Source organism: Ranitomeya imitator, chromosome 3 (genome assembly GCF_032444005.1).
Source record: "Ranitomeya imitator isolate aRanImi1 chromosome 3, aRanImi1.pri, whole genome shotgun sequence".
Taxonomy (NCBI): domain Eukaryota; kingdom Metazoa; phylum Chordata; class Amphibia; order Anura; family Dendrobatidae; genus Ranitomeya; species Ranitomeya imitator.
In genome coordinates this window covers 785,163,843-785,231,202 of record NC_091284.1, presented here as the reverse complement: position 1 = coordinate 785,231,202, position 67,360 = coordinate 785,163,843, and the positions used below count along the sequence as shown (strand labels likewise).

The following is a 67,360-nucleotide window of genomic DNA, read 5'->3' as shown; positions in this document are numbered from 1 at the left end:
AACAGCTTCTTGTCGCTTCCTGTAGCTTTTAATAAGTTCCTGGATCCTGGATGAAGGTATTTTTGACCATTCCTCTTTACAAAACAATTCCAGATCAGTTAAGTTTGATGATCGCCGAGCATGGACAGCCCTCTTCAAATTATCCCACAGATGTTCAATGATATTCACGTCTGGGGACTGGGATGGCCATTCCAGAACAGTGTAATTGTTCCTCTGCATGAATGCCTGAGTAGATTTGGAGCGGTGTTTTGGATCATTGTCTTGCTGAAAGATCCATCCCCTGCGTAACTTCAACTTTGTCACTGATTCATGAACATTATTGTCAAGAATCTGCTGATACTGAGAGGAATCCATGCGTCCCTCAACTTTAACAAGATTCCCGGTGCCAGCATTGGCCACACAGCCCCAAAGCATGATGGAACCTCCACCAAATTTTACTGCGGGTAGCAAGTGTTTTTCTTGGAATGCTGTGTTTTTTGGCTGCCATGCATAACACCTTTTTGTATGACCAAACAACTCAATCTTGGTTTCATCAGTCCACAGGACCTTCTTCCAAAAAGAAATTGGCTTCTCCAAATGTGTTTTTGCATACCTCAGCCGACTCTGTTTGTGGCGTGCTTGCAGAAACGGCTTCTCTCTCATACAGCCTCTCCTTGTGCAAAGTGCATTGTATAGTTGACCGATGCACAGTGACACCATCTGCAGCAAGTTGATGCTGCAGCTCTCTGGAGGTGGTCTGAGGATTGTCCTTGACTGATCTCACCATTCTTCTCTGCCTTTCTGATGTTTTTCTTGGCCTGCCACTTCTGGTCTTAACAAGAACTGTACCTGTGTTCTTCCATTTCCTTAGTATGTTCCTCACAGTGGAAATTGACAGGTTAAATCTCTGAGACAGCTTTTTGTATCCTTTCCCTGAACAACTATGTTGAATAATCTTTGTTTTCAGATCATTAGACAGTTGTTTTGAGGAGCCCATGATGCCACTCTTCAGAGGAGATTCAAACAGGAGAACAACTTGCAAGTGGCCACTTTAAGTAGCTTTTCTCATGATTGCATACACCTGGCTATGAAGTTCAAAGCTCCATGAGGTTAGAAAACAAAAAAAAAGTGCTTTAGTAAGTTAGTAAAAAGTAGGTAGGAGTATTTAAAGCAAGAAAATGATAAGGGTGCCCATACTTATGCACCTGACAAATTTTGTTTGAATGCAGATTGCACATTTTCTGTTAGTACAATAAACCTCATTTCAAGGCAAAAACATTACTGTGTCCAACAGTTATTAGATATATGAAACTGAAATAGCTGTTGCAAAAAAAACAATTTTTATAAAACATTAAGCTTAAGATTAATAGGGGTGCCCAAACTTTTTCATATAACTGTACGTTAATCTAACTAACTGTATGACAATGAAAGATGTAAATTAAAAGAGTTAGTCTCCACATCCTTAAAGGTTAAGATTGCAGCAAAGTGCTTGTACAGGTAAGCAAGTGTGCTATTTATTAAAAATCTTCTCTGTTCTCAAGCAGGAAGGGATTTTTAATTCTATTGTTTTCTGTTCATTGTCTAAGTTATAACAGAGCTCCAATTATGGAGGCGCTGACCATATCCAACACTTTCTGGAGGGTGACCGTAGTGGGACTGATTTGGGCCTGTCCTTGTAAGGACAGGAGTCATTACTGGGGCACGACAGGGGTTTAGGAAACAGGTCCCCCGTCCCCATATTTCTACCCCACAACTACTGGACCCTCCCAGGGACCCTTCATCATTGGCATGGGTACCCTTCGTCCATAATTGGTGAGATCAAACCATTTTTTTAGTTGAGCACAGTTTTCGGCGTGAGCACTTATTTTATATGTTGTATTGTTTTTGTTCACTTTTTAATATTATTAGTAAAGGTTACGTTTTATTCTATTGGGTTATGCTCTTCTAGCTGTGTTATACTGTTTACCCCAAGAGTTGTGCAACAGCTTGGTATTTTCCAGCTGCAGCTGTCTCATTGTCTAAGTTACCAACCACTACTGCAGCCTAGCAGCAGTAGTTGAACATGTGCAGTGCTTACAAGCTCTTTTTAATAGCTCTGATGTAAAGTTTGCTGGAAATCTATAGAGATTTAGTACCATTGCGCGCCTCTAATGTTGCCCAGGCAAAGCTGCCTCTGCTTGCAACATCATAAACCTCACAGTTTGGCCAAACTTCTGAACCATGCTGCTGGTATGAACTGTCAATCTTCCGGCTAGCACCGCCCCCAGCGAACAGGAAGCTACAAGGTAGGGGAGTGGTGGGCTCATGAAGAAGAAACACAAGAAAACCCTTTTTGAAGGGGATACTGATTTTGATTCTGCTTCCATTGCCCATATAGCTCTGTTTTTCGCGACACCAGGAAACCATCAAATTGATTTCTTTTGGCTGCTGTTTCTAACTAACACAATTGATCATTTGCTTTTGCTCATTTGGCTGACAGATATTCCTGCTGACTCCCCTTATACACATTTATTCTTACCTCGGTGTGACTTACCTTCTTAAACGTAACCTGACAGATGATTCATGATGTCCAAACCACTGGCACAAAGAATAAGGAACATGGGTCATAATTTTAGATAGTGATGTTTTAGTCTGGAACTTTGCAAGGTTTCAGAGAAATACATGAAAGAAAATAGAAATGTAAGAAAGTCATCTGAGCGGATCCTGCTGACTTCTCTCATCATTGACCAGCTAGATGGGTGGCAAGAAGCCAGCGGGGGACTCGCCCAGATGACTGATCTTCCTGTTAAGAACAAAACCATTTGGCTTAATGAAACTTAACATGTCCAACCCTTCTTTCCTGTCTCATCTGCGGGCAGACATGAGTCAGTACACCACCATACACAATAGATATTATTATTACTTATTATTATAGCGCCATTTATTCCATGGCGCTTTACATGTGAGGAGGGGTATACATAATAAAAACAAGTACAATAATCTTGAACAATACAAGTCTTAACTGGTACAGGAGGAGAGAGGACCCTGCCCTCGAGGGCTCACAATCTACAAGGGATGGGTGAGGATACAGTAGGTGAGGGTAGAGCTGGTCATGCAGCGGTTTGGTCGATCGGTGGTTACTGCAGGTTGTAGGCTTGTCGGAAAAGGTGGGTCTTCAGGCTCTTTTTGAAGGTTTTGATGGCAGGCGAGAGTCTGATGTTTTGTGGTAGAGAGTTCCAGAGTAAGGGGATGCGCGAGAGAAATGTTGCCTGAACATTTTTAACATAATTCTAAAATACATGGCTGCTTGTGTCTAAAAAACAGTGCCACGCCTGTCCACGGGTTGCATGTGATATTGCGGTAGAACTTCCTTTACATAAATTAGCTAAGCTGTGGTAACAGAGACGAACTATGGGCAGGTGTGGTGCTGTTTCTGGGAGAAGGTCGTATGTATTTGTAATATTGCTCAACAAGTGGTACTGCACTCACTAAACAGCCCTATAAACTCCCGACACTGGCTGGCTCCTTAGGGCACATATTAGTACCAAGTAGTACCTTATTTCTTCAATATTGACCTTTTTTTTTTACCTCCATTGTTTGGACCCTACTTTGCTCAGTGACTGCAGCTACTCCGATTTGTCTATTGGAGTCTCAGGTAGCCTCATGCTAGGAGCTAACGGAGATTTTTGATCGAGTCAAAAACTACAACATTTCTGAGTTCAACATCTTTAGGGCTCACACTGGCGTATAACACGGCCGAGTGCTATCTGATGCTTTATCAGATAGCAGTTGGCCAAATGTTCTACTATGGGGCAGTGCAGATCTGTGATGTTTTATCAGATAGCACTTGGCTCAATGTTATACTATGGGGCAGTGCAGATCTACGATTTTTTTCTCATGCTGATCCGGCATGAGAAAACAATCATATCAATATAATCAGATCATGCGCATCCATACAAGTCGGTGACTGCGAAATATCGGACTGCACTCAGATGACATGTGCATTCACAGAGACAATGGAGAAGATGGAGAAATTAAGATCTCCATCTTCTCCACACCTGTGCTGGATTCTCTCACGTGAAATGATCGGATCACACTCAAATGGATCTCAGACCAAACTGTGATGGAATTTGAGTCGAGTGACATTAGCATAAGCGGCCCAATTCTCTCGCATGAAAAAATGGACGGCCGTGTGGCCCTGGCCTAATTCCGAGTCCTGCTACCATAAACAGGAAGAAGTGAGTTTCTGAAAAATGCAATATGCACTTTGCTCCATGGTTGGCAGGCACCATTACTTTGGGCACGCTGGTGGCTTTCTTCACAGGTTTGTAAAGGAGTGAGAAGTTGTCTGACACCCACACTGGAGACTTTCATGCAATATTATAACATATATTATTGTTGAGCACTGTCTTATGCTGAATTTATTGCAATGTCTCCCATTAGAGCTGCAAACGTTTTTGCATCTGGGAAAGGAAAAGTTAGCAGTGGCCAGCCCAGTTGGTGGGACAAGTTGTTAGCTAAGGAGTAGAGTAGTTTTCCTGTAAGGGTAAGTTCACACAGGGCGTTTTTGCTGCATTTTTTTTCTGCAGCAAAAACGGATCATCTTGGCAGGAAATAAGCTGGTTTTTGGTGCGTTTTTTTGCGGCTTTTTTGCTGCGTTTTTTTATGCTTTTTTTTCGCTTTGTGTATGCCAATAAAGTTGAGTGCACACAGAGAAAAAAAACCATCTTCCTGTAGATAGAATAGATAGATAGAATAGATAGATAGAATAGATAGATAGAATGAATAGATAGAATAGATACATTACCTGCGGTAACCTCTTCCTCGGCATTTTCCCACGGTGCAGATGTTACCTCAGGTCAGGCTGTGAGGGTGCGCAGGCTTGTTGACGTCACCGCTAGTTACTGAGCCTGCGCCCACTCCGTCTCATTTAGTCTCATTCATTCCCCAGTACTTACAGCAGGGAGTGGTCGCATTAGCATCACTCCCGGTTGTAAGCTTTATCTCCCCCAGATATGTCATGGGACACTCGTTATATCGGACTATGTTGGAACAGGGAGTATACTTTTACTTTTTTATTTTATTTTTCTTACAGAAGATCAAGGGCTTCGCTATGGAATGGCAGAACAATAAAAATATGGTCAAAACTGTGTTGTGTTTTATTTCATTAAAAGACTTTTTTCGTACTGTTTGTGTGTTTATGTAACCCTTTATTAACATAGGATTAGTAATGGATAGGTGTCTTATTGACGCCTCTCCATTACTAAGCCGGCTTAATGCCCTGTGTGAACTTACCCTAAGAAGTTAGTGTGAGAACCCAGAGGAAGTGAGATCTGTGGCCATAGTGAGGACTGTGCGGAGAGAAGAAGCAGAACAGATTCAGAAAGATATTTTGTAACCGGATCCAGTGGCAGAGTGATAGGACTGTAACATCCCAGACCCTGAGCTGTGGTGTGGACCAGAGACAGATTGACAGCTCACCTTCAGTGGACAAGGCCTGGAGCCCAGAGGAGGTAGAGTTGTGGGTTTCTGGATAACCCTGAGACAGTACAGGTGAAGTGGGGCTGAGGAGGCAATGTGTAGGCCAGACCTGGAAGTTATAGTGAATAAATACTCGACATGTCAGGTTGGGGCAAGGGTATGACTAAAGAGGGCTGTCGTCGGTGATGCACAGAATAAAAGGAATTCAGGCCAGGCCAGTGGCATTCTTGAAATGTCAATCACCAGTGAAGTGCCGCCAGGTGTGACCAAAATGTCTGTGCCTCTGTCTAAGAAAGATGAAGATGTGAACACTAAGTGTTGTGCCTGCTATCATTTGTGCATAAGTTACACCAGCTTCATAAGTAAAGACAATTTTATGTTTATAAAATAGACTTCTACTTTCCGTGTATTCATAACACATCAGTGGTTCTTGCACCATCTGAGGGTCTGCAACCTGAAAGTACTAACAACACACACTCAAAGGAACCCGTTTTACTTGTGCCTGGGGTTGTAGCGGAAGATCTTGACCAGTGCAACCCTTACAGGGTCACTATTATGTTGGCATTCCAGCTAGTAATATATGGAAACTTGGACTTACAGCATTCATAAGGGCACTATGTCCCTTTTCATGCTGGCTGGCATGATGTCTCATGTTTACCGCGACAGAGAGGGGCCACAAGACCGAAGCGTCTGATTTATCCTCCTCCTGCACTGATTAGAAGCACTTCATCTTCGTATTAAATGGTGTACATTTCTTTTAGTAGTGCAGGGGTAATCTGCTCAGGTGAGAGCTCCTGGAAGCATTTTGTTTAGGCTCAGCTGTTCACTGTTAGCCACTCCCATCTCCTATATAAACTAAACCCTGGCTAGCACTCATTATCAGAGAAGGCTAATGTGGCATGGCTTGAGGTTGTTGTTGGTTGTTATTGGAGAAGATGTTTGGTGGATTTATCTGTGACAGTTGCTAGGTTTTGAATGTGAGATAATTCCCTTTCTACTCCTACTTTGGTTTAACTCCATCCTCCACTCCCCAGTGTTTACATTTGTTACATATTTGAGTTTATTTCATAGACTCATAGAATGGTAGACTGTATGCTTCTGTTAATACATCCCAGAATTGCATTTGCCTTTTTTTGCTGCTGCATCACACTGTTGACTCATGTTCAGTCTGTGATCTATTAGTATACCAAAGTATTTTTCACATGTGCTGTTGCGTAGCCCTATTCCTCCCATTCTGTAAATGCTTTTTTCATTTTTATTGCCCAGATGTAGTACTTTGCATTTTTCCCTGTTAAAAACCATTCGGTTAGTTGCTGCCCACTGCTCCAGTTTATTTATATCTTTTTGAATCCTCTCTCTCTTCCCTAGTATTAGCTATCCCTCCTAGCTTTGTGTCATTAGCAAATTTAATCAGTTTACCCTCAATTCCTTCTACTGAATCATTGATAAAGATGTTGAACAATACAGGGCCCAGGACAGAGCCCCTTGGTACCCCACTTGAGACGTTCTTCCAACTGGATGTACAGCCATTTAGGACCACTCTTTGGATCCGATCACTAAGCCAGTTATGAATGCACCTAACAGTTGCCTTGTCCATTCCATACTTAGTAATTTTTTCAATAAGAAAATATAATTGGTATTTTTCTTTATCCCTGTTTGTATTACCTTGTTTGTCTGGTTGCTGTATTACGGTACACTACTACTCCCCTCTTCCCTGGGTGAAGGAAGGGTACAGGCTGAGGGCGGATTCAAGAGTTAAGGCAAGGTATGTGGCCCCAGCATTTTCACCATCAGAAGTAACCTGGGGAACAGGGTGAGCTAGGGTGCCCGTAGTGTTAGGAACAGAAAAGTAGCCCCTGGTCCTGGGACACCCAACAACAGAGTCGTGACACAATTTTAGTATTCTGGCTGGCACTTGACGGGGGTTTGCTTGCCCACAATTTTCTTGAGGACCCTCCACCTCTTAGTTTTTATAAGGGCACTATTGCTGGCACTATTCGTGGGAGTAATCTGGCACAAATTTTTAAGGGCAACACTCCACATCTTACTTTTCACAAGGGCACTATAAATGGCTCTATATATGTGAACATTCTGTATATGTGTAAGGGGCGAACACTGACAGAAGAGGGTTCCTGTGCAAGAACAGTATATGGGCTCTTTGCAGCCCAGTAACTCATCATAATGCACCCTTACCTGTTGGGCTTCTGTGTGGAAGCACCGATATTATGTCCTCCCCTGTTATGTGGTTCTGCAGCTGGAACTACTCATAAGGGCATTATGGCTGCACTTTTCATGATAACACTATGGCTGGTACACTCATTCATGTGACAGCATTTTTAGGACGTATCAGTATAAAGGTAGGGAGGTCTTGCCTGGGTTCTATGTGTGTATTTAAAGGGAATCTGTCACCCCATTTTTGTGATATGAGGTAAAAATATCCATCAATTCAGCATCAGTTCTGCATTACAGCAGTACTTTTGATACCCCCTGACTCCCCACTTTTGATGAATAAATACCTTTTTTATCTCTCCTGCATTGTGTGTAAATCTCCTCTCTCCTCACCTCCTGTCTTGCTCTACGCATTTATTTCTCATCATTCCTAAGATCCCGTACAGTTGCCGCGCGTGCGCATTGAAATGACCTCTCGCACGTGCGCAGTATGCTTCGCCCAACTGTGGGCAAAGCATAAAAATCAGTATTGCGCATGCGCCTGCATTTTTCATTACGTTCTATGCCCCGGAAGTCTTGCCATGCAAGGGGACATAGAACGTAATGAAAAATGCAGTCACATGCACAATACTGATTTTTATGCTTTGCTCACAGTTGGGCAAAGCATACTGCGCATGCGCGAGAGGCCATTTCAATGCGCATGCGCAGCAACTCTACAGGATCTGTGCTATTCACAGATCTCATTACGTACAGCAAGCTGAGGAGCGGGGGGAGAGAAGGAGATTAAGTCACGCCCATCAAACCGGACTGAGGAGATTTACACACAACGCAGGAGAGATAAAAAAGGTATTTATTCATGAAATGTGGGGAGTCAGGGGGTATCAAAAGTACTGCTGTAATGCAGAACTGACGCTGAATTGATGAATATTTTTACCTCATATCACAAAAATGGGGTGACAGATTCCCTTTAAGGGATATGGTGTTTGGTCTATATTATGTTTGGGGTATGGTGTGTGTTCTGCATTCATTTTCGGGGTGTGCTGAAATATGCGCTCTTCCTTAGGTGCAGAGTGTCCTATATAAATGGGTGTGGTATTTGCAAAAAAAAAAAAATTTTTCTTCTACCCCTTTTTGGAATATCAAAGATATTCCTTCTCAAAAGTTGGCGTCGTACATACATTGAGCCTTGTAGGCTTGGAGATTTGCTGTTTACAACCATTGTGTCTGGATCTTCATATCTCAATTTTAGGTAGAAAGTGTCATTCATATGACGTAGTCACTGCATCTAGCATAATGAATTTAGGCAAAGCAGATTTGATTATTAGCCTTTTACATCCACGCGGCCTATATAACAGATTATCACTCTGCTCTTATTTACATCGTAGTATTAATATTGCATACAATTATTTTTGGAAAAATATATGGATAATTGTTCTCTGGAAAAGTTCTCTCAACTCTATGTGGTCTGCAGGCCCACCCGTTCCTCTAGTTCATGTTCACTGAGGGGAGATGGATTCTTCCGAAATACTTGGCACACATCCCACTGAACGGGCAAAATCTTCTTCATGAATAAAACCTGCGCCAGATATGAAGTGACGATGATGGTGATCAGACTGACCAACATGGTAAATGTCTTAAAGGGAAATAACTGCACGTAGGTATCATCAACCAGGATGCATCCCGGGTAGTGGAGCACCGGAGGAATTTTTAGTGAATTTTCTCCTCCGAGGAGTCGTAATAGAAAACCTAAGAAAAATCCAGCTGCTGAACCGTAGACGTTGGTGCTGGGGATGAAGAGGGCGCAGCAAAGCTGTGGGAACAGCAGAGCATATACAAGCTCCCCGCTCAGGAACCAAAGGTCATACACAGAGTTGGAGAGGAAGGCCAATCCCATGCCTGCAGAGCCCAGCAAGATCATTGAGAGGCGCATGACCCATAAGACTTCTCGTTCAGAGGCCTGCAAATTAGAGAAAAAAAATTCTTATATTTCATTCAAATATAACATGAATAATGTCCATCATGGTATTTAAGGAGACCATGCCCTGAGAGCCATTAAATTAGCAGCTTTTGTTGGTTTTTAGAAAGAGGGTTAGATCCATCATTTTAACTATTAGGTGATGAGAACCTGTATTAGACTGAAGCAGGGTGTTGGAGAAGTGACTTAAATGGCGTGGATGAGGAAATAAAACACCATTGGTACAGGTCAACACCTGATCCATACCCAATCCCTGTCTCAGGGTAGTAGGGCTACAAGAAAAATCAAAGAAAATCTTGGAATAGAGCAGTTTTGAGGGATGTTAGGTGGTGCTCATGAACCTGTCTCCTAACTGTCCCAGATCCAGTGGGACAACTCAAGGTTTGGAGAGTTGTCTCGCTGTCCTGGGAGATGTTTCACTTTATAGATCTGCTTCGCTGATCGTCAGAACAGTACAAAGTGAGTATTGCTTTTTATACCTGCCGTTGGAGTGAAGGGGCACCATACTGGGGGGTGAGACGGTGGCACGGAGGGGCATGATACTGTGTATGGGGAGCATTATAATAAGTGGAGGGAGTCTTAGGGGCATCATACACCCTGAATTGGCCTCAAGGTGTTCCACTTTGCTGCCCTTCAGAGTTGGGAGGTATGCTTATGAGATGCATGAGACTCAACTCCTCTGGGAGTCTGGAAGGTCTCCCATTTTTTCTGGATCGTCCCGGATGTATGTAACCTTAGCATATACACCAGTGCATGATAATTATTGGAAATTATGCCATATGTTTTGATCGATACCAGAGGAGACAATCACAATCTCGTTAAATAGTAGGACAAGTTGAAAGTTGGAGTAAACCCCTACTGGGTTCTACATAACTCTTTCAGTAGATACTATGATATCACAGCAAGATGGATAGCAATTTAGTGCCAACCTCCTCATATCATGGGCCCCATGTTAGTCACCTTCCCTGCCTCTGCTCCATATCTGACAGACGTCCTCATAGACTGGCAGATAATACAGAGTTTGTGTCCCAGTACAAGAGATCCTCATTTTAGGGCTATCTGACAATTATCTGACAACTCACTGTTTTCCGTAGCATCTTCTTGTAGATATTGTAGGCAAACATAGAGCTGGCTGACAGAAGCGAAGAGTCCGCAGAGGACATAACAGCCGCGGCGATGGCTCCCAGCCCGGCGACTGACACATAGGTTGGACATAGGTACTGGAGAACCAGAGGAAGAATCATATTTGCCTCATTTCGCTCATATGGCGTTGGCAAGCCGTAGCTAGTCTGGTTCCAATCTGAAAGAAATACAGCAAGTGGCAGATGGCTGCATCATAACATGGAATCTGCAGTTGTACAATTGTATCCTTCACATTTAAATTGGTATTTTCATCTTAAAATGTTATTCCATATCACTATTTTGCGCCATGCCATCCTGACTGGAAGGGTCCGGCTTCTGAGATGTCCACCGATTACAAAAGCCAATGGAGAGATCTCCTGCACAGAGGTGCTCCCTGAGGCGCCCAAGAAGAAGTCTTACCTAGGTGATCCCCACCGACTGAGGCATACAGATATCTGTCGGCTGGCTACTACTGTCGCCTGCTACTACAGGTCCCTCACAGTCACTATATACAGAAAATGACTCGATGAGCCCAGGGATGGAAGTGAGTTATTACTCACCCATATCCTGAGCCATGTTATGTATCTGCTGCATGAGCCTGAGAAGTACAGGAAACCTATAAAAATGGCCGACTGGAAAACATCTATCAATTCTTAAGTTAGCAGAGACCAGGTGGATAAGACTTTTGAGAGTGAGCTAAGCTTTTCCTCACGTATAACTTTAGAGTAATTATATCCAGCACAATTTTGAAGTCAGGAACTTTGGAACCTAAGGGTGTGTGCACACAACTTCTTTTTCAGACTGCTGAAAAAGCACTTAAAGGGGTATTCCCATCTCCAAGATCCTATCCCAATAAGTAGTAGGTGTAATAGTAATATTAGCAAATACCTCCAATTAGAAATGTAGCATAGTTCTTCTGAATTGCTATGTCTCTTACCCCATGTACAGGGCATTGCAATAGCTTAGGTATCCATGGTTACGAACACTTGCAATTAGCTAACCATGGATATTGCCTGCACATAAGAAACGAGATATAGTGAATGAGAAAAACTATACTACATTTTCAATTGGAGGTATTTGCTAATATTATTATTATTACACCTACTACTACATATTGGGATAAGATCTTGGAGATGGGTATACCCCATTAAGTGTTAAAAAGGATAAATGTATGCACAGCAATGAAAAGACGACTTGCTTTACATATTTTCAGGCTTTAGATCTTATTTTAACAGCTTCACTTCTCTAGAGACGAGCAGCAGTCCATTCTTTTATTTTACTCTCTAAGGCTGGTTTCACATTTGCGTTTTTTGCCGCTGCGTTTTAGCGCAAAAAAAGCATGCGTTTTTTTTCTATACTTAACATTAAAAACGCATGCGTTTTTTTGCATGCGTTTTGCCGCGTTTTGACAACGCATGCATCGTTTCTATGCTTGTGTTTTGTTGCGGAAATGCAACCTGTAGTAATTTCTAGTGGCGTTTTTTTGCCACAAAAAAAGCATGCATTTTTTTGCCGCAAAAAAACGCATTGCTGTCTATGTAAACGCATGCGTTTTTAAGCACATGCGTTTGCATGCGTTTTTAAACGCATGCGTTTCAATAGAAAAACACCAGAATACACACTGATAAGCCACCCCCAAACCCTAACCCTAACCCTAGGGATCCTAACCCTAACCCTAGGGTTAGGGTTAGGATCCCTAATAACCCTAGGGATCCTAACCCTAACCCTAACCCTAGGGATCCTAACTCTAACCCTAGGGTTAGAGTTAGGATCCCTAGTAACCCTAGGGATCCTAACCCTAACCCTAACCCCAGGGGTTAGGGTTAGTAAAAAATTTACAAACTTTGCAAAGCTATGCAAACTGACATGAGCTAAACAGAGGAAGAGATGTTGGAAGATGTTTAACTGCTTCCCATGCCACCGGCTTCTGAAGAAAGCCTGACATTGATAAGGTATTGGGCCAAACTAATGCTGGGGTTAGGGTTAGGATCCCTAGGGTTAGGGTTAGGATCCCTAGGGTTAGGATTAGGATCCCTAGGGTTAGGGTTAGGATCCCTAGGGTTAGGGTTAGGGTTAGGATCCCTAGGGTTAGGGTTAGGATCCCTAGGGTTAGGGTTAGAATCCCTAGGGTTAGGGTTAGGGTTAGGATCCCTAGGGTTAGGGTTAGGGTTAGGATCCCTAGGGTTAGGGTTAGGATCCCTAGGGTTACTAGGGATCCTAACCCTAACCCTAACGCTATCCCTAGGGATCCTAACCCTAACCCTAGCTATTTCTGTTTATAGTGGGTTTTCTAGTTGTTTTTGATGATTGGCATCTGTCACACATTTCTCATCATGCAGTAAAAAACGCATGTAAACGCGTCAAAACACCGCAATTTTTTTAACACATGCAAAAACGCATGTGTCTAAAAAACGCAGCGTTTTAACACGTTTACATGTGTTTTTTGCACCATATGCGTTTGCGTTAAAAACGCTGCGTTTTTTTACGCAAATGTGAAACTAGCCTTATATAGCGCCATTAATTCCACCACGCTTTATAGATATCATCACTTTCGCCATTGGGGCTCACAATCTAAACTCCCTATGAGTGTGTTTTTAGACTGTGGGAGGAAACCGGAGAGCCCGGAGGAAACCCACGCAAACTCCTTGAAGATGTCGTCATTGGTGGGAGTTGAAACCAGGACCAAGGTGCTGATACCCACTAAGTCACCATGTTAGCCAGCTCAGTTGGCTTCCACTGGGAAGCCACTTACTAGTTTATAAATACGAGTTTAAAAAATATACCGTTGGCGTAAGACGATGCAAAAAAAGTCCGAAAAGAGGCTTTAAGGTAACGTTCACACTAGCATTATGCTAGTGTGCGTCGGGTTAGCGTTGGGCGACGCAGCGGCGACGCACGCGTCATGCGCCCCTATGTTTAACATGGGGGACGCATGCGTTTTTGTTTGTTGCGTTGTGCGACGCATGCGTCTTTTTTGCCGCAAGCGTCGGACCAAGAAAACGCAACAAGTTGCATTTTTCTTGCGTCCGATTTTCGGCAAAAAACGACGCATGCGTCGCAAAACGCAGCGTTTTTGCGTGCGTTTTGCCGCGTTTTTGCGTGCGTTGTGCGTTGCGTCGCCGACGCAGCGGCGCACAACGCTAGTGTGAACGTAGCCTAAGAGATGCTTTAGAAAAAAAAACGCTGACGTTTCCTAAAATGTCTTCTTTTTGAAAAATTTGGTGGGTATGCCGGCATCTTAAAGATGTCATGTTCCCTAAGGCATTTAAGAACCTGAGAGATTGTATCCGCGTAGAAAGCTGAGTATTCACAGCATATTTTACCAAGCGCCGTGCAAAGGGCAAAAACAAAAATCTGCGGCTTTTCTGCACAAGATTGAACAAGCTCTGATTTCCATGTGCTTTTTCACATTTCTTAACATGGCCTTAAAACACTGAATGTTTTTCCAGACAGGCCAATTATTAATACAGAGAACTTTGTGATGTACCATGGCCGTGATGTATTAATACTTGGTTAGACCTTCATTATAGTACTGTTAGGCCCCATTCACACATTTGATTTGTGCCAACATGTTCTATTTTTATTTTTTACCGATGGAGCACTTGTCTATTAGAGCACATCAGCCTTTTTACCTGTCTGCATTTTTATTGTTGCGCACCTTCGTTTCACAAAAAAAAGGAATATCTGTTTTAATTCAATTCCCCCCACCAAAAAAAATACAAATCCGTTCAAGTGAATTGATCTGCAACACAAATGAAGACTTTCATTGTATCCAGCAAACTGATGACATTGGGTCAGTTTTACATATGAGGACACAGGCTGGCTTCTGAATTTGGCCAAAGTCTTTATTATTGATAACATTGATCATCTACTTACCGGTGGAGACCGCCACAGCCCCAATGAGAATAGATGGAATACCCATGATGGCGCAGAGCACTCCTGAGAGATAGGATGTCACCATCGCTTGCTTGGAAGACGATGCAGCAAGGACTCTCTGAAAGTAAGTCTGCCATGCAATGCCTCCCAGACTCTGAAATAAAAGCACTAACAATCTAGAGATATTCTATTCTATGTTCTAGAGAACAGAGACTGACAAAAAGTTGATCCATTATCCATATTTTTTAAAGCGTTGTCCAACCAGGTCATTCTCAAGATGTTCACAGGAGAATCAACTGGATGATTAGAAGGGAGATGATTAGAAGGGAGCCGCATGTAAGAGGAGCCCTCTATGTCCTCCAGCTTTCTAGAAAATTGGTTCCAGAGTATGCATGATATCTGAAGTGAGCCACAATGGTGATAAGGACCAATATGACTCTAGACTGGGTTTAAAAAGACTTGTTGTGTCCAATAAAATTGTCAATCAGCCCAGACAGTTTTAGAGCAGATCTTTGTGATCTTGTGAGACCTAAGGTACCTTCACACATAACGATATCGTGAACGATATCGCTGCTTTTTGTGACGTAGCAACGATATTGTTAACTAAATCGTTATGCGTGACAGCGACCAACGATCAGGCCCCTGCTGGGAGATCGTTGGTCGCTGGGGAATGATCAGAACTTTATTTCGTCGCTGATCACCCACTGACATCGTGTGTGACGCCAATTCAGCGATGTCTTCACTGGTAACCAGAGTAAACATCGGGTTGCTAAGTGCAGCGCTTAGTAACCCGATGTTTACCCTGGTTACCATTGTAAAAGTAAAAAAAAAAACACTACATACTTACATTCCTGTCACGTCCTTCAGCGTCAGCTTCCCTGCGTCCCCCAGTGTCATCGCCGGCCGGCCGTAAAGCAGAGCACAGCGGTGACGTCACCGCTCTGCTTTCCGGCCAGCGCTTACACAGTGCAGGGAAGCTGACGCTGGGGGACGCGACGGGAATGTAAGTATGTAGTGTTTGTTTTTGTTTTACTTTTACAGTGGTAACCAGGGTAAACATCGGGTTACTAAGTGCGGCCCTGCGCTTAGTAACCCGATGTTTACCCTGGTTACCCAGGGACTTCGGCATCGTTGGTCGCTGGAGAGCTGTCTGTGTGACAACTCTCCAGCGACCACACAACGACTTACCAACGATCATGGGCAGGTCGTATCGCTGGTCGTGATCGTTGGTAAATCGTTAAGTGTAACGGTACCTCTACAGTGATCTTCTTTAAAAGCTCACGGAGAGAGAATGCATTTTCAACCCTGGTTTACCCTTTACCTCTAAGATCCAGAGTTTGAACCCCAACCATCTCTTCCCAGCATGAGGAGGAACGCATGAAGCAAGAAACTGCAAATGGAGTAAGGTTTGAAGGATATCAATGCTGATGAGCGTGGGATATTGACTATGTTACCTATAATGTGTTCTGACATTGTCGATCAGCTCTCTGCCTCCGCTCCCTGCCTGACACATGACAGTACACATTATGCAATGTCATGGCTTGTTCAGTACTTGCCTACAGCCTGTATCTGCACAGCTTCTTTGGGGCATGTCCAGGAGCATAAAGTGAAGCTGGACCCATCACAAAGAAGCTGTGAGTTAACAGGCAGAGGACAAAGGACATCAGGCATGGTCAGAGGGGATGGTTTGCAAAAGAAACAATGATCAAGCCACATTCTTCCCCTGATCTGTGACCTAATGGAATAAGGAGTTATAAGGATGCTAGCTTGTATAAGAAATTAGTAGCCCGATTTGTGACATAGCATCCCATAAGGCAGTGTTCCCCAAGTCCGGTCCTCAAGAGCCACCAACAGGTCATGTTTTCAGTATTTCCTTAGTATTGCACAGTTGATAATTGCATCACCTGCACAGGCAATAATTCCATCACCTGTGCAATACTAAAGAAATCCTGAAAACATGACCTGTTGGTGGCTATTGAGGACTGGACTTGGGGAACACTGCCATAAGGGAACGGGATCACTCAGAAGCTGCGACTCCTTCACAGTGCGTAGTTCCAAACAGCAGATACTGTGACAACTGAAAACATTAATAAATATGTCTTCCTTTATAGCTACTGAAGTTATGTCAATGAGAATACTTTTTTTTTAATCTCCTTTTTAAATTATAACATTTTCGTTGCGTGGAGAGCCAACTAGAAGTAGCTCACTAGATAAAGATTTCCTAGACACAGCTATTATAGAATTTCATTCGAGATGGGGAGGCCTGTTATCAAATTATTTGGGTGCTCCAGTGGTCGGACTGCCACTGTCATAGTTATTTCCTACCTCATTGATAAGGGATACCTGGTGATTTCGGAGTGACCACTAGATCTAGATTTTCTGTACACAGCTACCATAGAACAAAGTACTATCTGTATAAAGTCATGGATTCTGTACATAGAGATATATTACTGGACATAATATATAAAAGCCTCGTGATGCGATTCCAGCTTCTACTCAGTAGCAAAATAACTTACCAGAAACGCCAAATCATCCAACCATCTTGCAATGTACTTTGGTTGTATATTACCAATCCAGGGCCCTTGGTACACTTCATGCACTGCTGTGTAAGCAATGTTTTCAGATGCAGAATTTAGAAGAGTAAATGGTACACAAATCCACTACGTTTAAAATAAGACAAATGATTAGTATTCATTTCATATGTAATAAAAGTTAAAAACAATAAGGGTCAGAACCTGTCTATTATTTATATCACATCACTCAAAGACCATGTACACCCAAAATATAGAAACAGCCTTGAAACAGTGTTTTCATGGCGGCCATTTTGAAAAACAAACAGGAAGTTCAGATATATTAGTTTTCACCAAGGCCAAACTGAGGATGGGAGGGTGGTAGGTGGCATAAGGGGGCTGTTAGGGGAAGTAGTTGTGATTTATGGATACAAAAATATTTGTATGATCAGTTTGGACAATTTAACATTTTGGGAGGATATTGTCTTACAAAGGTTCCTAAAATTGACATTTATGACAGGTAAAATACACTGGTTGCTGAGACCTGAGCAAATTTCTAAGGGGCCTGAGTCCCTGAAAAGGTGACCATTTATATTTTAACATAGAGAGTAGAGATGATGAATAGATTCAAAGAGAATCAAATTCATTTTGGATTTTAGGAAATTCACAGGTCTGGGTGAATTTGAACAATTTGCAAATCGATTCAGGTAATTTGCCATAAGAATATATCAGCTACAGAAGGTTCACATGGCCTCTGATGCAGCCACATGGGCTTCCAAATAATGCTTTGCAGCTATCACATCACATGGTATATAATGCAGCCAATTAGGAGCCTGTATAAAAGCCAAGGCAGAGAACACAGCAGTCATTCTAGGGTGATTTATGATAGTGAATTTACATCAGAGCTCACAACTCAGCAATATAAATAAGAAGACAAAGCCCTAAACCATTGGACAAATATGCCAGCCTGTAATGTATTGTAGAAGACTGAAATATTCTGTAAATAATTCAGATTGTCAATTGATAGGGTATGGCACTGAGTCACTTTTCACGGACAAGCCTTGAGACGGGATAATCAAGGAGTCCAAGGTCAAAAGCCAGGAGGGTATGTCATAAACAGAAGGGAGAGACAAAGGCGTAGTATCGGGATTGGAACCCAGCAGCTCTTGTGCACCAGGCGGCAGTTCTTGCCTCTGAACTATTCAGCTCACTGGACAGTTCCTTGCTAAACCAAATACTATTACCTGTGTGGTTCCTGATTGACTCTATCCTGTTGTTCTTGATTATCTCTATCCCGAGTTCCTGATTGACTGAATCTACTGATTGAACACCCTACTTAAACCTGGCACTGCACTTCCTTCCTTGCGAGATTATTGAGCTTCCAGCCTTTAATCTAGCTTTTTCCCACCTGCTGCTTATCCTTAAGATCCTACTGCTGTTCAGTGTACCGAAGTCTGGCTATATCCTGACTACATTACCTGCTTATCCTCCCAACTATACTGCTGCTCTATGGACCGACCTCTGGCTATATCCTGACTACGATTTCTGCTTATCCTCAACATTCTACTGCTGCTCCATGTACCGACCTCTGGCTATATCCTGACTACATTACCTGCTTATCCACCAAATATACTGCTGCTCCATGTACAAACTCTGGCTATATCCTGACGATGCTTCCTGCTGGTGCTGCCCCTAGTGGTTGCAATATTACTACTCCAACTCAGGTCAGTCCATAATATGTAGTTAGGTAATGGTCCAAGTTGAGAATACCAGGAGGATAGCGGATCAATGCAGAAGGCGTTAACGAGATGGATGGTCAGAACGCGGTCCAAGGTCAGGCAACGGAATGTCAGCAAACAGAACACAAGGCGCAAAGAGACAAAACACACAATAGTGGAATGTACATCTGGCAGAGGTCTGGGACTAACAGCCCAGTTCAGTAGCCTGGCAATCACTTGGACAATGAACACCTGGAGACAGCCAACACCTTCCAGTCTGAGATTGGATAGCCGAGCTGTCAATCAACACACCGACTGCTCAGGACGCCCCTGCACCAGACTGGATGACTGAGCTGTCTATTAACGTATTGACAGCTTCAGCATGCCCTTGTTCAAGATTGGACTGCTGAGCTATCAGTAACTGCATCTCAGATACAGTGATTGAGGGGTGGAATTGAGATAAAAGGAAAGAGATAGGAAATATGCCAGCAGTAGTGCCAGATTCCGTGCCTCTCCTTTCTTTTACTTATTCGTATTGCACTAGAAAGCAGCAGTAAGGCAACACAATATTTTTTACAGAAAAGAAAAATAAAATCTGTGTCAGTCAGAAACGGAGTGCTTTCTCATCACAAAGGTCTATGCTGATGTTTTGCATATGTTCTGCAATTCTTTTTGTAAATGGGGGGGGAGTAATGTTTTTTTATAAATACTAAAGAATATTCCCCAAAATCCAGACACTTAACTACGACTGTCTACTGTATGTCACAAACTATTTTTTTTTAAATAACTGTTTTAATAGTCACATTTTACATCCGTACATGCTTCACAGATATTGTGGTCTGCTGCCATGTTTTTCTATCTATATGTATTACTTCCTACCTAGCGTTTCTTGTATATGTCATTTTTGGGAAGGATGGGTTGAATTTTACTAATAAAAATAGGCATGACAATTAAAAAAAAATAGGCATTTAACTGTGCATTTCTTTTTTTTACACTTCTGTCTTTACTAGTCTAATTTGACAACTGTACATACTGCACCTATACTGCCACCTGATGCTATGTTCTTTTCGGCATGGGTTACATAATTAGGGTATGTGTCCACGGCCCAGAATGATGATGGCGCTTTGGACGGAGCGTAAAACCCGCTCTGCCCAAAGCGCCGCCCCCTTCTGTACGTGCGGTGATTCCGGATGTGTTCAGTGAACATATATACTACGTGGCTGTGCTATATACTACGTGACTGTGGTATATACTACGTGGCTGTCTGTGTTATATACTTCGTGGCTGTGTTAGATACTACGTGGCTGTGCTATATACTATGTGGGTGTACTAAGCGCGACGTACATACATACATACATATTCTAGAATACCCGATGCGTTAGAATCCGGCCACCATTTAGTGGCAATATAAAAGAAAAGAAAATCCATACCACTTATAAGAGTGAAGAAGCTGCGAACAGCAGCAGCACTAGCACCACTACTTCTACTGGCACTAGCCATCATGGCTATAAAGCTATAAAGATCACAACTGGTCTCCTTTGCCTCTGGCAAACATATTGGTGGGGAGAATATGTAATATATAGCTCATCACTCATCTCAGTCACTGCAGGATGTTACTGACAGCGACCCTGACAGTTTGTGTCAGTGTTCTGCACAAAATTGTCTGACTGTTCATAACAGACCAAGAGGGATATTTTTTGGACCATTTTTTTAATTTCTAGAAAATATGAAAATTCTGTCTGTGCTATTAAATGGGCTGCTGGTTACTATCCCTTTCTATGAAGTTGAGGTCTCAGTGATATTACAAAAGCTATGTTTGCATCAAACAGCTTAAAAGGGTTTGGATACAGTGTCCCAGAAGACTGCAGAATTGCAATTTGCTGAAATTCAAATTTTGGGGAAAAAGTCCTTGACCCTGTTGTTATCAATTTCCTAAAGGTTGAATTATCTCAGAAACAATTTAGGGGTACCACAGAACAGGTACCCACTGATTTCATATGTTAATATCTAAAATAATATTCATTTCATAAAATCTCACGTAATTCCAGGAAAATATCTGTAAATATAATCATGTTTGTGGCAAATCTGACAGCCAGCACTCACTCCTATGTGATCTCAGTAAGTAATGTACAAAAGTTTAAAACAGGTGTGGAAAAATGCTGCACCGTAAGAATGCTTTAAAAAATAGAATGTTTGTGGCGCCCCAGCGGTCCGGGTGCCACAGTGGTATTGCCTGCCTCTCGGCCTCTCAGGAAGGGTGATGCCATGCCTGATAGCAAGAAGGGATCCCCTTAACAGGTAACACTAGCATATAACACTTTCCTGACTCCAGACCAGAAGGGGGAGCTCTAAACCTGGTTTCAGGGTAGCTTCCCTTGGATACAGTGTCTCAGAAGACTGCAGAATTGCAATTTGCTGAAATTCAAATTTTTGGGAAAAAGTCCTTGACCCTGTTGTTATCAATTTGCTAAAGGTTGAATTATCTCAGAAACAATTTAGGGGTACCACAGAACAGGTACCCACTGATTTCATATGTTAATATCTAAAATAATATTCATTTCATAAAATCTCACGTAATTCCAGGAAAATATCTGTAAATATAATCATGTTTGTGGCAAATCTGACAGCCAGCACTCACTCCTATGTGATCTCAGTAAGTAATGTACAAAAGTTTAAGGCAGGTGTGGAAAAATGCTGCACCGTAAGAATGCTTTCAAAAATAGAATGTTTGTGGTGCCCCAGAGGTCCGGGTGCCACAGTGGTATTGCCTGCCTCTCGGCCTCTCAGGAAGGGTGATGCCATGCCTGATAGCAAGAAGGGATCCCCTTAACAGGTAACACTAGCATATAACACTTTCCTGACTCCAGACCAGAAGGGGGAGCTCTAAACCCGGTTTCAGGGTAGCTTCCCTGTAAGTTCTGGTCTGGAGGAGGAGTTAGGGGCAGTCTGTGTGAGACAGTGTAGGGAGAGGAAGCGCAGGAGAAGAGAGAAACTGGAGTGGAGCTGCGATTGGGCTCACTCCAGGTTTGAGGGCAAGAAACCAGACACCGAAGTCCGAGGTTGTGTGGGAACTGTATGCCCCACAGCAGAAACCGGAGGGCAGGAGATTTCAGGTCTCCTGGCCACCACTGACACCCGAAGGCACAGCAGCAGATTAGAGCCCGGAGTCACCACGAGGGAGGGACACCTGTAAAAAGTCTTGAGCTGCCTGCCATGAGGGTAGTGTTCAATCTGAGGGACAGATTGAGAGAGGTACTTAAGGAAAGCTAATGCATCAAGAACCCAGAATTCAGAGAAGAAAGGAAGGCTTCCAACCCCACTGCAGTGCGCAGGTGCCAGGGATCTTTGACCTTTCCCTTCACCTGTGCACTGCAGTACTTCGCTCTGCCCTCAACAGGTCAGAGAAGCACGCCTGCGCAGAAGCGTGATGCCGAGGAGACTTTGTGCGTGACGCAGGGATGTGTCATCTACACGAAGCAAGCAGGAGGGTGGCATTGCAAGAAGAAGGCAGGCCCAAAAGAAGAAGAGCGATGCCCCTCAGACCGGACTGGACCGCCCCGCAGGTGAGTATAATAAAAGTTATTTTCCTTCTCCTGCAGGTCAGGTTGGGGGCTTATATGCAGCATTATAGAATGCTGTATATCAGCCCTGAAAGGTGATGGCCGTATCTCATATTGACCAAACCTGGTGACAGGTTCCCTTTAATAACATTGGTTGTATGGATGGGGTTGTTGTTCTGCTGCAGAATAAATTTGGATCTAATCAGACGCCTCTCTGATGGCATTACATGATGGATACGTTTCTGCCTATATTTCTCAGCATTGAGGACACCATTAATCTTGAACAAATCCCCATCTCCATTTGCTGAAATGCAGCCCCAGACTTGCAGGACCCTTTACCTGCTTCTTTACTGGCTGCAGACATTCATTATTATGCCGTTCTCCATCCCTCCGTTCTCCAGCCCTTCGGCAAGCAAACTGCACCTGCTGCTATTTTTCTGAACCCCAGTTGCAATGTTTTCGTATATACCGTAGTTCAGTTGTTTGGTCTTGTTTCCATGTTGAAGGTATGACTTTTGGCCGTAATTCTTCCATGCAGACCAATTCTGGACAGACTTCTCTGAATAGTAGATCTGTGTAGCTGGGCTCCACAGGTTAATGCCAGTTCTGAGCGGATTACACTGCTGGATATTTTCTGATTTCAAAGGGAATTAAATATGATGCGTCTTTATTCTGCCTCACTGGTTCTATGGTCCTCAACATTGCAATTTCTTGGTGTCCTCACAGTAGAGTGTTCCATACCTGTCCGTGCTTTGTTTCCCTCACCCCAGGCCGCTAGACTCTGTTGTGCTCCACATCAGGCTTTGCAGATCTGATCCCAAGTGAGCAACTACCCAGACCTGTATTGGACTCACCATGATACACGCATGTGTCTTGGTATTAAGACTTCAGTGTTGCTAGATTCTGGCTTACTCTATACACCTTGACCTGCTCATCTGCTATCTGCAGTCTTCTTGACATCTCCCGCCTGCTTACCTGTGGTCTCCTGAATGTCTCCTGCCTGCTTGCCTGTGGTCTCCTGGATGTCTCCCACCTTCCAGCAGTTTCCATCATCCTGTCTGCTTGCCTGTGATCTCCTTGATGTCTCTCACCTGCCAGCGGTTTCCAGCATCTTGCTTGCTAGCCTGTAGTCTCGTGGACATCGCCCGTCTGCCTGCGGTTTCCGTCATCCTACTTGTCTGTGGTTTCCTACATCCCGCCTACCTGCCTGAGGTCTCCTGTCCCTCAGCTGTCCATGTCCCGCCTATCTGCTGCACCAACTGTAGGGTTTAGAGGATCCACTTCAGGAGGTGAGTCTAATATTGAAAAAAACAGCGAGGTATTTATCCATCATGCAGTACTATCAAGAAGGCTTCTGACTGACCCCAAATTTATTCAGTAACATGACAACAGACCCAAACATACAACCAATGTCATTAAGAACTATCCTCAGCATAAAGAAGAACAAAAAGTCCTGAAAGTTATGATCTGTCCCTCCCAAAACCCTGATCTCACCTCACCATCATTGAATCTGTCTGTGATTACATGAAGAGACAGAAGGTTTTACACAAATGATGTCCACAGATCTATGGTTAGTTTTCCAAGATGTTTGGACCAAACTTCCTAACTAGTTCCTTCAAAAGCTGCATGTAAATATACCAAGAAGAATTGATGCTGCTTTCAAGGTAAAGGATGATCACACCAAATATTGATATGATTTACATTTCTCTTTTGTTCATTCACTTTACATTTTGTTAATTGATAAAAAAAAAAAAACTATTAACACTTCTATTTTTTGAACGCATTTCTACTTTTCAGCATTTTGTCCACTCCTGCCTAAAACTTTTGCAAAGTGGTGTATGTAGTATTTCAATTCCCCCAGCATAATTTTTAATTCTCGTTTTATTTTTTTTCATTGCTGGTATACTGTCTTCTATGATCCTTCGCATGTAAAGCTTTATAAACATTTAAAAAAAAAGACACCATCCCAAATGGGAGGGACATTAAATAATATAGATGAGAAGATTTACTAAGCCCATTGCACAAAGGAAAACACTACAAACCTAACATACGTGCACTTCTCCAGATTTACTATGTATTTTAGATATTTTTTGCACCTCTTTAGACAGTGGAGAGATGAAAAGAAAAAGTGAAAAGGCCTAAAACATGCTGCAAAATTTGCATCAAAATTTTGGCTAAAAATATGGTTGTAAAGTAAGATAATATTATCTAACTATGCAGCAAAGCTGATACACAGACCACACTGCTGCGCTACTCTAGATCAAACTTTTTATAACTTTTGGTCATATCTACCATTTACCACATTGTTAACGATGCTTTGCTCCTAGATAATTAGTATTACATTGTATCACGTTAAATACTATTGCAGTAGGGCCTTGGACCAAGGGCGTAACGAGCGTGGTCACAGATTGTGCCCAAAGGTGGAGGGGATACTGCCAATGCCATCGCATATTTCAGCTTGTGCGTCCGAGGAAGCAACTCAGGATGGGAGACATATATACCAGGATGGGCCCAGGATTGGAGAGATATACACTATATCAAGATGAGCCCATGATGGGAGACATATATACCAGGATGGGCCCAGGATTGGAAAGATAGACAGTATATCAAGATGAGCCCAGGACGGGAGACATATTTACCAGGATGTGCCCAGGATTCGGGAGATATACAGTATATCAAGATGAGCCCAGGATGGGAGACATATATACCAGGATGGGCCCAGGATTGGAGACATATACAGTATGTCAAGATGAGCCCAGGATGGGAGACATATATACCAAGATGGGCCCAGGATTGGAGACATATACAGTATGTCAAGATGAGCCCAGGATGGGAGACATATATACCAGGATGGGCCCAGGATGGGAGACATATACAGTATGTCAAGATGAGCCCAGGATGGGAGACATATATACCAAGATGGGCCCAGGATTGGAGACATATACAGTATGTCAAGATGAGCCCAGGATGGGAGACATATATACCAGGATGGGCCCAGGATGGGAGACATATACAGTATATCAAGATGAGCCCAGGAGTGGAGACATACTGTATATACCAGAATGGCAGAAAAATGTTTAGAATTGAGAGTCCTCAGTGGTTGATACCTTTTAATGGCTAACTGAAAAGATGGTAACAAGTTGCAAGCTTTCAAGACTACTCAGGTCTCTTCATCAGGCATAGACCAGGACTTAGAACATTAGAAAGGCCCATACATCTAATTAACATGCAGGTGGGAGCCCAGATCTAAATTTTGCATCAGGGCCCATCGGACTCTAGTTACACCACTGCCTAGGACTCCAAATCCCCCTGTTAAATAAAAAGAATGCTTCTCACGTATCACTCACCAGACTGACGATCATAAAGAGTAGCTGGATGACATCCGTGTAGGCGACAGAATAGAGGCCACCGAGCAAAGTATACAGAATGACTGTACAAGCCGAGATTATAATAGATAAGTATCCCTTGACATCCAGGATAACTCTGACGGTGGCTCCTATGAGAGAACACAGGACTGATGAGATTATTCTTACCTATACCACTGTATTATACATAGAGGGCCCGATTTATTTTTGCATCTCTGCTTTTTTTTCTGCATTTTGGTATTTTTCACCTGCTTTTGAATTATGCCAAATTATTCTTTTAATAATCATTTTTAAAGGAAACTGGTTATCTCGGAAAAACACTATTATTTTCCTGCAGATATAGGGTTAATCTGCAGGTTAAAGTGGTTGTCCGGTCTTAGAGGGCAAGTCTGCAGTCGCTCTATATGACTGCATACTTGTGCATCCTAACATCACACGTGCTGCGCGCTGTGAGGATTCTCCGCTGCTGGCGCCTAAAGTGGCAGGCACGGTGCTGTCACGTGCCGACTGGATGGGCGCAGCCTAGCTCAATGCAAATATATTGAGCAAGGCTGGACACGTCTAGTCAGAATGTGGAAATCGCATACTTTAAGTCACATGATCGCCCGGCACCGGAGAATTTTCACAGTGCACAATGCCTGTGATGCAAGGATTTACAAGTCTGCAGCTACACAGCTTGACTGCAGACTTGTACCCTAATTCTAGACAACCCCTTTAATAGTGATACAAAGCTGCCTGGATAACTTCCTGAACCTGCAGATACCTGGAGAAAACAAACTTATATTCTCCCGGAGCCAATCGCTTTCACTCATGAAGGCATACAAGGAGTGGCTCAGTCACTGCTCACTATACTGTGAGCGAAGGCTGTAAGCATACCACAGCACTTTGATTGACAGGCGGCTCTACAGAACAAGCTGTCAGTCAAGGTTCCGGGGTGTGCTTACTAGACGCTCCGTTCACGCCCCCATAACTGAAAGCCGGCAGCTCTTGGAAGGGGATAAGGTTATTTTCTGCCAGTAGCCGCACTCTCAGTAATCTATTCAGGCAGCATTATAATGATAACACAAAAAGCCCAAATTGAAAAATATTTTTTCAATTTTCTCCACCATGCTCACACCCCAGTGGGGGAGCTTCCCAGGGAGATACTAAATCACTAATACCAAAAGGACACTCCAACAATTGGCAGCATAGAAGAACAAACGGAGTTAACGTCCATAAAATTAAACAAGTTTATTGGTTACACAAATAACAACCATAGCTGTATAAATATACAAATCATATTTCATAATATATTAAATTACACACAGTAATGTGCGTAATTTAATATATTATGAAATATGATTTGTACATTTATACAGCTATGGTTGTTATTTGTGTAACCAATAAATTTGTTTAATTTTATGGACATTAACTCCGTTTGTTCTTCTATGCCAGCATTATAATGATATTTACCTTCAGACTAAAGGTACCGTCACACTGAACAACTTAACAACGATATCGCTAGCGATCCGTGACGTTGCAGCGTCCTGCATAGCGATATCATTGTGTTTGACACGCAGCAGCGATCTGGATCCTGCTGTGACATCGTTGGTCGGAGCAAAAAGGCCAGAACTTTATTTCGTCGCTGGATCAACCGCAGACATCGCTGAATCGTGCGTGTGTGACGCACTGTGTCAGCGCCGGCCGTAAAGCAGATTACAGCGGTGACGTCACCGCTCTGCTTTACGGCTGGCGCTTACACAGTGCAGGGAAGCAGAACGCCGGGAGAAGCGACAGACACCGGAATGTAAGTATGTAGTGTTTATTTTTTTTACATTTACACTGGTAACCAGGGTAAACATTGGGTTACTAAGCGCGGCCCTGCGCTTAGTAACCCGATGTTTACCCTGGTTACCCGAGGACTTCGGCATCGTTGGTCACTGGAGAGCTGTCTGTGTGACAGCTCTCCAGCGACCACACAGCGACGCTGCAGCAATCGGCATCATTGTCTAGATCGCTGCAGCGTCGCTAAGTGTGACGGTACCTTTAATCTATATCTGCAGGTAAATAGTGTTTTGAGAGGTGACAGGTTTCCTTTTAGTCTGTTTCCTATGTTCTCGACTTTTCAAGTTTTTTTATGTTTGTCATTGTGGGCGTGTTTTTTGTTTTCCAGATTTTTGCCGTCAATTTATCACTTGCAACTTTTTTAAAAGGTCTCACATTTTTTTGTGAAAATGTACTCCTGAAGTGTTTTTATGTTCTCCTGAAATTTTGACGGAAATTGTGCAACAGACCTATGGCACAAAAATGTTTATTTATTCATGAACCACATGCCCAATTTTGAAGAATTTGGCGCAAGAAATATTGACTTTAGAATAAACCCATAAAAGATTAATTGGACCAGGTGGGTCTGATATAACGGTACTCTACAATTTATTTCATGTAGGGTCTTTATGCCTGTTCTTGATCTTTTTCCTTGGTAGACACTTAAGGTCACACAGTAGGTGGGTTTCAGAATTTCAACTTGCTTTATGTCTAATTACGGAAGAGTTTGGTGTTAAATCTAAACTCTAAACTCTTTCAGAAATCTTGGATATGTGACACCACTCTTTTCCGAGAGTGATCCTCAGTTTCATGAGTGGTAATGAGTTAGATATCTTCAAGATTCTGCTCTATGTGATTTTAAGTTGACTACTAATGGTTACACCAGGACTTGTTTGGATGACATCCTCCATATAAGACCTGGCGTTTAGTAGAAATTAGGTATTATGACTCACCCAGTGAGGCCAGAATTGAGGCAAACCAAAAAATGTCTCCCAGCAGTGGTGGGATAAACAGAATACTCCCCATTGTATCTCCAAACGTTTCTTGAAGAGGATCCATCATCGTCACATAATTTTTAGACCTCATTGGCTTAACAAAGAAAAGTGCACCTGAAAATACACAAGATTATCAAAGAACAGAACCATATAAGATAGAAGTGGTTGTAGAACATCAAAGTGGTGGGACCATGACACAAAGCTTTAGCATTAGTGGGAATTCGATGAAAAGAACTAGGCATTGAACATGACCACAATCTTTACAAGAACATCAGACGATTGGGGGGCTGAGAAGATGGAAGACCTGGCTCATGGGGTTGTCCACTTTTAGAGACTTTTTCCTCTTACTTAAATGCAATCTGGCTTGCGGCCACATCACTCCACTCAAACTGCCCTAACTAAGTTCACCAATGACCTATTAACTGCCAAAGCCAAGCAGCACTACTCTGTCCTCCTCCTCCTAGACCTGTCCTCTGCCTTTGACCATTCCCTACTATTACAGACCCTCTCATCTCTTGGCATCAATGACTTGGCCCTATCTTAGATTTCATCATACCTAACAGACCGGACATTCAGCTTCTCCCACTCGCCCACCACCTCCTCACCTCGCCCCCCATCTGTCGGAGTCCCGCAAGGTTCAGTCCTAGGACCTTTGCTCTTCTCTATCTATACCTTTGGCCTTGGACATCTCATAGAGTCCCATGGTTTTCAGTATCATCTTTATGCCTACGACACAAAGATCTACATCTCTGGACCAGATAGCACCACCCTACTAACCAGAATTCCACAATTTCTGTCTGCTATTTCATCCTTCTTCTCCGCTAGATTTCTAAAACTTGATATGTGTCACGCTCACGCCCTGACTGGTGGGCGTGAGCTCGGGGGTTTTGTGACCCCACTGTGCCACAAACCAGACTACCCTGGAAGGGGCGTGACTATGACAGCTGCCTGGGTTTTCACTGGAGCCTCTGATGGTGAGGACAGGCTTGTGCAGCAGGCAGCTGCCAGGTGCTACTCCAGGGTGGTGTCTGGCTGTGGCTGCTGATCCCACTTGGGAGACAGGAACACCAGGATTGGTGTGGGCATTAGGCAGGACTGGCAGAAGAGCACGGCTGGAACACAGACGAGTAGGCTGGCACGGCTGAGACAGGGCTGGCAGAGAACTCAGGGCTGGCAGAGACACGGCAGGAAACAGGACTGGCTAGGACAGCAGGAACACAGGGCTGGAAGGCAGGGCAGGAACGGCAGGACCACAGGATTGGGAGGCACTGCAGAGAACACAGGACTGGAAGGCAGGGCAGGAACGGCAGGACTGGCAGGAACACAGGATACACAGGACTGGTTGATGTGGTGTATGAATCAGGCTGCACTCAGATGACACCCGAGTGCAGTCCTATTGTGAGTGTGATGAAAGAACAGGTAGGGACCTGTACACACAGAAGATGCAGGTACGGAAACAAGCCAGAAGGAAAGGAGAATGAAGGAACAGGTAGGGACCTGTTCACACAGGAGGTGCAGGAAAGGAAACAAGCAGAAAGGAATGAGGTATGAAGAAACAGGTAGGGACCTGTTCACACAGGAGGACCAAGTAACAAGTAGAAGGTGGAACTAAGAAAAGAGAAGGAGAAGGCAGAGCCAAGGGCGGAGACGCTGGAGGCGGAGCCAAGAGCGGAGACGCTGGAGGCGGAGCCAAGAGCGGAGATGTGGGAGGCGGAGCCAAGAGCGGAGATGCTGGAGGCGGAGCCAAGAGCGGAGACAAGAGCGGAGACGCTGGAGGCGGAACCAAGAGCGGAGACGCTGGAGGCGGAACCAAGAGCGGAGACGCTGGAGGCGGAACCAAGAGCGGAGACGGAGCCAAGTGCAGAAACACAGGAGGCAGAGCCAGATAGTACCGCAAAGAGCGGAGCCAGATAAAACCGCAAAGAGCGGAGCCACAGAACAAAGCCAGAGAGTGCGAAGCAAGGTCTGAGTGCAGAGCCGCAAGAGTGCGGAGTGTAAGCAGACAGAAAACACAAGGAAAGAAAGCAGGGAAGGAAGCCACAGAAAAGGAGACTGAGAAAAGACAAAGTACAGACAAGGCAATAGAACAAGACACAGGGACAAAGACACAGGGACCAGGATATTCTGCCTCCTGGAGGGCGGACTACAAGAACAAGGCAAAAGCACAGAGAAAAGCTCAGAGGGAATAACTCAGAGCAAGGCCAGGCAAACTCAACAGCTAAACACTAACTGAGCTAACACATTGCACAGGCCCAGACCACAGGGTGGAGCTGCACTATATACAGGAGGCCTCTTGGTAATTGGTCAGGAACTGATTAGGCAGATGCGCCTGATTCCTATAAGAACCAGAGAGTTCAGGCGCCGGCCCCCTATACACATAGCCATGAGGCATGCAGAGAGCAGAGACACAGAACATGGAGCTGGCATTAAAGAGAAACCACATCATGACCTGGAGCAGTGGGTAAGATTGTGTGAGAGATGTGAGGCCATGCCGTGATGCCAGCAGAGTTGTTACAGTACCCCCCCCCCCCCCTTTACGGCCCCTCTTCTTCAAGCCCGCCAGAATAACTTGTAGAAGAAGGATAGGAGCACACATAGTCCAGGCCAACATGACATCTTCAGGGTAGAATAAGGCAGGCGGGTCACCAGGAATCTCATAAAACAAAGTCTCTTGGTGCTCAACAGGGTTAGCTTCCACAATGAGCTGGACCACCTCCTTCAGGTAGACAGGTAACAGGGAATTGAATGCTGCTGTCTTAACATCTTCACCAGCCGGACACATGGAAACTGGAAGCCTTCTCATAGGATTCAACTTTTGCCCGACAGGTAGCAGAGATGTTCTTAGGTACGGAACACAAGAAAAGTCATTAGAGATGAGAGTGGAGAACAACAGCTCCACCGGGTCAGAGAAAAATTGAGGTGAACAAACTTCTGTTTTGAAATCTTCACCAGCCGGCCACAAGGACGCTGAAGGTATCCACATAGGAACCATCTTCTGCCCGTTATCCAGAAGAAATCGTCCAAACGGCGGGGATGTTCCTAGGAACAGATTACAGGAATAGTCGTGGGAGATGTGTGGAGAGATAGTCACCGCTTCCCCATCTTCAGTGACGTTAGCACACCTTGACTCGACGACTAACTGTTTACTGGTATAGTCGCTGGAGATGTGTGGAGACATCGTCACCGTTTCCCCATCTTCAGTGACGTCAGCACAACTTGACTCGACGACTAACTGTTTACTGGTATAGTCATTGGAGATGTGGGGAGACCCCGTCACCGTTTCCCCATCTTCGGTGACGTCAGCACACCTTGACTCGACGACTAGCAGACCAGCTGAAGAAGATGACACTGCTGAGTGTCTTTGACGCATGGGAACCAGACACTTCTCAAGACTGGGTAAGTTCAAACGAAGCACTTTACTGGAACTCTTGACCAGAGCGGGTGGTAGAGTCCTTGGCTCAGAATGACCCATGGGCATAACAGACAGCATACGGAAAACAAACTTCTTCATGCATTAGGCTCCAACTTGGAGCTGTAGTTGTCCTAGCAGGACTAGACTGCTCTTTAGCAGGGCTCGGCCATTATCAGGCAACGCCCACACCGGGTTCTGGAGCTGTAGAATGGAGACCATACACTGACTCCGAATGATAGGCGGCTCAAACACACCAAAGCTCCCAGAAGGCAGAGAAACAGTCATTAGCTTTGACGGAAAGGAAGTACTCTCGCCAGGGGCAGCCTCTCCTACTGGCCCAGGGTTTTGGAGTACAGGCCTCACAGGGCAAAGACCATCTGAATGTTCTTTACAACCACAGGGATACCGTATTTCAATCTCTGCACCAGATTCAGGCTGCAGATTTGCCAGACCCCTTTTATTACACCTCCTGGATCTTGCTCGGGTGGCCGTTTTGGCGGGTTGTGGAACAGATGAGTCTTGGACGGTCATGGACGGAAGTGACGGTTTACCTACAGGTTTCTTTCGTCTGGTCCGTCTCTGTGAGCTTGAAGGGGGAGACTTTTCAGGAGATGCAGTACTTGGCTCATCGAAGGCTTTACAGAAGGCCACCAGGAAGGCCGGCAGATTCGAGATGATGGGGTCCCCTGCTTCCCAAAGGGGGTCGCACCACATCAAAGCATCTCCTCTAAGGTAGGCCATTAAGAAACCTACTTTCAACCAGTCGGTGGGGAATTGGGTAGCATGCCACTTGAAATAACGCAGGCACCGCTCCAGGAACACACGACATTGCTTTGGGTCCCCATAGTAGCATGGAGGATCTGCTGGCTTGGATTCGTCATTAGGAGCGCAGGCTTGAAGTCGATCAAACAGCTCATTAGAGATGACAGTAGGGGATGGAGCAGTGAAGGACTGGCTTTCAGAATGGGTAAACATTTTCCTCGGAGGCCAATACTGGCAAGAAGAGAGTTCATCTTGCTTCGAGAGCGAAGGCACATGGGACTCAGCGGGGACCATGGCCTGTGCAAACTGTCACGCTCCCGCCCTGACTGGTGGGCGTGAGCTCGGGGGTTTTGTGACCCCACTGTGCCACAAACCAGACTACCCTGGAAGGGGCGTGACTATGACAGCTGCCTGGGTTTTCACTGGAGCCTCTGATGGTGAGGACAGGCTTGTGCAGCAGGCAGCTGCCAGGTGCTACTCCAGGGTGGTGTCTGGCTGTGGCTGCTGATCTCACTTGGGAGACAGGAACACCAGGATTGGTGTGGGCATTAGGCAGGACTGGCAGAAGAGCACGGCTGGAACACAGACGAGTAGGCTGGCACTGCTGAGACAGGGCTGGCAGAGAACTCAGGGCTGGCAGAGACACGGCAGGAAACAGGACTGGCTAGGACAGCAGGAACACAGGACTGGAAGGCAGGGCAGGAACGGCAGGACCACAGGATTGGGAGGCACTGCAGAGAACACAGGACTGGAAGGCAGGGCAGGAACGGCAGGACTGGCAGGAACACAGGATACACAGGACTGGTTGATGTGGTGTATGAATCAGGCTGCACTCAGATGACACCCGAGTGCAGTCCTATTGTGAGTGTGATGAAGGAACAGGTAGGGACCTGTACACACAGAAGATGCAGGTACGGAAACAAGCCAGAAGGAAAGGAGAATGAAGGACCAGGTAGGGACCTGTTCACACAGGAGGTGCAGGAAAGGAAACAAGCAGAAAGGAATGAGGTATGAAGAAACAGGTAGGGACCTGTTCACACAGGAGGACCAAGTAACAAGTAGAAGGTGGAACTAAGAAAAGAGAAGGAGAAGGCAGAGCCAAGGGCGGAGACGCTGGAGGCGGAGCCAAGAGCGGAGACGCTGGAGGCGGAGCCAAGAGCGGAGACGCTGGAGGCGGAGCCAAGAGCGGAGACGCTGGAGGCGGAACCAAGAGCGGAGACGCTGGAGGCGGAACCAAGAGCGGAGACGGAGCCAAGTGCAGAAACACAGGAGGCGGAGCCAGATAGTACCGCAAAGAGCGGAGCCAGATAGAACCGCAAAGAGCGGAGCCACAGAACAAAGCCAGAGAGTGCGAAGCAAGGTCTGAGTGCAGAGCCGCAAGAGTGCGGAGTGTAAGCAGACAGAAAACACAAGGAAAGAAAGCAGGGAAGGAAGCCACAGAAAAGGAGACTGAGAAAAGACAAAGTACAGACAAGGCAATAGAACAAGACACAGGGACAAAGACACAGGGACCAGGATATTCTGCCTCCTGGAGGGCGGACTACAAGAACAAGGCAAAAGCACAGAGAAAAGCTCAGAGGGAATAACTCAGAGCAAGGCCAGGCAAACTCAACAGCTAAACACTAACTGAGCTAACACATTGCACAGGCCCAGACCACAGGGTGGAGAAGCACTATATACAGGAGGCCTCTTGGTAATTGGTCAGGAACTGATTAGAGAGATGCACCTGATTCCTATAAGAACCAGAGAGTTCAGGCGCCAGCCCCCTATACACATAGCCATGAGGCATGCAGAGAGCAGAGACACAGAACATGGAGCTGGCATTAAAGAGAAACCACATCATGGCCTGGAGCAGTGGGTAAGATTGTGTGAGAGATGTGAGGCCATGCCGTGATGCCAGCAGAGTTGTTACAATATGGACAAAACAGAATTCATCATCTTTTCCCCATCTCACTTGACTCCCCCAATAGACCTATCCATTAAAGTAAATGGCTGCCCACTCTCCCCAGTCCCAAATGCTTGCTGCCTCAGGGTAATCCTTGACACTGATCTCTCCTTCAAACCACATATCCAAGCCCTTTCCACTTTCTGCTGACTCCAACTCAAAAATATTTCCCAGATCCAGTTGGAGCGCCCCCAGACACAGGGCCACGGGTTCTCGATACCGGGCCCCTCAGTCTCTGTATTGGGGTCGTTACGGTGGCTAGACCCAGTCCGTGACCCTGCTAAGGGGCGACCAATGAAAGGTGATGGTGTGATGCGTGGTGCGAGGCGAGATGAATAACAAGGACACAGGGTTGCAGTCTCTTTACCTCTTTACTGAAGGCTTTGGGATCCGCAATCCAGAGCACTGCGAACAGGGCTGGCTGAGACCGGCCGGTCCGAAGGCACATCCAGAGTTTCCTTTGCAGGTGGAAATCAGTGCCTACCCACTAGCGCCTGTGTCTGTGTTCGTTGTTCTTTCTCTCTCTCTTCGTCCCCCAGATGATATGGTTAGGACGCACCCGTATGACGGGTAGGCCTGGAGTTATTCTGGGACCCTAGAGACGCCCCTCTCCCACAGTTGCCTCCCTTGTTTGCTTAGGTGATTTAGGTGAGACAGCCAACCTATAATTAACTGTCCTGCCGTGTTGAAATAATGCGTAAAGTCTCTTACTTTCTCGGTGCTCTGGCCACCGCTATGCGCCTCAGAAGGATGTTGCCTCAGTCTCACGGCACGACTCCTACTGGCTCTATCTCCATTACACTGTGATCCCGTTTCTCACTTCTCCACAATCAACTTCGCTTCGTGTCCTTTCTTAGAATACCGCCGCTAGGTAGTGCAGGCGTGGCTCCGTAACGATCTGTTCTCTTTCTAGACCGCTGTCAGGATCCCACCCCTGACAAGTCCTCTCCCGAACTCTCCCGGGCTCTTTCTGTCTAACTTTCTGTCCAACCCCCAGTTTTACCAGAGTGTGAAGAGTGGCCTACTAGATAGAACCACTCCCCCTGGTGGCCGGAGTGTGAAGTGTCATGTGTGTTTGTGATACCTGGTCAGAACTTCTTTAGTGCCATCAGACGTACCATCACCCCCCTTAGCGGCAGAGTGTCATACTGCAATGACCAGATCTCTGGGGCGCTGCACTCCCCCCCGGTTAAATCCAGTACTCATGGACTGGGAAGAAGAAGAACAACAATACATGTTAACATAAAACATATAAAATTTGTGAAACATTATGAACAAATTAACATAATAGTACTTCCCTTTATGGGAGGTGAAGACGCTTGAATGTTGCAAAAGTTTGGTCACACACAGTTCATGACTCTAGGTTCAGTTGGGTGCCACTTTAGAGCAGCAGGGACCCCGGGTAAACAAAGGGGCCCCTGTGAAGTTTTTGGAGCAATTCACTGTCCATTACTCCGTTACACAAACAATAGCACTTATCATTAGTATCTCTGTTGTGAATTCTGTGGTCAGGCTCCCTCCTGTGGGCATGAGTGGTACTTCGGCTGGTTCTGTCCATGAGCTTCCTTTAGTGGATGTGAGTGGGGCTGCGGCTTCTGAGTTTCCTTCCTCAGGTGACGAGGTTAAGTCATTAGGTGCTGTTCTATTTAACTCCACCTAGTTCTTTGTTCCTGGCCTCCAGTTAATGTTCCAGTATTGGTCTTGCTCTCTCCTGGATCGTTCTTGTGGCCTGTCTGCCCTGCATAAGCTGAGTTCTGCTTGTGTTACTTTTGTTTGCTATTTTTTCTGTCCAGCTTGCTATATTGGTTTGTTTTGCTTGATGGAAGCTCTGGGACGCAGAGGGAGCACCTCCGTACCGTTAGTCGGTGCGGAGGGTCTTTTTGTGGTTGTTTGTAGGTTTTTGTGCTGACCGCAAAGCTATCTTTCCTATCCTCGGTCTATTCAGTAAGTCGGGCCTCACTTTGCTAAAATCTATTTCATCTCTGTGTTTGTATTTTCATCTTTACTCACAGTCATTATATGTGGGGGGCTGCCTTTTCCTTTGGGGAATTTCTCTGAGGCAAGGTAGGCTTATTTTTCTATCTTCAGGCTAGCTAGTTTCTTAGGCTGTGCCCGAGGCGCCTAGGTCTGGTCAGGAGCGCTCCACGGCTACCTCTAGTGTGGTGTGATAGGATTAGGGATTGCGGTCAGCAGAGTTCCCACGTCTCAGAGCTCGTCCTATGTTATTAGTAACTATCAGGTCATTTTTAGTGCTCTTAACCACCAGGTCCATTGTGGTTCTAAATCACCAGTTCATAACAGTACTGGAGGCCCAAAGTACTAATGCTTCTCAATAGACGGAAAAGAGAAGTTCTGAGACCATTTTTTTTTTCTTTGCACTGTGTTTTGTCTTTCTTTTCCCCTAGACATTTGGGTGGTTCAGGACACAGGTGTAGTGATGGACATTATAGGCCTGTCTTCTTGTGTGGATCATCTCACTGCAAGAGTACAAAATATTCAAGACTTTGTGGTTCAGAATTCTATGTTAGAACCTAGAATTCCTATTCCTGATTTGTTTTCTGGAGATAGAGCTTAGTTTCTGAGTTTTAAAAATAATTGTAAACTATTTCTGGCTTTGAAACCCTGCTCCTCTGGTGACCCAGTTCAACAAGTTAAGATCATTATTTCTTTATAACGTGGCGACCCTCAAGACTGGGCATTTTCCCTTGCGCCAGGAGATCCTGCATTATGTGATATTGATGCGTTTTTTCTGGCGCTCGGATTGCTGTATGATGAACCTAATTCAGTGGATCAGGCAGAGAAAAATTTGCTGGCTCTGTGTCAGGGTCAGGATGAGGTAGAGATATATTGTCAGAAGTTTAGGAAGTGGTCTGTGCTCAGTCAATGGAATGAATGTGCACTGGCAGCAATTTTCAGAAAGGGTCTCTCTGAAGCCCTTAAGGATGTCATGGTGGGATTTCCTATGCCTGCTGGTCTGAATGAGTCTATGTCTTTGGCCATTCAGATCGATCGACGCTTACGTGAGCGTAAAACTGTGCACCATTTGGCGGTATTATCTGAGCATAAACCTGAGCCTATGCAATGTGATAGGACTTTGACCAGAGCTGAACGGCAAGAACACAGACGTCAGAATGGGCTGTGTTTTTTCTGTGGTGATTCCACTCATGCTATCTCCGATTGTCCTAAGCACACTAAGCGGTTCGCTAGGTCTGCCACCATTGGTACGGTACAGTCGAAATTTCTTTTCTCCGTTACTTTGATCTGCTCTTTGTCATCCTATTCTGTCATGGCATTTGTGGATTCAGGCGCTGCCCTGAATTTGATGGACTTGGAGTATGCTAGGCGCTGTGGGTTTTTCTTGGAGCCCTTGCAGTATCCTATTCCATTGAGAGGAATTGATGCTACGCCTTTGGCCAAGAATAAGCCTCAGTACTGGACCCAACTGACCATGTGCATGGCTCCCGCGCATCAGGAGGATATTCGCTTTTTGGTGTTGCATAATCTGCATGATGTGGTCGTGTTGGGGTTGCCATGGCTACAAGTCCATAACCCAGTATTGGATTGGAAATCTATGTCTGTGTCCGGCTGGGGTTGTCAGGGGGTACATGGTGATGTTCCATTTCTGTCTATTTCATCATCCACCCCTTCTGAGGTCCCAGAGTTCTTGTCAGATTACCGGGATGTATTTGATGAGCCCAAGTCCAATGCCCTACCTCCGCATAGGGATTGCGATTGTGCTATCGATTTGATTCCTGGTAGTAAATTTCCTAAAGGTCGACTGTTTAATTTGTCTGTGCCTGAGCACGCCACTATGCGGAGTTACGTAAAGGAATCCTTGGAGAAGGGTCATATTCGCCCGTCGTCGTCGCCATTGCGAGCAGGGTTCTTTTTTGTGGCCAAGAAGGATGGTTCGTTGAGACCTTGTATTGATTACCGCCTTCTAAATAAAATCACAGTCAAATTTCAGTACCCCTTGCCGCTGCTGTCTGATTTGTTTGCTCGGATTAAGGGGGCTAGTTGGTTCACCAAGATAGATCTTCGTGGTGCGTATAATCTTGTGCGTATTAAACAGGGCGATGAATGGAAAACAGCATTTAATACGCCCGAGGGCCATTTTGAGTACCTGGTTATGCCATTCGGGCTTTCCAATGCTCCATCAGTATTTCAGTCCTTTATGCATGACATCTTCCGAGAGTACCTGGATAAATTCCTGATTGTATACTTGGATGATATTTTGGTCTTCTCGGATGATTGGGAATCCCACGTGAAGCAGGTTAGAATGGTGTTCCAGGTCCTGCGTGCGAATTCTTTGTTTGTGAAGGGGTCAAAGTGTCTCTTTGGTGTTCAGAAGGTTTCATTTTTGGGTTTCATTTTTTCCCCTTCTACTATCGAGATGGACCCTGTTAAAGTTCAGGCCATTTATGATTGGACTCAGCCGACATCTCTGAAGAGTCTGCAAAAGTTCCTGGGCTTTGCTAATTTTTCTAGTATTGCTAAACCGTTGACTGATTTAACCAAGAAGGGTGCTGATGTGGTCAATTGGTCTTCTGCTGCTGTGGAAGCTTTTCAGGAGTTGAAGCGTCGTTTTTCTTCTGCCCCTGTGTTGTGCCAGCCAGATGTTTCGCTCCCGTTCCAGGTCGAGGTTGATGCTTCTGAGATTGGAGCAGGGGCTGTTTTGTCGCAAAGAAGTTCTGATGGCTCGGTGATGAAACCATGTGCCTTCTTTTCCAGGAAGTTTTCGCCTGCTGAGCGTAATTATGATGTTGGCAATCGAGAGTTGCTGGCCATGAAGTGGGCATTCGAGAAGTGGCGTCATTGGCTTGAAGGAGCTAAGCATCGCATGGTGGTCTTGACTGATCACAAGAACTTGACTTATCTCGAGTCTGCCAAACGGTTGAATCCTAGACAGGCTCGTTGGTCGCTGTTTTTCTCCCGTTTTGACTTTGTGGTTTCGTACCTTCCGGGCTCTAAGAATGTGAAGGTGGATGCCCTGTCTAGGAGTTTTGTGCCTGACTCTCCGGGTTTGCCTGAGCCGGCGGGTATTCTCAAAGAGGGGGTAATTTTGTCTGCCATCTCCCCTGATTTGCGGAGGGTGCTGCAAAAATTTCAGGCTAATAGACCTGACCGTTGCCCAGCGGAGAAACTGTTTGTCACTGATAAATGGACGAGTAGAGTTATCTCTGAGGTTCATTGTTCGGTGTTGGCTGGTCATCCTGGAATCTTTGGTACCAGAGATTTGGTGGCTAGATCCTTTTGGTGGCCGTCTCTGTCGCGGGATGTGCGTTCGTTTGTGCAGTCCTGTGGGATTTGTGCTCGGGCTAAGCCCTGCTGTTCTCGTGCCAGTGGGTTGCTTTTGCCCTTGCCGGTCCCGAAGAGGCCCTGGACGCATATTTCTATGGATTTTATTTCGGATCTCCCCGTCTCTCAAAAGATGTCGGTCATCTGGGTGGTTTGTGATCGCTTCTCTAAGATGGTCCATTTGGTACCCTTGTCTAAATTGCCTTCCTCCTCTGATTTGGTGCCATTGTTTTTCCAGCATGTGGTTCGTTTACATGGCATTCCGGAGAACATCGTTTCTGACAGAGGTTCCCAGTTTGTTTCGAGGTTTTGGCGAGCCTTTTGTGCTAGGATGGGCATTGATTTGTCTTTTTCCTCGGCTTTCCATCCTCAGACAAATGGCCAAACTGAACGAACCAATCAGACCTTGGAAACATATTTGAGATGTTTTGTTTCTGCTGATCAGGATGATTGGGTGTCCTTTTTGCCGTTGGCTGAGTTCGCCCTTAATAATCGGGCCAGCTCGGCTACTTTGGTTTCGCCGTTTTTCTGCAATTCTGGTTTCCATCCTCGTTTCTCTTCAGGGCAGGTTGAGTCTTCGGACTGTCCTGGTGTGGATACTGTGGTGGATAGGTTGCAGCAGATTTGGACTCATGTAGTGGACAATTTGACATTGTCCCAGGAGAAGGCTCAACGTTTCGCTAACCGCAGGCGCTGTGTGGGTCCCCGACTTCGTGTTGGGGATTTGGTTTGGTTGTCGTCTCGTTATATTCCTATGAAAGTTTACTCTCCTAAGTTTAAGCCTCGTTTCATTGGTCCGTATAGGATTTCTTAATCCTCTGTCTTTTCGTTTGACCCTCCCAGCTTCTTTTTCCATCCATAATGTATTCCATAGGTCATTGTTGCGGAGATACGTGGCACCTGTGGTTCCATCCGTTGATCCTCCTGCCCCGGTTTTGGTTGAGGGGGAGTTGGAGTATATAGTGGAGAAGATTTTGGATTCTCGTATTTCGAGACGGAAACTCCAGTACCTGGTTAAGTGGAAGGGTTATGGTCAGGAAGATAATTCCTGGGTCTTTGCCTCTGATGTTCATGCTGCCGATCTGGTTCGTGCCTTTCATTTGGCTCATCCTGGTCGGTCTGGGGGCTCTGGTGAGGGTTCGGTGACCCCTCCTCAAGGGGGGGGTACTGTTGTGAATTCTGTGGTCAGGCTCCCTCCTGTGGGCATGAGTGGTACTTCGGCTGGTTCTGTCCATGAGCTTCCTTTGGTGGATGTGAGTGGGGCTGCGGCTTCTGAGTTTCCTTCCTCAGGTGACGAGGTTAAGTCGCTAGGTGCTGTTCTATTTAACTCCACCTAGTTCTTTGTTCCTGGCCTCCAGTCAATGTTCCAGTATTGGTCTTGCTCTCTCCTGGATCGTTCTTGTGGCCTGTCTGCCCTGCATAAGCTAAGTTCTGCTTGTGTTACTTTTGTTTGCTATTTTTTCTGTCCAGCTTGCTATATTGGTTTGTTTTGCTTGCTGGAAGCTCTGGGACGCAGAGGGAGCACCTCCGTACCGTTAGTCGGTGCCGAGGGTCTTTTTGCGCCCTCTGCGTGGTTGTTTGTAGGTTTTTGTGCTGACCGCAAAGCTATCTTTCCTATCCTCGGTCTATTCAGTAAGTCGGGCCTCACTTTGCTAAAATCTATTTCATCTCTGTGTTTGTATTTTCATCCTTACTCACAGTCATTATATGTGGGGGGCTGCCTTTTCCTTTGGGGAATTTCTCTGAGGCAAGGTAGGCTTATTTTTCTATCTTCAGGCTAGCTAGTTTCTCAGGCTGTGCCCAAGGCGCCTAGGTCTGGTCAGGAGCGCTCCACGGCTACCTCTAGTGTGGTGTGATAGGATTAGGGATTGCGGTCAGCAGATTTCCCACGTCTCAGAGCTCGTCCTATGTTATTAGTAACTATCAGGTCATTTTCAGTGCTCTTAACCACCAGGTCCATTGTGGTTCTAAATCACCAGTTTATAACATATCTCCAAGCTTTGTAGCGAAGGGGAGTCTGATTCTGGGTGCTACGTGTGGACCTCCGCAGTGCAGGGGCTGTTATGGGCCTAACAGGGCCCGCTAAGTTTGCTATCGCTGGTGTAGTGCACTGTCTTCTAGCTACACTCCTAGTGAGTCTCGGCAGCACTGGCACGTTGGGAGTTCTCAAAACCGCTACTACTACCGATGGGCATGGCAGATTCACCATTAGCGGAGGGAAGACTTGCCGGTTCAGCAGTTGGCATGGCATCTTCTGGTGAGGTCTGTTGTGATGGCAGATCGGGATGACCTGGCTCCACATCTAGTTCTGGCGGGGTCAGTTGGCGAAACGTCAGGACAGGTACCACGATGGCCTGATTTATTTGCGTCCAAGACTGGGGAAAGTCACCAAGAACAGTGTGTATCATCTTTTCTCCTTCCGCGGCCGGAGTCGTCCAAGGGTCGGCTTCCCCATCTCTCAGTTTATCAGGGCATATCTTAAGGTGGTCCCTGGATATTGCCGTTGAGGTTTCCCCTCCATCTTTGCTGATGAGACAGACCTTTGTATTGTCAAAATCAGATGGCAGAATGGTATATGGTTCCGCTTCCCATTGGTCATCCAGCTTGTGTAGCCTCCTCTTCCATTTGAGTACTTGCTCTCCAGGGGACAAGGGAGCCGCAGGGGCATGCTGGTTGTAGTCCCTTTCTTGTTACTGTCTGGCTTGAGCAAGGCTTCTTTCCACACATTCCTGTAATTTACGGTACTTATGCTGCCTCTCCGTATCCCAATCCGCATCAGGCGAGATATCTTCGGGGGTCAGGACCCCCATGTCCAGGTCCACAGGTAGCTTACTAGACCTCCCTCGCATCAGGTATGCTGGGGTGCAATTGGTGGATTTCACTGGGATGTGGTTGTACATATCTACCAGGTCTGGCAACTTTGCGGGCCACAAGTTCTGTTCCTCCACAGGTAAGGTCTTCAGCAAGTCGATCACTACCTGGTTCATCTTCTCACACATCCCATTGGTTTGTGGATGGTACAGCGTGGTTCTGATCTTCTTACACCCGTACAGATCACAGAACTCCTGGAACACCTCCGCCTCAAATGCTGGTCCCTGATCGGTTAGTACCTTCTCCAGGTACCCATGGGGTCTGCAGAAGTACTGCTGGAAGGTTTTGGCAGCTGTCCTAGCCGTTAGATCCTTGACCGGCACGACTATAAAGAATCTGGAGTAGTGGTCCACGATGGTGAGAGCGTAGGTATAGCCTGACTGGCTGGGCGCTAACTTCACGTGGTCTAACGCAACCAACTCGAGCGGTCATTTGGTGACGATGGGTTGCAAGGGCACCCATTGGCTGTCACGATCCTTCCGGCGTAAGCTACAGGGGCCACACTCTCGACACCACTTCTCAATGGCTTTCTTCATGCCAATCCAGTAGAACCTCCCACAGAGTAGCCTCTCCAGCTTCTTCCATCCGAAGTGCCCCGTCCCGTCGTGGTATGCCCTCAGGACCATGGGCACATCTTGTCTTGGGACCACGATCTGCCACACCAGTTCATGAGTGCATGGGTCGATGTTCCTCCAGCACAGCTTTCCATCGTGAATAAACAGCTTGCTCCTCTCCTTCCACAGCTGTAATGTCTCCGGTGGATCATCCGGGCCAGGATGCAATCCTGCCTGCGTCAGGAGCTCTTTCACCCAACGGACCGCAGGGTCACCATCCTGGTTCTCTGCCCACCCATGATGGGGCAGGGGGTTCAACGGGGCGCCCTGTTTACTCTTGAGCCTATTCTCCACCTGATGAGAACACTGAGTCGCTTTGGGGCGATGGAAAGCGGGCAGTTCCACCTCTTCAAATGCTTCTGGGTCTTCCTCCGTTTCGGGCAAGTGAGGCATGTGGGACAGTGCATCGGCATTCACATTCTTGTGCCCTGCCCGGTATTTGATGGTGAAGTCGTAGTTGGACAACCGGGCCATCCACCGCTGCTCCAGGGCACCGAGTTTTGCTGTGTCCAAGTGCGTTAATGGGTTATTATCCGTGAAGACAGTGAATTTCGCGGAGGCCAGGTAGTGCTTGAACCTCTCTGTCACGGCCCAAACGACGGCGAGGAACTCCAGCTTAAAGGAACTGTAGTTGTCAGGGTTCCTTTCAGTGGGGCGAAGTTTCCTGCTGGCATAAGCGATTACTCTCTCCTTACCCTTCTGGACTTGGGATAGCATGGCTCCCAGTCCCACATTGCTGGCATCCGTATACAATACAAATGGTTGGTCGTACTCAGGGTAAGCCAGCACCTCTTCTCCCGTCAGCGCCGACTTTAAGCAGGTGAACGATCCTTCCAGTTCGTCGTTCCAGTCGAATGGGGCATTTTTGCCCTTGGGTTTCTTGGACTGGCACACCAACAGGTCTTGCAATGGCTCGGCCTTCTTGGTGAAGTCCTTGATAAACCTTCGGTAGTAACCCACCAACCCGAGGAATTGCCGGACTTCATGGAGGTTACCGGGCTGCGGCCAGTCCTTGATCCCCGTGACTTTGTCAGGGTCTGGGGCCACTCCTTCGGCACTCACCACATGGCCCAGGTACTGCACTTTGGGTTTTAGCGGATGGCATTTGGACGGTTTCACCTTTAAGCCAAAATTGGACAGAGCTTCAAACACCTCGGCCAGGTGCTTCAAGTGGTCTTCATAGGTCTTGGAGAAGACAATGACATCGTCCAGATATAGCAACACGGTTTCAAAGTTCTTATGCCCCAGACAGCACTCCATCATCCTCTGGAACGTTCCCGGAGCATTACACAATCCGAAAGGCATGTAGTTGAACTCGCAGAGGCCCATCGGTGTCGTGAAGGCCGTCTTTTCCTTGTCTGCCTCCGCCACAGGAACCTGCCAGTACCCAATGGTAAGATCTAAGGTAGAAAAGTAGTTAGCGGACTTTAAGGCAGCCAAGGACTCCTCTATCCTGGGTAGGGGATATGCATCCTTATGTGTAATGCGGTTTAGTTGCCTGTTGTGAATTCTGTGGTCACAAGTGGTATTGCAGTCTCTGGGCGTCCTCCCTCAGGTGTTTTGGTGAGCTCGTTGGCTGCCTTGCTATTTAGCTCCACCTGAGTCTGTCTTCCTTGCTCCTTGTCAATGTTCCAGTGTTGGATCTGAGCTACTGCATCTTTCCTTGGGCCTGCTGCTCTGCTAGATAAGTGCTTCTAGTTTGTTTTCTGTTTTTTCTGTCCAGCTTGTTATTATCTTTTGCTGGAAGCTCTGAGAAGCAAAGGGGTGCACCGCCGTGCTGTTAGTTCGGCACGGTGGGTCTTTTTTGCCCCTTTGCGTGGTTTTCGTTTTAGGGTTTTTTGTAGACTGCATAGTTCTCTTTGCTATCCTCGCTCTGTCTAGAATATCGGGCCTCACTTTGCTGAATCTATTTCATTCCTACGTTTGTCTTTTCATCTTGCTAACAGTCATTATATGTGGGGGCTGCCTATTCCTTTGGGGTATTTCTCTGAGGTAAGTCAGGCTTGTATTTCTATCTTCAGGCTAGTCAGCTCCTCAGGCAGTGCCGAGTTGCATAGGTAGTGATAGGCGCAATCCACTGCTGCTTCCAGTTGTGTGAGGACAGTTCAGGTACTGCAGTCTACAGAGATTCCACGTCTCAGAGCTCGTCCTATTGTTTTGGGTTTTTGCCAGATCTCTGTATGTGCGCTGATTACTGCACGCTGTGTTGCCTGATTGCCAGCCATAACAGTACTCACCCCACGTCTCAGAGCTCGTCCTATTGTTTTGGGTTTTTGCCAGATCTCTGTATGTGCGCTGATTACTGCACGCTGTGTTGCCTGATTGCCAGCCATAACAGTACAAGGAGCCTATTCAATGATTTCCAATAGAGGGAAAAAAGAAATCCTGACATCATTTTTTTTTCTTAGCTCTGTCTTCAGTCTTTTTTTTCCCCTAGACATTAGAGTGCTTCAGGACACAGCTGTGGACATGGATATTCAGGCTCTGTGCTCCTCAATGGATAATCTCGTTGTAAATGTACAAAAGATTCAAGATACTATTGATCAGAAATCGATGCTAGAACCAAGAATTCCGATTCCTGATTTGTTTTTTGGTGACAGAACTAAGTTCCTGAGCTTCAGAAATAATTGTAAGCTATTTTTGGCCTTGAAACCTCATTCTTCTGGTAATCCTATTCAACAGGTTTTGATTATTATTTCTTTTTTGCGCGGCGACCCACAGGACTGGGCGTTTTCTCTTGCACCAGGAGATTCTGCATTGAGTAATATTGATGCATTTTTCCAGGCGCTGGGATTGCTTTACGATGAGCCTAATTCAGTGGATCAAGCTGAGAAAAATCTGCTGGCTTTATGCCAGGGTCAGGATGATGTAGAACTATATTGTCAGAAATTTAGAAAATGGTCAGTACTCACTCTGTGGAATGAATCTGCACTAGCGGCTTTGTTCAGAAAGGGTCTCTCTGAAGCTCTTAAGGATGTAATGGTGGGATTTCCTATGCCTGCTGGTTTGAATGAGTCTATGTCCTTGGCCATTCAGATCGGTCGTCGCTTGCGCGAGCGTAAATCTGTGCACCATCTGGCGGTATTGTCTGAGAGTAAGCCTGAGCCTATGCAGTGCAACAGGACTATGACTAAAGTAGAACGGCAAGAACACAGACGTCTGAACAGACTGTGTTTCTATTGTGGTGATTCTACTCATGCTATTTCTAATTGTCCTAAACGCACTAGGCGGTTCGATAGCTCTGCCGTTATTGGTACTGTACAGTCCAAATTCCTTTTGTCCATTACCTTAATGTGCTCTTTGTCATCATATTCTGTCATGGCGTTTGTGGATTCAGGCGCTGCCCTGAATCTGATGGATTTGGATTATGCTAAACGTTGTGGATTTTTCTTGGAGCCTTTGCGGTGTCCTATTCCGTTGAGAGGAATTGATGCTACACCTCTGGCCAAGAATAAGCCTCAGTACTGGGCCCAGCTGACCATGTGCATGGCTCCTGCACATCAGGAAGTTATTCGCTTTTTGGTACTGCATAATTTGCATGATGTGGTCGTGTTGGGGTTGCCATGGCTACAAACCCATAATCCAGTATTGGATTGGAACTCTATGTCGGTAACCAGCTGGGGTTGTCAGGGAGTACATGGTGATGTTCCATTTTTGTCTATTTCGTCATCCATTCCTTCTGACATCCCAGAGTTCTTGTCGGACTTTCAGGATGTATTTGAAGAGTCCAAGTCTGATGCCCTTCCTCCGCATAGGAATTGTGATTGTGCTATCGATTTGATTCCTGGTAGTAAATTCCCTAAGGGTCGTTTATTTAATTTGTCCGTACCTGAACACACCGCTATGCGCAGTTATGTGAAGGAGTCCCTGGAGAAGGGACATATTCGCCCATCGTCGTCACCATTGGGAGCAGGGTTCTTTTTTGTAGCCAAGAAGGATGGTTCGCTAAGACCGTGTATTGATTACCGCCTTCTTAATAAGATCACTGTTAAGTTTCAGTATCCCTTGCCATTGATTTCTGACTTGTTTGCTCGGATTAAGGGGGCTAGTTGGTTTACTAAGATTGATCTTCGTGGTGCGTATAATCTGGTGAGAATCAGGCAGGGAGATGAATGGAAAACGGCATTTAATACGCCCGAGGGTCATTTTGAGTATCTGGTGATGCCGTTCGGACTTGCCAATGCTCCATCTGTTTTTCAGTCTTTTATGCATGACATTTTTCGTGAGTATCTGGATAAATTCTTGATTGTTTACTTGGATGACATTTTGATCTTCTCAGATGATTGGGAGTCTCATGTAAAGCAAGTCAGAATGGTTTTCCAGGTACTGCGTGCTAATTCCTTGTTTGTGAAGGGATCAAAGTGTCTCTTCGGTGTGCAGAAAGTTTCATTTTTGGGGTTCATCTTTTCCCCTTCTACTATCGAGATGGATCCGGTTAAGGTTCAGGCCATCCAGGATTGGACTCAGCCGACATCTCTAAAAAGTTTGCAGAAATTCCTGGGCTTTGCTAATTTTTATCGTCGCTTCATCTGTAATTTTTCTAGCATTGCCAGACCATTGACCGATTTGACCAAGAAGGGTGCTGATTTGGTTAATTGGTCTTCTGCTGCCGTGGAAGCTTTTCAGGAGTTGAAGCGTCGTTTTTGCTGTGCCCCTGTGTTGTGTCAACCTGATGTTTCTCTTCCGTTCCAGGTCGAGGTTGATGCTTCTGAGATTGGTGCAGGGGCGGTTTTGTCACAGAGAGGTTCTGGTTGCTCAGTGTTCAAACCATGTGCTTTCTTTTCCAGGAAATTTTCTGCTGCTGAGCGTAATTATGATGTGGGCAACCGAGAGTTGCTGGCCATGAAGTGGGCATTCGAGGAGTGGCGTCATTGGCTTGAGGGTGCTAAGCATCGCGTGGTGGTTTTGACTGATCATAAGAACCTTACTTATCTTGAGTCTGCCAAGCGCTTGAATCCTAGACAGGCCCGTTGGTCGTTATTTTTTGCTCGTTTTGATTTTGTGATTTCATACCTTCCGGGCTCTAAAAATGTGAAGGCGGATGCTCTGTCTAGGAGTTTTGTGCCCGACTCTCCGGGGTTATCTGAGCCGGCGAGTATCCTCAAGGAAGGAGTCATTGTGTCTGCCATCTCCCCTGATTTGCGGAGAGTGTTGCAGAAATTTCAGGCTAATAAACCTGATCGTTGTCCGGCCGAGAAACTGTTCGTCCCTGATAGGTGGACTAGTAAAGTTATCTCTGAACTTCATTGTTCGGTGCTGGCCGGTCATCCAGGAATCTTTGGTACCAGGGAGTTGGTTGCTAGATCCTTTTGGTGGCCGTCTCTGTCGCGGGATGTGCGTGCTTTTGTGCAGTCCTGTGGAATTTGTGCTAGGGCTAAGCCCTGCTGTTCACGTGCCAGTGGGTTGCTTTTGCCCTTGCCGGTCCCGAAGAGGCCTTGGACACATATTTCGATGGATTTCATTTCTGACCTTCCCGTTTCTCAAAAGATGTCTGTCATTTGGGTGGTCTGTGATCGCTTTTCTAAAATGGTCCATCTGGTGCCCTTGGTTAAATTGCCTTCCTCCTCTGATTTGGTGCCTTTGTTCTTCCAGCATGTGGTTCGTTTACATGGCATTCCTGAGAATATTGTTTCTGACAGAGGTTCCCAGTTTGTCTCAAGGTTCTGGCGAGCCTTTTGTGGTAGGATGGGCATTGACCTATCTTTTTCCTCGGCCTTCCATCCTCAGACTAATGGCCAGACCGAACGAACCAATCAGACCTTGGAAACATATCTGAGATGTTTTGTTTCCGCTGACCAGGATGATTGGGTGTCATTTTTGCCGTTGGCTGAGTTCGCCCTTAATAATCGGGCCAGCTCGGCTACCTTGGTCTCTCCATTTTTCTGCAATTCTGGGTTCCATCCTCGTTTCTCTTCAGGACAGGTTGAGTCTTCGGACTGTCCTGGTGTGGATTATGTGGTGGACAGGTTGCAGCAGATCTGGACTCAGGTAGTGGACAATTTGACCTTGTCCCAGGAGAAGGCTCAGCTTTTCGCTAATCGCAGACGCCGTGTGGGACCCCGACTTCGTGTTGGGGATCTGGTTTGGTTATCTTCTCGTCATATACCTATGAAGGTTTCCTCTCCTAAATTTAAACCTCGTTTTATTGGTCCGTATAGGATTTCTGAGATTCTCAATCCGGTGTCTTTTCGTCTGACCCTCCCAGACTCCTTTTCCATACATAATGTATTCCATAGGTCGTTGTTGAGGAGATACGTGGCACCTATGGTTCCATCTGTGGAGCCTCCTGCCCCTGTTTTGGTGGAGGGGGAATTGGAGTATATTGTGGAGAAGATTTTGGATTCTCGTGTCTCTAGACGGAAACTCCAGTATCTGGTCAAATGGAAGGGTTATGCTCAGGAAGATAATTCCTGGGTTTTTGCCTCTGATGTCCATGCCCCAGATCTTGTTCGTGCCTTTCATGTGGCTCATCCTGGTCGGCCTGGGGGTTCTGGTGAGGGTTCGGTGACCCCTCCTCAAGGGGGGGGTACTGTTGTGAATTCTGTGGTCACAAGTGGTATTGCAGTCTCTGGGCGTCCTCCCTCAGGTGTTTTGGTGAGCTCGTTGGCTGCCTTGCTATTTAGCTCCACCTGAGTCTGTCTTCCTTGCTCCTTGTCAATGTTCCAGTGTTGGATCTGAGCTACTGCATCTTTCCTTGGGCCTGCTGCTCTGCTAGATAAGTGCTTCTAGTTTGTTTTCTGTTTTTTCTGTCCAGCTTGTTATTATCTTTTGCTGGAAGCTCTGAGAAGCAAAGGGGTGCACCGCCGTGCTGTTAGTTCGGCACGGTGGGTCTTTTTTGCCCCTTTGCGTGGTTTTCGTTTTAGGGTTTTTTGTAGACTGCATAGTTCTCTTTGCTATCCTCGCTCTGTCTAGAATATCGGGCCTCACTTTGCTGAATCTATTTCATTCCTACGTTTGTCTTTTCATCTTGCTAACAGTCATTATATGTGGGGGCTGCCTATTCCTTTGGGGTATTTCTCTGAGGTAAGTCAGGCTTGTATTTCTATCTTCAGGCTAGTCAGCTCCTCAGGCAGTGCCGAGTTGCATAGGTAGTGATAGGCGCAATCCACTGCTGCTTCCAGTTGTGTGAGGACAGTTCAGGTACTGCAGTCTACAGAGATTCCACGTCTCAGAGCTCGTCCTATTGTTTTGGGTTTTTGCCAGATCTCTGTATGTGCGCTGATTACTGCACGCTGTGTTGCCTGATTGCCAGCCATAACAGTACTCACCCCACGTCTCAGAGCTCGTCCTATTGTTTTGGGTTTTTGCCAGATCTCTGTATGTGCGCTGATTACTGCACGCTGTGTTGCCTGATTGCCAGCCATAACAGTTGCCTATAATCCACACACATCCTCATGGTGCCATCTTTCTTCTTAACGAGAACTAATGGGGCTGCCCAGGGGCTACAGCTGTCCCTCACTACCCCAGCCTCTTTCATCTCTCGCAACATGTCCTTGGCGCACTGATAATGAGCTGGGGGCACAGGATGGTTCCTCTCTTTTATGGGCGGGTGATCTCCTGTGGGGATGTGATGTTGAATCCCTTTTACCTGCCCGAAATCTAGAGGGTGCTTGCTGAATACCCGCTCATACTCATGAACCACCCTGTAGGCCCCCTGTTTCTGGTGAGATGGGGTAGAGTCAATGCCCACGTTTCAATTCCCGGCACCAATCTTTTGACTGTCCTGCAGAGCCATTGTCCTCCGCCGGTTCAGACGAAACCAAGGGCCCAGGTGCCTGTATTACATTATTACTAACAGTGAACAGCTTGGCAAGTGTGGCGTATTTGGTCAAGTGGACTTCTTCCTCCCCACAGTTAAGGACGCGTACTGGCACCCTCCCTTGGCGGACGTCGACCACCCCTCTGGCTGTCAGGAGAGTAGGCCTGTTATCTGAATACACCGGCTCTACCAGGGACTGATAATTTTTACCCCTAAGGCCTATGGCTGCCTGACACCATATTAACATTTCACTCCTGGGGGGTATCGCAATGGGGTTTGAATCCCTCACTGTGACCTGGCCAATTTCAGATACGAGATTGGCGCCCCCACTCACCGTCGTCTGTCCCTATGTCTCCTAGTATGGATCCTAATATAGGTGTCACATACAGACCAGCACTTACACTAGACAGGAAAAAGATAGGCAGACTAACTGGCTGATTGTATATATATATATATATTTATGAATAATCATATATATAAACTAGGTTTGTGACAGGGTGAGATACACGGACTAAAGACCAACAATGTGCATAACAAAAAAGTGCTTGTGTATTAAAAATAGGCCTCACTACCTCTGTCCCCTACTGCTGTGCAGCCTGCCTAGCTGTGGAGGTTGGCACCCTACTGGTCAGCGGAATGGCGCCCCCACTCAGTGACGACTGGCCCTGGGAAGCCCTAATATTAAATCCCAGCCTGATAATGATCAGACACAGATGTGTAAATACACAAAAATGGCAAGGCACAAAAACATATATAGCTGCAGGGAGAAAAAAAGAGAAAAAAAAAACCCTTATCTTCAGCCGAAGATGGCCTAGTGCTTAGATATATGCATGGTAAACAGAGGGTGAGACCGATACTTATCAGTGTTGATATTTCATACGCCTCTACGCGTTTCACCCCAGCAGCTCATCAGGAGGCCTTGATATGTAGATGCTGCATGGAATCATGCTTGGTTCACTTATATACATGTGTTAATGAGCTTACTGCTCATTGTGACACCTATATTAGGATCCATACTAGGAGACATAGGGACAGCCAACGGTGAGTGGGGGCGCCAATCTCGTATCTGTGTTTAGGGTGCCAACCTCCACTGATAGGTAGGCAGTACTGAGAGGTATTGTTTGGCAGGGTTATCCCAGAGTGCACGGTTCTGTGTTTTATGTGTTTATCTGGTTGTATTTGTGGCATGGTTTTAATTGGTATATTAATTAAAAGCTATATTTTATCTGTGTTATCTTTAGTACATAAAGGGTTCCTATTGGTATAATATAGATTGTCGTTGACCTTTAAGTAGCTGCTAAGACAGCTCCAAGTGGTGTTGACCCGGGCAATTTCACCACCAGTCAACTCCACCTGCTGTCTCTGCATCAGAGCTCTGATCTCTTTCTGCAAGGCACGCTGTTCCAGCTGCAACCAGCTGCAACAAGACAATAACTTCTGCAAGACAATTTTCTATAACATTAGTACCGATAGTCATCATCGGGTTACATTCACGTCGATCAATATCAACAATAACAATGCCCTGGGCCTCCAATTCTACCCGCCCCACTTTGATGGTGACCTCCTTATACCCCACTTGTGGCAGTGGCTGACCATTACTAGCTATGATGGTGAAATCGTCATCGGGGCCACGGGTAATGTCGGTGTCCTCCCAATAGCGTTTATAGAGGACGTAGGGCATAGTCATCACCTGGGAACCAGTGTCCAACAGAGCGTTCATGGGGATACCGTCGATCATGATGGGGAGAACTGGTCGCCCTCCGACGTATTTGGCTCTCCAATGTTGCAGGCCTGATCGTCTTATTCCTGGGGGTCGGCCCTTTGCCCCAGGGGTTGCTCGTTTAAAGGACAGTACCTTGCAAGATGGCCCACTTGGTGGCAGCGGCGGCAAATCGGTCGTCCATCCCGATGAAAGCGATCGTCATCTCGGCCTCTGGTCAACGGGATCCTCCTCTGTCGCTGCCAGGGGACATCCTCCGGTCTGGAAGCCAGCTGGATCTTCTCCCTGGGGGCCTCCTGTAGGGACTGGATGGTCCAGGCTAGGGCAGCAACGCTCTTGGTCAGCTCTTTCATCTGGAGGCGTAGTCCTGCAGGGGAGTCGTCATCCAGAGTCTGGGCATCGGCCTCAGCAGAGACGGGTGTATCTGGCGCCACCTCCTGGTGATACGTGAGGGCTTGACGCCTGGGGAGTACAGCACAGCTGGGCTGTCGCTCTGGGAGCGCTTGGATGGCTCTATCTTTGAATTGCGCAAAGGTCAGGTCTGGGTTCTGCATGGCTAAGAAATATAACTGAGCCCTTTGGTTACTGCACAGGAGCCCCTCGATGAACCGCTCTTTCAGGAGTTTATCTTCATCTTGCATGCTGCTGGGGTCACTCTGCTTGATGGCCCGCAGTGCCTCCTGAAGATTGAGGGCATAGTCCCGTAAGCTATCTTGCGGCCTCTGCTTGCACCCATAGAATGTCAATTTAATTTCCGTAGCGGTGCGGGTGTCAAAGGTGGTTTTTAGCTTTGCAAGGACCTGCTGTGCAATTTTCTTATCCGCGGCGGGCCAGGACTTCGCTTCTCTCAAAGCCGCGCCAAAGAGCTGTCCAGTTATCATATGAACCTTCTGAGGATCTGTCAGGGGATAAAACTCGAGCAGGCTGCAAATCCCCTCTTTAAAGTCAGTGAACGTGTGGGCTTCTCCGGAGTATCGCGGGAGCCAGGTGGCTCCTGGTAGGTACGGCATGGAGAAGGGCATTATGGCTGTTGTGGATGCAGCAGTGTCCAGCTGGCCGATGGGAGCGGCAGGCCCCGTGGCTTCCGGGGGTGGTACCAGGCCCATGGCTGCATCTACTACGGGGTCTGGAAGTGCCCCCGCGGCTGTGGCCGCCGCTTCTCCTGGATCTGACATGGCCGTTCCTCCTTCCTGCTAACCCCCCCCCCCCCCCCCCGGGGTCGGAGTTCCACTTCCGTAATCGGCACTTCACCGTGCCTTTTTGTTCGGCGCTCTTTTTGGCCGGCTCCGCCCACGAAACAATGGCTCCTCCCCTCGCGCCCCACTCGGCGCGGCAATGGCGGATTTTGGCGGCAATTAGCAATACACAGTCTTTGCAAGGGATCACAGTTCAAGTACAATTCAACACAGTTCCAAGGCACACATGACCTGATTCTTTCAGGCTTAAGTAGATCCTGTTCGTGACGCCAAGTTGGAGCGCCCCCAGACTCAGGGCCACGGGTTCTCGATACCGGGCCCCTCAGTCTCTGTATTGGGGTCGTCACGGTGGCTAGACCCGGTCCGTGACCCTGCTAAGGGGCGCCAAATAAAAGGTGATGGTGTGATGCGTGGTGCGAGGCGCGATGAATAACAAGGACACAGGGTTGCAGTCTCTTTACCTCTTTACTGAAGGCTTCGGGATCCGCAAATCAGAGCACTGCGAACACGGCTGGCTGAGACCGGCCGGTCCGAAGGCACATCCAGAGTTTCCTTTGCAGGTGGAAATCAGTGCCTACCCACTAGCGCCTGTGTGTTGTAGTCCTTCTCTGCTGAGCACCACGGGACAGTCCTCACAACTGTTGTGTCTGTGTTCGTTGTTCTTTCTCCCTCTCTTCGTCCCCCAGATGATATGGTTAGGACGCACCTGTATGACGGGAAGGCCTGGAGTTATTCTGGGACCCTAGAGACGCCCCTCTCCCACAGTTGCCTCCCTTGTCTGCTTAGGTGATTTAGGTGAGACAGCCAACCTATAATTAACTGTCCTGCCGTGTTGAAGTAATGCGTAAAGTCTCTTACTTTCTCGGTGCTCTGGCCACCGCTATGCGCCTCAGAAGGATGTTGCCTCGGTGTCACGGCACGACTCCTACTGGCTCTATCTCCTTTACACTGTGATCCCATTTCTCACTTCTCCACAATCAACTTCGCTTCGTGTCCTTTCTTAGAATACCGCCGCAAGGTAGTGCAGGCGTGGCTCCGTAACGATCTGTTCTCTTTCTAGACCGCTGTCAGGATCCCACCCCTGACAGGTCCTCTCCCGAACTCTCCCGGGCTCTTTCTGTCTAACTTCCTGTCCAACCCCCAGTTTTACCAGAGTGTGAAGAGTGGCCTACTAGATAGAACCACTCCCCCTGGTGGCCGGAGTGTGAAGTGTCATGTGTGTTTGTGATACCTGGTCAGAACTCCTTTAGTGCCATCAGACGTACCATCACCCCCCTTAGCGGCAGAGTGTCATACTGCAACGACCAGATCTCTGGGGCGCTGCACGTTCATTCCTCAACCAAGAATATGCAAAAACCCTAGTCCATGCCCTCATCATCTCTCGCCTTGACTACTGCAACCTCCTGCTCTGTGGCCTCCCCTCTAATACTCTCGCACCCCTCCAATCTATTCTAAACTCTGCTGCCCAACTAATCAACCTGTCCCCCTGCTATTCCCCGGCTTCTCCCCTCTGTCAATCCCTTTACTGGCTTACCATTACCCAGAGACTCCAGTACAAAAGCCTAACCATGACATGCAAAGCCATCCACAACCTGTCTCCTCCATACATCTGTGACCTCGTCTCCTGGCACTTTCCTGCACGCAACCTCCGATCCTCACAAGATCTCCTTCTCTACTCCCCTCTTATCTCCTCTTCCCACAATCGTATACAAGATTTCTCTTGCGCATCCCCCGTACTCTGGAACTCTCTACCCCAACACATCAGACTCTTGCCTTCCGTAGAAACCTTCAAAAAGAACCTGAAGACCTACCTCTTCCGACAAGCCTACAAACTGCAGTAACCACTGATAGACCAAACCGCTGCACGGCCAGCTCTACCCTCACCTACTGTATTCTCACCCATCCCTTGTAGATTGTGAGCCCTCGCAGGCAGGGTCCTCTCTCCTCCTGTACCAGTCGTGACTTGTATTGATTAAGATTATTGGACTTGTCTTTTATTATATATACCCCTCCTCACATGTAAAGCGCTATGGACTAAATGGCGTAATAATAATAATAATAATAATAATAAATTATATATATATATATATTTACATATATATATTATATATATTTGTATTTTGAGCTTAAAATATTTTTTCCAATTGTGTATCAATTAAAATGTTACATTGTTTGTCTTTTACAGGTTATTTATTTCCCTGCGCATTCAACTTTGGTGTAGTCTGTAGTCGTAATTCAGCTGAAAGAAGCTCAGAAAAGACTGATAAAAGATTTATAAGCTCTCCTGTCAGACCATCAGAATGAGCTCACTGATGGATTATTAGTTAACTCATTCTACAGCAACACAGTGGCTATAGACGGCAAACCGGGCAAACATTTTAATGATGTCACATTGCAAAAATGATTTTTAGGCTCAATTACATGCATTTAAATAAAAAAAAAAAAAAGAGAAACTTGCCAGTCTTAGCAAAATAACTGATGGCATATACCAGGTCTCTCTTCTTATACAAGTAATTTGTTTGGCATAGTTGAATATCTACATGATTGTGAAGATCTATCAATATCAGAAGTGGGTCAAGAGAATGGAGTACCAGGCCAAGAGAATGGAGTTCCAGGTCAAGAGCATGAAGTATCAGGTCAAGTGCATGGAGTATCATATCCTGCACGCAACCTCCGATCCTCACAAGATCTCCTTCTCTACTCCCCTCTTATCTCCTCTTCCTATAATCGCATACAAGATTTCTCTCGCGCATCACCCCTACTCTGGAACTCTCTACCACAACATATCAGACTCTCACCTACCATCGAAACCTTCAAATAGAACCTAAAGACCCACCTCTTCCGACAAGCCTACAACCTGCAGTAACCACCGATCGACCAAACCATTGCACGACCAGCTCTACCCTCACCTACTGTATCCTCACCCATCCCTTGTAGATTGTGAGCCCTCTCTCCTCGTCTACCAGTTGTGACTTGTATTGTTCAAGATTAATGTACTTGTTTTTATTAAGTATACACCTCCTCACATGTAAAGCGCCATGGAATAAATGGCGCTATAATAATAAATAATAATAATATCAAGTGCATGAAGTACCAGACCAAGAGCATGGAGTACCAGGTTAAGAGCATGGAGTATCAGATCAAGAGCATGGAGTACCAGATCAAGAGCATGGAGTACCAGATCAAGAGCATGGAGTACCAGGTTAAGAGCATGTAGTAACAGGTCAAGAGCATGGAGTAACAGGTCAAGAGCAAGGAGTACCGGGTCAAGAGCAAGGAGTACCAGGTCAAGAGCATGTAGTATCAGGAAAAGAGCATGGAGTACCAGGTCAAGAGCAAGGAGTACCAGGTCAAGATCAAGGAGTACTAGGTTAATAGCATGCAGTATCAGAACAAGAGCAGTACCAGGTCAAGAGCATGCAGTACCAGGTCAAGAGCAAGGAGTACCAGGTCAAGAGAGTGGAATAGCAGGTCAAGAGAATGGAGTAGCAGGTCAAGAGCATGGACTATAAGGTCAAGAGCATGGAGTACCAGGTCAAGAACATGGAATACCAGGTCAAGAGCGTGGAGTACCAGGTCAAGAGCATGGAGTACCAGGTCAAGAGCATGCAGTATCAGGACAAGAGCATGGAGTACCAGGTCAAGAGCATGCAGTACCAGGTCAAGAGAATGGAGTAGCAGGTCAAGAGAATGGTGTACCAGGTCAAGAGCATGGACTATAAGGTCAAGAGCATGGAGTACCAGATCAAGAGAATTGAGTACCAGGTCAAGAGCATGGAGTATCAGGCCAAGAGCAAGGAGTACCAGGTCAAGAGCATGGGGTATCAGGTCAAGAGCAAGAAGTACATGGTTAAGAGCAAGGAGTACCAGGTCAATGGCATGCAGTATCAGAACAAGAGCATGGAGTACCAGGTTAAGAGCATGCAGTACCAGGTCAAGGGAATGCAGTACCAGGACAAGAGAATGGAGTACCAGGTCAAAAGCATGCAGTGCCAGGTCAAGAGCAAGGAGTATTAGGTCAAGAAAATGGAGTAGCAGGTAAAGAGAATGGTGTACCAGGTCAAGAGCATGGACCATAAGGTCAAGAGCATGGAGTTGTGACTTGTATTGTTCAAGATTAATGTACTTGTTTTTATTAAGTATACACCTCCTCACATGTAAAGCGCCATGGAATAAATGGCGCTATAATAATAAATAATAATAATATCAAGTGCATGAAGTACCAGACCAAGAGCATGGAGTACCAGGTTAAGAGCATGGAGTATCAGATCAAGAGCATGGAGTACCAGATCAAGAGCATGGAGTACCAGATCAAGAGCATGGAGTACCAGGTTAAGAGCATGTAGTAACAGGTCAAGAGCATGGAGTAACAGGTCAAGAGCAAGGAGTACCGGGTCAAGAGCAAGGAGTACCAGGTCAAGAGCATGTAGTATCAGGAAAAGAGCATGGAGTACCAGGTCAAGAGCAAGGAGTACCAGGTCAAGATCAAGGAGTACTAGGTTAATAGCATGCAGTATCAGAACAAGAGCAGTACCAGGTCAAGAGCATGCAGTACCAGGTCAAGAGCAAGGAGTACCAGGTCAAGAGAGTGGAATAGCAGGTCAAGAGAATGGAGTAGCAAGTCAAGAGCATGGACTATAAGGTCAAGAGCATGGAGTACCAGGTCAAGAACATGGAATACCAGGTCAAGAGCGTGGAGTACCAGGTCAAGAGCATGGAGTACCAGGTCAAGAGCATGCAGTATCAGGACAAGAGCATGGAGTACCAGGTCAAGAGCATGCAGTACCAGGTCAAGAGAATGGAGTAGCAGGTCAAGAGAATGGTGTACCAGGTCAAGAGCATGGACTATAAGGTCAAGAGCATGGAGTACCAGATCAAGAGAATTGAGTACCAGGTCAAGAGCATGTAGTATCAGGCCAAGAGCAAGGAGTACCAGGTCAAGAGCATGGGGTATCAGGTCAAGAGCAAGAAGTACATGGTTAAGAGCAAGGAGTACCAGGTCAATGGCATGCAGTATCAGAACAAGAGCATGGAGTACCAGGTTAAGAGCATGCAGTACCAGGTCAAGGGAATGCAGTACCAGGACAAGAGAATGGAGTACCAGGTCAAAAGCATGCAGTGCCAGGTCAAGAGCAAGGAGTATTAGGTCAAGAAAATGGAGTAGCAGGTAAAGAGAATGGTGTACCAGGTCAAGAGCATGGACCATAAGGTCAAGAGCATGGAGTACCAGATCAAGAGAATGGAATACCAGGTCAAGAGCGTGGAGTACTAGGTCAAGAGCATGGGGTACCATGTCAAGAGCATGGAGTACCAGGTCAAGAGCATGCAGTACCAGGTGAAGTACATGGCATATCAGATCAAGAGAATGGAGTACCAGTTCAAGAGCATGGAGTACCAGGTCAAGAGCATGGAGTACCAGGTCAAGAGCATGGATTACCAGGCTTATATACAGACCACAGACCAGCTACACAAATACATATTAACCCATGAACACTGGGCCAGGAGCCGAGTAGTACTCATCAGTCCCACAACCTGATGTTCAGCAATTACTGATGAGCGAACATGCTAGAATAAGGTGTTATCCCAGCATGCTTAGGTGCTAACCGAGTGACTTCAGCATGCTCAAAGAATGCGGTCGAGTCCTCACGGCTGCATGTCTCATGGCTGTTGGACAGCTGCAGCACATCCGGGGATTGTCTGTTTATTAGGAAATCATGTGTTGCGGCTGTCTAACAGCAATGAGACATGCAGCCACGAGGACTCGAACGCATTTTTCGAGCACGCTGTAGTCACTCAGTTAGCACCCGAGTATGCTGGGATAACACCTTATCCAAGCACATTCACTCATCACTAGCATCAATGTAATGAGGTCATCATGCTATTGACCCCATCTCACTGCTGTTACTACCACAGTATCATAGAGGCATTGAAAACACCACAGAAACGGGGAATAGTAAGCGCTCTACGGAGGAGCCAAAGATTGAAGAGAGGGCCAATGTGAGGACATTATGGTTAGGGGCAGTGTGGAGGGACATTATGGAGCTGTATGGGGGATAGTATGGATAGTATGAAGTGTAGCGTGGGGAACAGTATGCAGAGGTGAAAGCATCAGGGGACAGTGGAGAGGAGCAGCATGGGATAACAGTATGGAGAGGTAGCAGCATGGAGAGACGGTAAAGATGGGGACAGCATGAGGGTGAACAGTTTGGAGGACATAGTTCATGAGGAAGAACAATGTGGCAGTTATAGTTCACAAGCGAAGACTCTGTGTGGCAGTTATAGTTCACAAGCGAAGACTCTGTGGCAGTTATAGTTCACAAGAGAAGACTCTGTGTGGTGGTTATATTTCATAAGGGAGGACAGTGTGGTGATTAGAATTTATAATAATTGACAGTGTGGTGGTTTCAATTAATATGGGGGGACAGTGTGTAGGCAATGATTGAAGTACTAAGTTTGGTGCTGAATTCATATACGGATGATGGTTCTGGCGCTGAATTCATGTACTGATGGTAGTTTTGGTAATGGATTAATTTACGTTATAAGGTTCCATTTAAAAAAAATTGTTTGCAGCCTTTGGGATTGATTCAGTATGACAATGTGGTGTTTGGACCCAAAAATATTTTGTACCCCTCTAGTAGAAGGTGCCTGCACATTTCCCCAAAAGCACCACTGTGTCCATACAAGCAAACTTTGTAACAATCAATCTTGCCTATTTTTACAATTGGGTTTCGTTAAAAATGTTGCACTGTTTGGCTTTTAAAGTCTATTTGTTTTCGTGCACATTCAACTTTGATGTGGTCTATGGTCATCAATCAGCTGAGAGAAGCTCAAAATAATAATAAAAAAAAAAAGATTTACAAACTCTCCCATTGGAGCATCAGAATGCGCTCACTGACAGATCCTTAGTTAACTCATTCTGCAGCAAACACTAGACAGTGTAACGCCACATGTAATTTTCTCTATGTTCAGGCTGTTGTCTGGAGCAGGAAGTGCATAAGAAGTAATGAATAAAAGAAGAACGAAAACTGGACATTTAACTTGCTAAAAAATCCTCTTTAAAGTACCAGATAAAAGCCTTTTTAAAAGGTAGTGTTAAAGGGATTATCTATAGTGATGATCGAACATGCTCGGATAACGTACATGTGTTGTGACTGACTTCCACCGCAAAACATACAGCCGCAGGGTCTCAAAAATATTATCCGAGCACTCCCAAAATATTCGGATAACATGCTATCCGAGCACGTTCGCTCATCACTAATTATCTACCTTTGTGGACATTTTTTTCTTTTTGTTTAAATATATGGATTTGGGGCTATAAATCATTTTTGAAATTGGGTTTTTATTAAACATTTTGCACCCATTTGGCTTTTAGAGGTTCCTTATTTTTCCAGCACATTCAACTTTGATATGATCTATGGTCATCTATCAACTGGGAGAAGCTCGTAAAAATATTACAAACTAACCCACTGTACAGTCAGAATGAGCTCACTGATAGATGCTTAGTAAACTCATTCAGCAGCTAACAATGGACAGTGCAACACAGAGGCTACAGAAAACAAACTTTTTAGTGAAACAGCGTAACACCACTGCGCAGCAGCACAAGCGCCACCTGGTGCCGAAAGAATGGTCAGATGAGCCGAGTCAGAAACAGTCAGGACAAGAAGTATCAGAGGTTACAGCAATACATATGGTCAAATAGAAGACAGAAGTCAGAGCCAGATGGGAGCAGAGATAACAGAGACAAGAGACAGTCAATAAGGTCAGAAGACAAGCCGGGTCACATACCAAGAGGTCTAAGAAAGAGGAGAGAACACTAAGACAAGTGGGGAGGCAGGAAAGGGAAGTCAAAGGAACATAGTAAATGGGCAGAGGACAAGATGCGGTATCAAGGGGTCAGCTTCTCTAGCCTGGGAGCATGAGCTATTACTGACATTGGTCTGCAGGACACAGCAGACTGAAATAGCCACACAGAAACCAAAACGAGGCAGAGAAGGTTAACTCCCACATGACCAGACTGGGGAGAGAATAACATGAAACAAACCCTGGCCTGGATCATGACAGTTTTAGTCCCAAATTCATACATTTAATTAAAAAAATAAATTGAGTTACATTGAGATTATACTTGTAAAAAGGTTTCTACAGCTATTCTCATACAGATGATTAAAGTAAGTACACCAGCCACATCAGGTATACAAGATCAATTTAATAATGTATGTCCTATTATAAAATGTTATGACAGATTCACTTTAAACCAAATATTGAACATGGAGCCTCAATAATGCTAGGCCAAACAGATATCAATGCTGGTTCTTATTTGGGGAATTGTGGTTCAAATGTTATAGTCAGGGCACAAACAACAGAAGGAGGTCACGAGGCAACAAACTCACCAATAATGAATGTTGCTGCAAATCCTAGTGGGGCGTGAACCCACGCAAGTCCTTTTGTAGGAAGGTAAACTATTTCTGCGGTGCCATTTATATAGGCGCCTCCGACCCATGTGGCTGTGTAAACAGAACAGAGAAAAGGCATTCGTGCCATTGAGATCTTTCTGAAACTGTAAAGGGGTTACATCACATTCTGTTCACTATGGGCAAAATCTGCTATTAAAGGTTCTGCTGGTCACCCTTGGAAACAGACAACAGTTTAAGTCCACCCGCCGACAGACATGTGACCTAAGTGACATCATACACATCGGAGTAATGTCGATGAACCTTCCAATCTGCACAGGACCGGAGAACAGCAGTGTGTATATGGCGGCCTCTTATACTGGAGCCCTGTTACATCTCCTGCGACTCCAGTGCTGAAGTTCCGATGGTTCACAATGGTTTTGTTTGCTTTGATGAGGCACCAGATATCCAGAAGTGTAAAAATCATGTAGATGTACATAATTTACTTACTGTTTACTTACTGTTACATACTTAGGCAGTTAACTGGTTCATGCAGCTTTACATGAACACCTGAACCTTACACTATGGCCGGTCCGAACAACGAAAGCAATTGTTACCATCCACCTCTCGTGTGTCCCCTTTTCCTATAGATTGTAAGCTTGCGAGCAGGGCCCTCATTCCTCCTGGTATCTGTTTTGAACTGTGATTTTTGTAATGCTGTAATGTCTATTGTCTGTACAAATCCCCTCTATAATTTGTTGCGCTGCGGAATATGTTGGCGCTATATAAATAAATGTATTATAATTTATTATTTATTATTACTTATATATTGTATACAGTGGGGAAAAAAAGTCTTGAGTCAGCCACCAATTGTGCAAGTTCTCCCACTTAAAAAGATGAGAGAGGCCTGTAATTGACTTCATAGGTAGACCACAACTATGAGAGTCAAAATGAGAAAACAAATCCAGAAAATCACCTTGTCTGATTTGGCAAGATTTATTTTGCAAATTACGGTAGAAAATAAGTATTTGGTCACCTAAAAACATGCAAGATTTCTGGCTCTCACAGACCTGTAACTTCTTCTTTAAGAGGCTCCTCTGTCCTCCACTCATTACATGTAGTAATTGCTCCGGTTTGAACTTGTTATCAGTATAAAAGACACCTGTCCACAACCTCAACCAGTCTGACTCTAAACTCCACTATGGTGAAGACCAAAGAGCTGTCGAAAGACACCAGAAACAACATTGTAGCCCTGCACCAGGCTGGGAAGACTGAATCTGCAATAGGCAAGCAGCTTGGTGTGATGAAATCAACTGTGGGAGCAATGATAAGAAAATGGAAGACATACAAGACCACTGATAATCTCCCTCGATCTGGGATTCCACACAAGATCTCACCCCGTGGGGTCAAAATGATCACAAGAATGGTGAGCAAAAATCCCAGAATCACACAGGGGGACCTAGTGAATGACCTGCATAGAGCTGGGACCAAAGTAAAAAAAGGCCTACCATAAGTAACACACTACGCCACCATGGACTCAGATCCTGCAGTGCCTGACGTGTCCCCCTGCTTAATCCAGTACATGTCTGGGCCCGTCTGAAGTTTCCTAGAGCGCATTTGGATCATCCAGAAGAGTATTGGGAGAATGTCATATGGTCTGATGAAACCAAAGTAGAACTGTTTGGTAGAAACAAAACTCGTCATGTTTGGAGGAGACAGAATGCTGAGTTACACCCAAAGAAAGCCATACCTACTGTGAAGCATGGGGGTGGCAACATCATGCTTTGGGGCTGTTTCTCTGCAAAGTGAACAAGACGACTGATCCGGGTACATGACAAAATGAATGGGGCCATGTATCGTGAGATTTTCAGTGCAAACCTCCTTCCATCAGTAAAGGCAATGAAGATGAAACGTGGATGGGTCTTTCAGCATGATAATGATCCCAAGCACACCGCCAGGGCAACGAAGGAGTGGCTTCGTAAGAAGCATATGAAGGTCCTGGAGTGGCCTAGCCAGTCTCCAGATCTCAACCCCATAGAAAGCCTTTGGAGGGAGTTGAAAGTCCGTGTTGCCCAGCGACAGGCCCAAAACATCACTGCTCTAGAGGAGATCTGCATGGAGGAATGGGCCAACATACCAACAACAGTGTGTGGCAACCTTGTGAAGACTTACAGAAAACGTTTGACCTCTGTCATTGCCAACAAAGGATATATAGCAAAATATTGAGATGAACTTTTGTTAATGACCAAATACTTATTTTCCACCATAATTTGCAAAATAAATCTTGCCAAATCAGACAAGGTGATTTTCTGGATTTGTTTTCTCATTTTGACTCTCATAGTTGTGGTCTAACTATGATGTCTATTACAGGCCTCTCTCATCTTTTTAAGTGGGAGAACTTGCACAATTGGTAGCTGACTAAATATCTCACCCCCCCACCACCACCACTGTATATATATATTTTATAGCAATCTATCTGTCCCATATCTGTCTATTTATCAATTATAACCAGTTGGTGTGCTCCAGCTAGTTGCTGCTTTTTGTCTAGATAGATTTATACATGTGAGAGAAAGAAAGAAAATTGAAAGCAGCACAAGCAAACAATGCAGTTATATGGGTGCAAAAAACTTTCCAACCATTGACCGCTCCTCCAAAAAATGAAGACAGCACATAATTTAGGAAAAAAGTAGAAATTGTGGTTTAATAGCTTATTGGGGCTCAGCGATGTTCCGGTTCAACTGGAACCTTTTCCAAATAGATAGATAATAGATACATAGATGATAGATATAAGATAGATATGATAGATAGAAATGGGATAAATAGATAATTATCTATCTCATATTTAGCTGTGACTATTTGTACTAATTATCTCCTGTTCGGAGATCCACAGACATAATCCCTTCCACTTCACTTGGAGGATCCTGAACTTCCTAATCAGTTTACTATTTCAAGTCACAATTTAAAACTTAATTAATGAATTTAAGACAGGAAACTACAATAACGATTTAAAAAACTGAAGAATGGACTAAATGACACAGCTCCTTAGATGACTTTAGGATAGATGGAGGTTCTATTTGTGGCTCCCAAACAAGCTTTCTAGTGTTTCTGATGGAATGAAAAGTGTATAAAAAATACCAGAATCTGACAGATCCCCAAAAAGTGAATGATGAAGCAGTGTCCACCTGTACCTATTTTGACTATTTGGGAAACAGACAAATTGATCTGACACATTGGTGATCTTTCTGGTTTGGGGTATCTCATTAAAGTCCTAGGTCTGTTAATATCTATTTGGATTTATTGGAACAGGTCTCCAACATCAATGATAATCATGATGGAAATTTACTACCATCACTTGATAAATTAAAGGCACTCTCCGAGGATGAAGGTAACCTACTGGATCTTTCTGTACAAGAATGTTAGTTTATATACCCCAAATTGCAGACAAAAACAAACAAAAATGAGGAAATTATTTGTAGAAAATGTAAAAAAGTTTAAGTGAAAAATGTCAACATTTTTCAAATTCTGTTCTTAATCCCATAGACATTAGCCATTTCCTATACTTACCTGTAGTTGTGAATAGCCCTACGAATATATTCAAGTTCCTTCCTCCGACAATGGCCACCTCGGTTTGCTTCATATTTTTCTCACTTCTTTTGGCTTTCCAGGCAGCCCAGAGACCGGTCAATAAAGTCATAGCGTAGAAAATGATGACAGCTATCAAGCCGGGAACATTCAGAGCCATCTTCTCAAAAACTTTCTAAAGTAGATAGACAGAGGCGAGCATAGTAGATTCACCGATGGCTCCTGATGTAGAAAATCCTTTGAAATTTACCCACTTGTGGTTGACTGATCTATTTACTGGGTCACCATGTGCCGCACTACTGCTGGGTCAGCTCATCTCCTAGACCTCTTGTACTTGTGCAAGAAAAAAAAACTTTTCTAGTCCCTCCAACAATAACTGGCAGGGGGGGACGTTTTTGGCTGAAGGCCCAGGAGCTTCATTCAGATGTGGAAGAAGTAGAAGGAAGCTTGTGTTTATGTTCTTTATGTTTGTCTCTTTCTTGTCTTTTCTTTGTTTCTTTCACTTTGCCCTTGCTCAAAATTCAGGACCAATTCAAGATCAAGACACTACTGCAGAAATGTATTCAGGGCAGCTGGCAATTGACAAAAACATCACAATGGTTCCTGCCCCCTGTACCTGGGACAGCAAGGAGACCCGACTTGTATACCCAAAGGGGTTGTCTTCATAGGACCTCTTTGAATGGTAAAATAATTTTGAGATATTGTAAATGTTGGCAGATATGCAACAGATACATATTTGTGTGGAGGAGGAGTTTACACTTTTCTGACAGTAGATGGCGATGTTGTTACTGTTACATGCTTAGTTGAATGTAATGCATATACTTGTTGTACTTTATGTCACGCCGTAAGCGGTGTTAAAGGGGCAGGATGGCGTACTGGGATCTGCACCTGTCCCTACCACTTTAATGGGGCCCTGGCTTTCCCTTATCTCGGGGGTACCTATGATGGTTAGGAGGCCCAAGCTGCCAGCGTCTCCCTGTCTCCTGTGCAGGCCCTATAAGTGGCCCCCTTTCCCCCGCCAGGGTGGAGGACTGCACCAGTGTATAAACACAACAATAAACAGGGTATACAGACAAGGTAACTAAAAGTCTCAAACTCACCAAATGCTCACACAACCACAGAGGGTACACATAGAAGGGAAGAGAAGGAGAAAACTAGGAAGGAAAACAGGTTTAATAAGCAACCAAAACCGCAGACACCAATCTCTGTAATAAACCTCCAAGCTCCAAATATCACTCTCCTTCAACCTCCAAGCCAGGCAGCAGAACTGATCACTGACACT

General features: G+C 45.6%; 1 protein-coding gene across 1 annotated transcript; it reads right to left on the bottom strand.

Annotated features, from left to right (window-relative positions):
• Positions 1–8,924: 8,924 nt before the first annotated feature.
• Positions 8,925–66,612, bottom strand: LOC138671192 (high-affinity choline transporter 1-like). Its single transcript, XM_069759152.1, has 8 exons — positions 66,061–66,612; positions 62,497–62,610; positions 28,491–28,646; positions 25,717–25,865; positions 17,098–17,241; positions 14,582–14,735; positions 10,666–10,883; positions 8,925–9,565 (listed from the first exon to the last, which is right to left on the bottom strand). The coding sequence occupies exons 1-8, from the start codon at positions 66,236–66,238 to the stop codon at positions 9,065–9,067; spliced, it is 1,614 nt and encodes a 537-aa protein (XP_069615253.1). The 5' UTR covers positions 66,239–66,612; the 3' UTR covers positions 8,925–9,064.
• Between the last annotated feature and the right edge of the window lie 748 nt (positions 66,613–67,360).

Bases quoted from the DNA above. Each gene is read 5' to 3' on its own strand.
- LOC138671192 (XM_069759152.1), bottom strand. From the start codon at position 66,238: ATGGCTCTGAATGTTCCCGGCTTGATAGCTGTCATCATTTTCTACGCT. The intron at 28,647-62,496 runs GTGAGTTTGTTG...GTGTATTTTCAG, and splicing joins TGCAGCAACATTCATTATTG to GTGCACTTTTCTTTGTTAAG. The intron at 14,736-17,097 runs GTAAGTTATTTT...CTTTTATTTCAG, and splicing joins TGGATGATTTGGCGTTTCTG to AGTCTGGGAGGCATTGCATG.